Here is a 60,948-nt window from a genome sequence, read left to right as displayed (position 1 = left end):
GGGGTGGGGCAGCTCTGTGGTGCTGAGGCAGTATAGTGAGTCTGATGGCGTCTAATCACACAATGTAGATGTTGAGATTTATATTTCGAGCACAGTATAGTAGTAAATTAGTTCTCTGCATTTAATCCATCCATTTGTACCCACAGAGAGTGGCAGTGGGCAGCCATACATGGGCAGGGGGCAGTTTGAGGGTTGGGGGTCTTGCTCTAGGGCTCCTCCTATAGTCCTACAGATCCTATAGTCCTAAGACTAATTCTCTAATTCTCTAACCTCAAGTCCACCAGATGTGATTGCTCATCAAGTGACTGCTCTGTTCAGTTAATGTGGCCATACGCATATATATATATATATATATAGGTTATATTCATATCAGTGATGAGTCAGTGTTTAGCTGTGGTGTGGTGGAACAAACCCCTGAGCATTTACACTGCTGAGTACGTTTATTATAGTGTTTTGTTTTATTTGAAATTAAGCTGTTTGGTTTCTTTTTATCAAAAACTTGAAGCTTAAGAAAATAAATTGCTTTAATAAAACCTGTTGTTCTAAAGTTGTACAAAAAAGCTGTGCCTGTTTGGGACCAAAAACCACATAGTCATCATAGGGAGGATGTCAGGGCGGATCAAAGGGTGGACAAAACACGTTAACATGCAGAGACCACTTGGTTGTTTCCTGTTTCAACAATCATTTTATTTTATTCATTCATGTATTATAAAACTACAAACTTAATTGACCTACCATTCACCTCCACTGCCTTTCTTCAAAACATCAGCAAACAACCCTGACCTTGATGAAACATTTCATTTGCGAGAGGTTGCTACATCACCAGAGAGGACCATCCATTTGGACTCTTCTCATACCCCACATCCCTCAGCTGGGCTGTGTAACCATGACAACAGATGTGCTCCGTTTAAACCCAAAACTCAATGTCCACCTAACTTTTACCACCTAAATCTGTCGAGTCCATCAGCAGGTTTCTATGTGTCAAAGTGGAAAGATCTATTTTAATCATGAATAGCTGTTCAAATGGACCAAATTCACTTTGACCCTTTGGAGCGATGGAGCCACATGAGAACCACTGAGCTCAGCCTATATTTTCTATTTTAGGAGTTAGAAATACACTGAAGATTTATAATAAAGACTTATAATGTCATAGTGTCACATGTGACTTAGGCCTCGAGTAACGGGGGACTTACAGATATCGTGTTATCATGTAGCCACGATGAGTCCAGTCACTCTGTGCTGGGAGATGGACACAGTGATGGCAGGTGAAGATGGACAGGACTCCTCCCCTCTGTCTGATCTGGGACCTGTCGGCTCAGTCCGCTCTGTCCTCACGCTGCAGAGCCTCTGCTGCCAATTATGGACAGGCGGCATCGATATTTTTGCTGAGTGCGCGCTGGGACAAAAGCGACCGGGAATATATTTCACCGGATCAAGACAATACGAAAACATCACATTTCAGTTTGGGAAGATGGGATCATATTCGGGGGATCAAATGGAAACTGATGCTCTGATCGGCTCGCAAAACTCAAAGTAAATAAAAAAAGAAAAAGAAAAGAAAGAAAGAAAGAAAAACAGAAGAAGGCTTCAAACAGGTGAGTTGTGATCAGCTGACTGAGAGGAAATAGTTTGAATTTCAGATCTAGTTCATTAAGAAAAAATGCTCACGAATGTATATGTTTAAACACAAAGATAATAAAAAATTAAGAAAGAAAATGAATGATTGAATTAATTAAATACGTAACGTAAATGAAAATACAGAAAATATAGACCAAACATCGCTCGTTTAATCATTTATCAATCAATCAACCACATGTTAAAAATAGTTGGTAAAAATCTTTAAAGTAGATTAATTGTTTTGAGTGCTGCAAATATCCAACAAAGAGGCCTCTGTGCGCATTTAACTGCTGTGCATATCGCTTTTAAATAATCAGATCAAATTTGCTTCTATCAAAGACAAGAGAGACGTGTGTATGTAGCTGAGGAACGATCTCGATGAGAATCACATTACCGCAAATCTTCACCCTTTGAAGGTTGCAGAAAAACTAACCACCCTCCACTAACTGAAACTTTTGATCAAAAACAAAAACAGCCTTCATCAGCAGCAGGAAATGTGACCAGCACATTCAAATATCAGATACATCAGAGCACATATGGGGTAACGGGTACAGTGATAAGTTTTGTGCCTATTTCCTGAATAAGCCTCATTGACACTGCACCTTATGCTGACTGCCAAGAAATATAGAGAGTTCCTCAAACAGATATGAACTACAGAACCGTGGCATCTCTTTCATGATTGAAAATACTGGTACCATTACAACTATGTGATTTCTTTCACTATCTGTGTGGCACCTCATGAATACGGCTTTGGCCAAACCAAGGAAAGTGCTGCATGGCTGGGAGACGGTCATGTAACTTATATATAGAGAGACGGACACACACTTGGGTTTACCTTTTGTCACCCTTCAAGCACTCAGGTTCTTGGCGTTTCTATCAGTGTGATTTAATTTAGTGGGGGTTGCTTAACTCGCTGGAATTAGCACTAATCTACATGAGTGCACGTGTTACAAACAGTGGTGTTCCCCAGAGATCAGTGAGTCATTATTTAGCACTAAACAAGAGCCTAAATAGAACTAAATAAAACAAACAGACTAAGAAAAATATCTATCTGAAGTCTTAATAATCAACCAATCAAACCTCATCTATAGATGATACTTTTTAAATAATATAAGGGTAGGAGCACTCTCAAAATTATACAATCAGAGTGAACTGTTCAGAAACACCCTAAACTGTCTCAATTTAAAGATTTAAAACAATTTTTTTTTTTTTTAATTTTACCTGCAGACATGTCTACAGGTGAAATTTCAGCCACGTACCTGCTCTTTAAGTGCTGCACTAATAGACTTAACCTGCTGTACACACCACTGAACATAGACACTACAGCCCACCTGTAAGCCTTAGCTTAGTTATTTTAAAAGCCAGCTGATGGTTCCCAGAGAGAGGTCACTGATCCTGTTTAGCGTTTAAGGATGTAATCAGCATGTATTTTTAGACTCTACCCTCAGACAGGCAGTGTCAACAAGCTCATCAGCAACACTCATAGTTCAGTTTTTAATGTTTGACTTCAGGCCGTATCTGTGTGCTCCAGGCCCGCGGAGCCGGACACCACAAGATGGCAAAAGTCTGCTGTGAAAACTCCTCTCTGGCCAGAAAGCGGCCGTCCAACAACATGTCTGACGACGAACTCGCCGTCATCGAAAACGGGGACAGCAGGTCTGATTTCACCGTCACTGGTTGTGGGGAACGACCAATAACCGTTCTGACATCAAGGGGGTAGTTTTTATCCCCCTGACAGACCAAATTAGTCATTTGGAAGATGTTTCACATGACCTCGTGTTTATATGGTTTCCCCAGGACCCACTCTCTCTGTGAAGACAACTGTGAGAGGGCTCTGTCCTCAGAGTCATTTACAGGTGCCGGAGCAATGGCCAGGTAAACGTCTACACCAGCAGTGTAGTTATTACTGTAGTAAACAGTTACCAGTGGTGGAAATGAACGGTACAGTTAACAATCACACTGAGAGGGCCTCTTACTACTTACCATTTCAAATAATGATGACTTTATTAAACAAACCAGTAGGCATTTGGACTGTAACACATTTGTAAAAGCACAATTGTGGATTTATTTCCTCTCAAATTTAACCTGTGACACTAAGTTGAGAACCACTGATAGATAAACTGTACAAAGAGTAGTTGGTTATACACTATGTAAATCAATCAAATCAACATCACTTTAATTATCCTGTCCTAAAGTATGGCATCCGCACACGTCCTCCACCTCTGGTAATTACTGTGAGTGCTCATGACTTATAGTTTGTTCCTAGTTCCTAGCCTAGCGGGTGTCACTTTGTGCTGTTGTACCTCCCAATGACCCTCTAGGCTGTCCTACTTCTTCTTCATGCTGCGTAACTGGGCGTCCCACAGAATGAACCCCAAAGTGGAGAGGCACGACTCGTTCCTCGAGCGCTTCAGAGGCCCGGATCTCAAAGACACGTGCAGCCGAGAGAGCAACGCCCAGTCCGTGGGCCACAGCGACATACTCCGCAAGAGAAAGTAAGCGCGGCTCGAGTTGAATTTTCTCCACTCGGTGGAAGAAATTTGAAGCGCTAGTGATTAATTAAGTTGCAATAAAATAGGAGTTGGTCTTTAGTGTCAGAAATGTGAGGTATTCTCTGTACAGGCCTCCACACGAGCCTGCCTCACCTACATTCTCAGACAAAAAGAAAACAAATATGACTACAACCACATTTTCTGAATACACCGGCGTTGCCTGTTGAAATCCCAAACATCCCATGACATGGCTCTCCTTGCTAACCACTAAGGAGTGTGGTTTAGCCATCAGCCCAAATCGCATATGGTTGAATAATTATATGCAAATTCCAAGACGTGTAACGGAAAATTTACACATGAAGGAATAAAATGGAGTTGGCCGTGCTATCTTTTGTGGTGTTACAAAAAGACTAATGTGAAGAAGATCTCTCAAGGTTCATGGTGCGAAAAAAAAAAACATTTCATTTGTTTCTTTCCAAAGTCTTGTCAGTAAGTGGCCCCTCGCTGCTTACAACATGAATAACTGCAACAACACAGATGAGTAAGTGTGTTCATAGCCACGTAGGTTTTATTTTATGGTTTTAGGAATGTCCGTTATTGTAGCTAAAACAGTAGCTAGCTCCAACTATTAGCACCAAAACCCATCTTCTGATTCTCCCATTCCCCCTGCTTTAGACAGAAACTATTTCTCTATCTTTTCACTTGTTTGTTGGAAGTTTTGAGGTGGGTTATGCTCACGATAATGGATTACACTTGTTAGTGTGAACTGTTCAGACATTTTGTGTTCTGTACCTAACCCTAATGAGAGTACCTTGTAGCACGGTGCCCCCTGCTGGACAAATGTATGACCCGCATCAGACCTTCCAACAAAACCCTTAGTTAAATATCGTGAAACCTGAAAGTAAACCCCCGAACCCCCCATCCCCTGCCGCAACCACTAACCCCTTTAAAATAGACCAGCAGACCCCCGACAGTCCCTCATAGTCCACCTCTATCTGCGTTTCAATCGCCGTAAAAACTAAACTTGTGATCCGTAGCAAAAAAGAGGACAAAAAAGACGAGATTAAAAAAGATGAGAAAAAGGAGGAGAAAAAAGATGAGAAGAAGGAGGAGGAGAAAAAAGACGAGAAGAAGGATGGGGACAAGAAAGAAGAGGAAAAGAAGGACGAGAAGAAGGATGAGAAAAAAGATGAGAAGAAAGACGATAAAAAAGATGATAAGAAAGATGATAAAAAGAAAGAGGAGCCTCCGTAAGTACCCTGTGCGGTGAACCAAGTCTCTGAAAGACTCTTTAAAAAAAAAAACATGTTGTAAAAATGAAACATGTGAGACAAAACGAGTTAAAGTTAAGTTGTTTCCAGGAAAGAAATCTGGATCATGGATCCTGCAGCGGACCAGTACTACAGATGGCTGACCGTCATCGCAGGCCCAGTGTTTTATAACCTGATGATGATTATAACAAGGTGATGTTTGCTTCACATATTGACTACTTACCTTTCACTGAGCAGGGTGTCAACTGATTTTTGTTTCTTATCTTCTAGGGCCTGCTTTAATGAACTCCAAGACTCGTACACAAAACTCTGGATAGTCTTGGACTACACGTCGGACTTCATCTACTACGCAGACACATTCGTCAGATCGAGAACAGGTCGGACTCTTGAAAAATAATTCAAGACAGAAATTTCTTATATATGATTCGATGTCTTTTCTGAGAATCAGATTTAGCTTCTAATTCTGTGTCTGTCCCTCAGGTTACCTGGAACAAGGCCTGCTGGTGAAGGACTCCAAAAAACTGAGAGATAAATACAGAACGACACCTCAGTTCAAATATGACATGATTGCGATGATACCCACTGATCTGCTGTTTGTGAAATATGGATTCAACAACCCGGAGTTCAGGCTCAACCGTCTTTGCAAAATGGCGAGGCTCTTTGAGTTCTTTGAGCGGACTGAAACCAGAACCAGCTTTCCAAATATGTTCCGTATCAGCAACCTCGTACTGTATATCCTTATTATTATCCACTGGAATGCTTGTTTGTTCTTCGCAATTTCCAAAACGATTGGTTTTGGGTCGGACACTTGGGTGTACCCCAACATCAGCCACCCGGAGCACGGCCGATTGGCAAGGAAGTACATCTACTCCCTGTACTGGTCTACGCTGACCCTCACCACCATCGGAGAGACTCCTCCACCGGTCAGGGACGTCGAATTCCTCTTTGTCATCGCGGACTTCCTCACCGGTGTGTTGATTTTCGCTAGTATCGTCGGTAACGTCGGTGCCATGATCTCCAACATGAACGCGTCTCGCGCCGAGTTCCAGGCGAAGATCGACTCCATAAAGCAGTACATGCAGTTCCGAAAGGTCACCAAAGACCTGGAAGCCAGGGTCATCAAGTGGTTTGACTACCTGTGGACGGAGAAGAAGACCTGCGACGAGAAGGAAGTGTTAAAAAACCTCCCAGACAAGCTTAAGGCAGAAATTGCCATCAATGTCCACTTGGATACGCTGAAGAAAGTGCGAATTTTCCAGGACTGTGAAGCCGGTCTGTTGATTGAATTGGTGCTTAAGCTGCAGCCTCAAGTGTTCAGCCCCGGAGATTATATCTGTAAGAAGGGGGATATCGGCCGAGAGATGTACATCATCAAAGAAGGGAAGCTGGCGGTGGTGGCGGACGATGGAGTCACTCAGTTTGTGGTGCTCAGCGACGGAGCATACTTTGGGGAAATCAGTATCTTAGGCATCAAGGGCAGTAAAGCAGGCAACAGGAGAACGGCCAACATCAGAAGCGTGGGGTACTCCGATCTCTTTGCCCTGTCCAAAGATGACTTGATGGAAGCGCTCACTGAGTATCCGGACGCCAAGAAAGCTCTGGAGGAGAAGGGTAAAGCCATCCTGATGAAGGACAACCTGATCGATGAGGCCGTAGCGAACGCCGGCGCCGACCCCAAAGACCTGGAGGAGAAGCTGACCAAGCTGCAGAGCAACCTGGACGTCATGCAGACCAAGTTCGCCCAGCTGATGGCGGAGTTCACCTCCAGCCAGACGAGGATGAAGCAGAGGGTCACCGACATGGAGGCCAGAGTGAAATCCATACAACCAGAGGACCTCTCTGAAGTGATGGCCGACAAAGACAAAAAAGTTCAGTAGTGCGAGCTACCCAGCGAACTCTTACAGGAAATAAAGGAGTGACACTTTTTAACTTCCTGTGTTTCCATCTATTTATACATCATGTTTATTATCATCTTATGTGTCAAATTGTGTACAGTGTATGCAGCAAAGGTTATATTTTTGTGTGTACGCTGTGACTCACAGCCAATTTCATGTCATTTCATGGAACTACTTGAGTACAGTAAGTTGAGCAGAAGCACTCCTGTATGCAAAAAAAAACAACAAAAAAAGAAGAAAAACGGCTTCTATTAGCCTTAGAATAAAGAGATTTGTTTTCTGATCAGTATTGACATTTTTCAATATATATTGATCTATCTGTAAATAAATAATAATAAATAAAACAAGGTGTTAAGGACGGTTCTTACACAAAAGCGCTATTTCCATTTGATACTATATGAACAAAACTATCTAAAATGTCAATCCTGTTTATAAGTTACTGTCAGCATTCGCTCTCAGTTGTACATCTTGAATGTGAATAAACATTAAAATGTTCATATAACATGCACTGTATGTGTCTATATTGTCATATTGCGACGCCGACACATTCTTTTGGTTGTTCTTAATCGTTATTAATGGCTTGGAGGCCACTGAAAACTCTAGAGGACAGATTATTGCACATTTTTAACCTAACGCAGTTAAAACAAGAGGGAGTATACACAAATACACAATCGAGACTTTTGTGTTCATGTCAGATCTGCTTAGTTGAGCCTAGACCACAGGTCTTCAACAGGGGGTCCACGGAGGTACTGTGAAATCTTACGTTGATTAGACCAGGGGTCTTCAGTGTTTTCAAGTGAAGGACACTCAAACTGATGGAAAGATTAAGTAGGCATGTTTTCTATACGAAACGCGTCCTAGTGCTTTTTATAAATAGACATTATTATAATCATTTTGCACTCAATATTAACCTATTCAAATAATACACAGGTTCAAATACTCATATTCTTATTTCAAACATGTGCGACAGTAGAGTGTTTGAGGAGAGAAAATGTGGGGGAAAAAAAAAATATACATATATATATATATATAAGGTAAACAAAAATCATCATCAGCTATATCTTGTATTATTAAATTCTACATGTTTCCTTCAGCTCGACGTATGTATCTATGACAGAAGGTTGTTTATGTTCCTGCTGTTCTTATCTCTATCTTCTTTGATTCTACCTGGCTGGTCTTAGGCAGATGGATTTCTCCACATGAGCTGGGTTCTGCTCAAGGTTTCTTCCTGTCATACGGGAGTTTTTCCTGCCACCATCACCTTCAGGCTTGCTCTGGAGGTTTCAGGTTGGTTTTTGTCTTGAGACAAGTTGTACTGTTATTGATGCTATATAAATAAAATGTAATTGAATATATAAAAAATTTTGGGGGCGACCTAGATCTAGACATGTCTAATGTTTTAGGGTCAATGGTCAATCAAAAATTATATTTGATTCTTTATAACACCAAAGCAAAAGGCTAAACAAACAGGACTGTAACCTACATGTTGGAGAGGATGCGGTCACACTGTGGCAGATCATACGCATATTTTCCTGGAGGTGTCCCACTCTTAAACCCTTTTGGGAAGGAGCACAAAGTGTTATCAGCAAAGTCTTACGGTATAACTTTAATATTACCCGTTTATCGTTCTATTTGGGAAATTTGGATGCAGATTTGCCAAAAAAAAAAGACGCAGATACCTCCTAAAAATCTTTATGGCAGCCAGTAAAAAAGCCATAACAAGGAGATGACTCAACACAGAACCTCCCACAGTTAATCAGTGGGAAGCCATAACTAAAGATCCAAGCTATGGAATTATTGATTTTTAGTCTCAGATTACAAAGGGACAAAAGTGATGCCCTCTGGAAAGAATGGAACACCTACGTTAAAAGAAGAGGTGATAACCAGTTTTAATTCTTTATATATCACTTATGTAACAAAAAAAACAAGGACCTGGTTACTGTAATCATCAGAAATCTACTCGCAAACCCACGGTTTGTACGTGTTTTGTTTTTATGAATGAGGCTATGTGTATGTGTGCAACTGTCTATGTCTATGATTATTTGGGAATATGGATGGAAGTGAACATGTGCACACAAGTGTTCAGGTCCTCAGACATATATGTGAGCACATAAGTTTCACCTATGTGTTATTCTTGTTTCCCCTTGTTCTTTTGTTTTCCTCTGCGTTATTCTTTCTGTATCAACAAGGGCACTACATGGTTAACGGTGTTTTTTTCACCAATGTATTGATGCGGTTGTTGTTTTGTTCAAAAATATGAATAATAAAGTTTAAAAAAAAAAGAAAAAAGGGGCCCACGACCCCTTAGGTGTCCGCGGACGTACTGCAGGTAATTTTCCTCCTCAAACACCCTATCGTTGCACATTTGAAATAAAAGAAAAACATAATATTTGAACCTGTATATTATTAGTTTAATATTGAATTTAAAAAGATGTATATTTCTAAATAGCACTAGGACAAGTTAATATTAATATAATGTAATAATATAATGACTGAGTGTCCTGTCACAGGACATGAACAGTCGAAAACTTTTCTGTTAAAAAGGAATTAAACTCCTCAGCTATATCTTATCTGTGTCGAGTTGGCCATGAAATCAACAGCTGCAAACCAAAACGTTTGAGCTGCAGAACGAACACACAAATCCAGCAACTGAAAAGATACCGAGCGTCTTACAGCTCAGACGATTCCCAGTGGCTTAAATATATCAGAGTTTGTTTTAAACTTTTAAACAACGCCTCCAATGAATATTTACGACAAAGTTGATATTTTTCCACCTTTACTTTGCATAACAGCAGCTTTTACAGGAGAGTTTCACATTGTCTGCACATTCTTCATGTACCTGAGATAGTTGTCCAAATAAAACATTGATGTCTTTTCCATATTTATCATTGCACGTTTGGCAACTGCACTCAGAGGTGTGTGCAATCAGAGCAAACCAAGAGAAGAGACGTTTTTTTTTCCCCCGTTCTTTCAGGATGTGAAAGTCTGAACCGAGCAGCCAGTGAGTAGCGACACTCTGAAACCAAACAATCAGGTCAGGTTCACAACATTTCGTGGGTTATACAAGAGGCACCGCACACAATTAAAACAGTTAGTTTCCGACCGTAGAAGAACCTCAAGGTTAGTGGCGAGCTTGTTGTCACACTGATGGGAGATACTTTAAAGAGAAGCTTGTCGGTGAGGCTCTTTGAATTAGCAGTGATAAAAAAGGCTTCACCTCAATCCCTGTTTACTACAATGACAGTCGTACCCAAGGAGCACCATAATTCCCAGCGAACTCTTGTGGGAAAAGAGAGCCTGAGGACTGAATACTGCTACATGAAGACTGCAAAAACACAAAAAAGGAAAAATCAAACCGAATGACTAAATACACACTGTATGTGCTGTGTATAAGTGCACTTTCACAGTTGTCACAAATCAAATGTTGTTTATGTTTGCTCGGAAAAATAAAACACACGTGAAAAAATAAACGATTCAGGTACTGTCTTTGGGAAACCGTATGACTATGAAAGTGATTCACGAACGAAGGTGTGAAAGGCCCACCGTGAAGTTTGACTGCAAGTGTTTGTTTAGGCACAGGGTTACTGCAGCATTTTGTTTCATGGCATTTCCCTATGTTGTTGTATTATGTTTTTTTTTTGTGATTTTTGATACTCCCTTTTTTTTTTTTTTTTTTTCGTTAAAACACAGCCTGAAGACTTTCATAATGGATCTTTCACAGCATCCCAAACCCTTTGGCGTAAGTGATGGCCTTGAGGAGTCTTTCTTTCAGTTTCTCCTTGGATGAGTATTCAGGGAGGAGCAGAGCGTTGAAGCAGGTGTGGGAGGTTGGGAGTCTGCAAGAAAAGTCAAACACGGGAAAATCTTAACTGAGATGTTAAAAGTGTATCCGACTAGAACGAGACTGAATCCTGTGTTTTTAAACAAAGGTACAAGCTGTCAACTATGGGTGTATTTTCAGGTACGTGGGCTGATCAATCAATCATTCAAACTTCATTTATAGAGTACTTTTCATACAAAGGATGCAGCCCAAAGCTTTACACAAAAACAACAGACCCATGAGACCACACACACAGATATGAGCATTTAAAAACACAGAGGAAACGCTATCCCACCCCCACCACCTTGAAGTTGAGGAAACACTAGAGACATAAAAATAACTGCATAAATTATAATTATAATGAATAAAATTCAATTAAAATGTAAACTAAAAAGGTAAAAATAATAAAATAAGTTAAAATGAGTAAAAAGTCAGACTCAAAAGAGAAAATGTTAAATAAATAAAATAAAATAACCAGACTAAAGGGTAATAATACTGAAAAATAAGTAAAATTTAGTTAAAAGTCAGACAAAACAAACAAATAAATAAATAAAAAAGACCCCGTTTACTCCTCTATCCTACCTGTCTGTGTCTGAACCATTCTTGGCAATGATCATTTTTAATTTTCCCAGCCCGCCAACTGGTGCTCTGTCTGTGCCGGTGGTGAACTGAAGAAACAGCCTCTTCTGCTCCTCGCTGAACGTGTGAATAGTTTCCCAAAAATCCCTGCAAGCAGGAAGAAAAGCCACTGACAAACTCCGAAACTTAAAACATTAACTTTGTTTCCCTCCACACTTACTTGATGATCTGACTGTCTTTGTTGTAACCTCCATCATATTCTGTTGTCTTTTCAAGCGCTTCAAAGTCCAGTTTCTGAGAAGGGAAAAGAGGCTCCAGTGTTACTGATGGGATCACTGGGTGAAAGCAATGAAGATCTAAACTGGGACGTGTTTCCTCACCCTGCTCCCACAGATAAGCATCTCCACTTCCTCTGGTCTGAACAAATACTTCAGCGGGGACTCATTAGTGACCATTAGGAAGCCTTTTTTGAAGGCGTTGAATTGTCTCTCCACGCTCTGGTTCAGAATGTACTCAGTGTACAGATCTACAAACTCCTGTTGGATGTGAAAAGAATTGATGAATGGACACAGAAATAAACTTTAAAGCAAAGGTTCACGTTTTTGAACAATCACTCGTTTCAAGGAAATGGTACTACTGTCCAATCTTTTTCAGTTATTTTATATATATATGTAAATCATCCTGGAGCTGTACTTGTGAAATGTAGACCTGACTTTCAGTCAAGTGGAACAAGGAAAATGTGTCCGTCAGTGCTCCTGTACACTGATCAGGCATAACATTATGACCACCTTCCTAATGTTGTGTATGTCTCCCTTGTGCCTCCAAAACAGTTGTGACTCTTCAGAAAATGGACACAGGCCTTCTGAGGGTGTCCTGTGAGGTCTGGTAACAGGCTGTTGTTAGAAGGGGGTCTTTGTTTCCTATGGGTTGAGGGCAGGGGCCTCTGTGGATCATCCCACAGATACGTGATCAGTTTGGAATCTAGTGAATTTAGAGGCCAGGTCAACACCTTATTTTTTCAATTGTTCCTAAACTGTTTTTGTGTGTTTGTCTGCTGCATCCTGCTGGGGGATGACTGCTGCCATCAAGGATTGTCATTGCTATGGGGTGGGGGTGCCTGGTCTTGTCTGGTCTGGTCTAGGTGGGTGGTACATGTAACATCCAGATGAATACCAGGTCTAAAAGTTTCGTAGCAGAACAAAGAATTGTCGCAAGACGGTCAATGTTATTTACTTCTCCTGTCAGTGGTCATAATGTTATGGTAGATCTGTGTATACTTACACTAGACACGTAGATAAGAATACAAAAAGCTGCTGCTGTATGTAATACAGGCATGGACGTTGCTTATTTAACTGCTAAACCTGACGAACCCAAGCAGAGTTTGTGTGATTTAAAGTGGTTCGACTACTATGGTTTAAGTCTTTAAATAACATCATTTACTTTATTTCCTTCATACATCATTTTTGAAACTAGTTCCTTGGTAAAACTGGACAAGAGAGCTCAAGAAGAAACTCATTTAAGTTTAAGATGGGGTCTTTCCCCTGTGACTTTCACATGATTCAACTAGAGTCTGTTATACGGTTTAGTTCATGTCTTCAGAGCTTTAAGAGTCATTATTTTTGTGGTTCCTCCTTCCTGTCTTTGTCAGGCCTTAAAACTTGTGAGGAAGTTTATAATGAAACTAATACTGAGCGGCTGTCTTCTGCACTATTTCAAACCTCAGTTCTTTCACTTAACTGTGTTTCTGAATATTAGCTGAAAAGAAAACAGCCACAGCTGTACACAAAAAGCACCGTCTTAGAATGAAACTATGAATCTTCCTCTTTTAGGGTTTTTTTCCAGGCAACTCTGGTCTATTATGAGACGCAACTCGCAGCACATCTGCTTACTTTATTACTGTTCTCTAAATGCTACGTGCTACTTCTGTTTCAAAGCGTTCGCCATTTTAAAAGCCGATTTTACCACGATCAGCTCAGATTTTACCTGTCTGTTCTCCTTTGTGACAGGGATCTGAACTCCTTGCTCCTTCAAGTCATATAATACTGGGTTTCCAAAAAGGTCTGTCTGTGATATCTGGAAGGTGAGCATCATGTCTTCTTCCACATTGCCAGTGTATTCAAGCAATCGCTTCAGACTTTGGTAGAGAGCCTGCAAAAGAAGAAGCATCTGCTGTCAACACATTAAAAAGCTACATACAACCCATGCACATTACTGCTATGTGCAAGCATGATAGAAACACCAGTCTGATTTCTAGAGTTTCACTGTGCGTCAACTTTGGAGAAAGTTACTGTACTGGATGCGAGTCTGACAGGTCCAGGAAGGTCCCTTTCTTTCCCAAGAGTTTTCTGTAGACAACCATGGGGAAATGGACATCCAGGATGCAGTTGTTGTAAATGGCGAGTCCCAGGACGATTCCGATAAGCGAGTACTGCGCCTCATTCTCCAGAGAGGATGAATTAAACCAGAACAGTTTGGTGTCGTCGTCATACGTGAACATTCCTGTTCGGAGAGAAAACGGAAAACGAGAAAGGTGAAACCGCTCTCACTTTTGTACCTTTTTTTTTTGCAGGTATTAGCTTAGCACAAAGACTACAAACACTTAGACATTGCTAGCTTGTAATCCTGACGTCCTAATACCACTAGGTTAACATGAGATTAAACCTCCTTTGCAGTGTATTATATTATATTGTCTCCTGGGTTGGTGCAATACAAAATGGTCAAAATGGTCTAATCTTCCCCCCTTTATATATCAGGTTTAATGTTTATATATGTATACAGATGTATGTGTCGTTCCTGTGTCTTTTTATCCGACTCTCTGAATGTCCACACAAATGGCAAATAAATCTCTTGAAAAAATGTGTTAATTTGTGAACCACAATGACCTTTGTAATCTATATGAAAAGCTACGCTACCAATGTCCCAGGACAGACATGAGAGTGGCAACTATCATGCATGTTTCCTAAAATACTGAACTATTCTTGACATATGCAACAGGAAATATAAATGTAAATATGCAACAGGAAATATAAATGTAAATATGCAACAGGAAATATCAATGTAAATATGCAACAGGAATATGCAGTACATATCACACAGTATATTTGTAATTTTCAGACTCACCTATGTCAATATTGAAAATTTCCTCCAAAACCAGCTGAAAGAACTCCTTTGAAACGCCTCCTTCATCTACACCCTGCTCCCCTTCAAACTCAACAAACAGCTGCTTCTTCAGGTCGGACGGGTTCTCCATGGAGATCATCTCCAGCTGTAACACAGAGGACGATGAATCGCGCCACCCAGACAGGGGAACATCATCTAAAATCACCTGCATGTTCAACAGCGACAGAATCTGGTGCTACTCACTCTGACGAGGGCGTCGTCGATGATGTGGTCTCTGCGTACTTTAAGCTTCAGATAGGGGTTGGGCTGCTGGCCCTGGACCATGCTGTAGAGGGCGGTGAGGCGCCGCTCGCTGTACATCCTGATCCTGTTGTCGTAGTACAGGCCTTGGTTCTTGGTGATGACATTGAGAATGAAGGGGCAGCTCTGGAAGGAAAACTTAGCTTCTGCGTTGACCTTGAAGAAAGTGAAATCTTTGTCCATCTCCACCACGTCGTTCACCGACTCATTAATAAAATCCTCGAAGGGAATGAGGGGTCTTATGCAGTCTAAGGGTCTCACACCCAGTTCTTTCTCCAGGGGGTCGACCCGGGGGCCCTTCCTGTAGAGCCGCTCCTCGCCCAGCAACTCATGGAGGGTCAGCTCATCAGAGTCGGAGTCGTCCTCCTCCTTCTCGTTGTGCTCTATATCCACGTCACCTCCAAGGATACTTGCATAGAAGACGACCTTCAGACACTGGGTAGCAGCCACCACCGTCTCATCATCATTTACCAGGTTTTCGCCGTCGTACTCATTGCTGACAACTGTGAACGTGATGAGCTGCTGGAAGGTCTCCATCATACGGCGGATGTGCGGGAGGCTGTAGGTTGACCAGAGCTTTGACAGCTTGGCGAGCGCGGTCACTGGCAGTTTGCTCATCGCCTTGCAGAACTGTGGTAACGCCACTTCGAGGTACTCGGGACTGTGAAGGTTACTGTTCTCCATCACGATGATGAAGATGTTCAGGTAATCTGGGTTTGTTTCGTACACGTCAAGGTATTCCAGGTCAAGTTCTACATTAGGAGTGAGGTAAACGATGGCGTTCACAAGAGCTGCCTGGACCTGGTCAATGGAGAGAAGTTTGTCGTAGACTCTCCTCACGGCGTTGATGTCCACTGTAACCTCACAGGAGTCGAACATTTCATTTGGAGCTTCATTTTGCAAAGCGGCTGCGGAGGAGGAGGCGCCAGACTCCTCACTTTGTTTCTCACCTTCCGCTGCGTCTGTTGTTTTAAAAGAGTCTTGGTTTTCTGGATCATTTGGTTCATCTTTCCTGAAACTTTTCATCAGGGCCTCCGCGTTAGAAAAAATCCTGCCTATGACACGGACAAGAGCAGAAAAGTCCCCTTCTTCCTCGCAGGCACTGAGGATCATACACACAGTCTTCTCTGTGAGGTAATGAATATCTGCAAGAGCACAGGAAAAAATAAAAAAATAAAAAACTATTTAATACCAGATTAATTCAGCATCTATAGCAATCAATGGTTGAGAGTTTCACAGTACCTGAAAAGTTGTCCTTGGTGGAGCAATGGTCTTTGTCGCTCATCTTACCATCCAGCGGAGTGTTTTTGTCGGAGCTGGACGCGATCGAGGGGTAATAATCACAGAGTTTGGCATTAATCTTAAACAGCTCAAGCGCTTTGGCAGCTGCCGAATTGTTATCCAAAGGCTGAAAATCAGAACACGATGCGCAAAACTCGTTCGTGCAGTTGCCATTTCCACAGCCTTCAGTTAACTGCCGAAAGTAGCGCTCAATTAGATGCTTTGCAGTCGCTCTGTTCCTGTACAAGATATTTAGACAGGAAGTCAGAATGATGGTTTGAAAGTCTATGATCAGACAAGAAAAACATTGACATCTACTTGCAATTAAATATATATATATATATATATTCTTGCAAATATACTCATTTTTAGAGCTAAGACATAAGAAAAGATATTAGTTTAACTAATATGTTGTGTATTAGTTTATCTTTTACTAATGCAAGTCCAGATAAAGTGACTTACATTCGGATGGATTCAGATACCCTTCTGCAGGCCTGATGGACAGTGCTCTGAAAGAGACATTTAGCAGTAGTATGAGAACATAATTGCTGTACATTTACGGTGGCTTGTCTATCATGATAGGCTGTTTTGGTTTAGCTATGACTTGATCAGCCTAAGCCTGACGCACATCTGATTTAAAAATCTGCCATAAGAGTAGGGCAGCCTCAGACGCATCTATCGCTTCTTCTTTTCTTACAGTGGACAAACATATTTGCCTCTTAATGTAGAGGGAATATAAGTAACGAATATTGAACCACAGCTAGAGTAAGTACAAACTACTAAAAGTGAGTCTGATCACTTCTGATTCTCAAGACGAAACAAAACAAACATTGAATCAACATTTTGCCTTAACATTCACATGCAACCATTCATTTCACATTCCTCACATTATTCTGATGAAATACGACTGAAAAAGCATCAATCAGCAGCGCAGGAAAATTCTGGTGGGACAGCAGATTAAAACTGAATCAAATTAAATTGTAGCTATTACAGTCACTATGTGGTTATTCAGTATGGCTGCAATATTGAAGTCACATGGAAAACAAGGGTGGGCAAAACTATCAGACTACAACACCTATAGTTCTTTATAATTAGTTTGTGGCTTTATTGTGAACTTGTGTCAGGGTCCTGCATTAACTGTGACTCTGTAGCTCCAATGAGTGGACAGCAGACGGACTGATACACTGGTTAAAAGTGAGCTCTCAACTTTTAGACTTTGTCATTCAAGAGAAAAATAGGAGTGACAGGCCAAAAATATCTGGGTAACCCAACCACAGGCCCGTGTAAAACAAAGAGGCTGCCATGCAAAACCACTCCGAACACTGAGAGTCCACAATATAAAAAATAAAATCTATTTTTCATGCATTCAGGTTAAATTATAATTATACCACCAACATGATACTGCAAAAACAGACAGCTGACTATGACATAGCGGCAGAGGCAGGCATAGCGACAAATTCACCGCCTCAAGCTCTCGACATAGAAAACTACGAACCAAGCTAAGACACCGAGTCGGACATAAAGCCTTGTTAGGTTCAGTGTCTTGTGTCTTATGGGTCGGCTTCGTGTACCTACCTGTGATTTTTGATAGATAGCGTCTGTCAGTGACACTGCAAAAAAAAATCAAAAATAAAAAAAATAAAAAAAATCTCTTCAGTCACTCCGAGAGCGGCGACATTCACTTCACCCCAGGCTCCGTTTTTATAAAATAAATAAATTTAGTCTAAGACGGTTGGATAAAAACGTTGAGGAGAGAAAATACTTTTATTACTTTAAACTTGTAAGTAGAAGGGAAAATCCTTCCTGTATCATCTTGTAAACAAGAGCGTGATATATCCCAGCATGCAGCGCGAAGCTGTCATCTTCAACATCATCATCATCGTCCCCTCCTACTTGCACGCGCGACCCACTGACGAACAGCGGAAATAGTCAAAATTATTATTTATTAATATAATACACACGGATTTTATTTATTTTATAAAACGCTAAATTAAGCAAGCAATAATTTTAAGTTTTATTTAAATTCTAATACCTGAGAATAATTTTCACTTTTTTTCCGCAATGAGCTTTAAATGGCCTTCACAAAGATTTTTAAAATAACTGACTCTTTTACTAATTATATCAATGAATCTATATATAATATACACAGTAGCCTATTGTGCAAATTTTTAGGCAGGTATGAATAAAAATACCGTAAACTAAGAACACTTTCAAAAACAGAAGTGTTAATAGTTTATTTTCATCAATCAACAAAATGCAGTAAATGAGCAAAAGAGAAATCCAAATCAATTCAATATTTGGTGTGACCAGGCTTTGCCTTAAACAGCGTTAATTCTTCTAGGTTCATTTGTACACAGTTTTTGAAGGAAGTCGGCTGATATAGGTTGTTCCACACATCTTGGAGAACTAAACACAGATCTTCTGCGGATTTGGGCTCAAATCCTTCTTTCTCTTCATGTGATGTTATACCCCTTTCACATTGATTTTCAGACCCAGGTCGACTTGCCTTTGGTGCCCAGAGCAGCACATGGATCTCACTACACAAGGTGTATATAAACACAGTTGCACATGCATTCCCTGATCTGTGTAACTTCCCTGTGTAACTTCTGTGTAACATGATATAGGACCAATTCACCTATGCACTTCCATTAACGATCATGTAACAACACACTTGATTTGTTTGACTGAAAAAAAGAAAATAAAAAAAAAGAAAATCTCTGCCCTTCAGAGATCAGGCTCTGTTTTTGAGCTGGAGCTTCTACAATGATACAGTCAGATACAGATACAGGCATGTGTGCCAAGTCATGACACGCAGGTCTGAAGAGGACCTCTAAAACCCAGACAGGCACAGAGAGAATGTGCCTGTTACTATAGTATAAAAATACTATAAGGGCCACTAATGGCCTTCCACTGGATTGGCTGGAGGCTACACCATAAGCATGAGCTTGGTGTCTACCTGCAGCAACAGTGGGCTGATCATCTGGCTGCTGGGTTGGACAGACCAGAGTCAGCGGAGGAGGTTGGACCTTGTAGCCCAACCTCCAAAATATTACTTAGAAAGAGAAACGGGCCCTATATAAAACCTCCTGCTGGCAATTTGATGACGTCATGATGACATCATGACAATGTGTCTAATAGCCACGCCCCTTATGACACCTGAGCATAAGGGGCGTGGCAAAAGACAATAGAAGATGATGATGTCATCATCGTCTTTTGTGGAAAATCCTAAACAACAAAACATAACAAAATACATGCATTATTTTAGATTGTGCTTGGTCAGAAATGTTAATGAGTATTTGGATCATTTATATTAGTAATGCAGCTTTAAAGTAAAAGTCAGAAACATGTCCCGTGTGTCATTTAATATGTATGAAACAATGGCCTTTTTAATACTGACTATTACTATGTGTAAGTAAAATTTCACTCGGCTTGATCGATGCATCATATTCTACAAGATGTGCCACCGTCCTTAACTGGTAAATAAATGGAGTGAATTCGATATTCACCTTGGAATGCATTATTCTAAAGTAAACGTAGAGTTTTGAATCAAATGTGCTTTTGAAATACGTGAACTGTATTTTGTCTGTCTCATAGTCGGTCAGAGCCCTACTATTGGCAGCTACCACTCTTTTTCTACCTACTATTATTACTACTGCTATTATAAAGGTTAAACCCTCTATATATTGTTCCAGTGTAAACCTCTTTGGTACAGTGATATTTGTTCATACATTTTTATGAGTTCAGACCCTAACACATTCTGCTACCTTCAATTACTATTCTTTTACCCTTTGATTCAACATGGAGACAGTCAGCGTCCATCATAACTAAATGAACATTTATTGTCATATTTGAAAATGAATTACACATCTAAATTTGAACCTTGAAATCGCTGACATATCCGTACCCTAAAATGAAAGTGCATGTCTAGATGAAAACTAAGCAATGAAATCTTCTTATCCCACCGGGATATGACATTCGCTCAGACAGTTTCCACTGTCACTGGGAGCACAGAGGCCTCAATAATAATAAAAATGGAAAAAGTTGTAAACCAAAGGGACTCTTCGAATTGACAGTCATACTGAGTAACAGGTCAGGGAGGTAACCATAACTCTAACTAACACAGCTGCAGAAACTTGGCAGAAAAAGGGACGGCCAACGTGTCATTATGTGTTACAGAGTGAGGCTATTGTTGTCCCTTAAAATGAAATGTGTAACATAGTACAGAGTGTAAAAGGAGAAGGGCCCTGAACACTTTCCGAAATCAGCGCTGTATTCTTCAATGTGACCAGGGCAGAATTACCTAAACTTGACTGGAAATATAAGTAAAATATGTGACAGGAGTGTGAGGTGTTTAAAGATTCATGCCGGCTGGCGGTGTAGACAGAGGCCAGCGAACAGCGCAGTCTCATTCATAACCTCTAAATCATATTCATAAACCATAAATCAGACCTGGCACTCATGGCGGGTAGTCAAAAGAATGTCTCATTCTGAAATAGGACGTTGTAAATTATGCATCGTCTAATCCACGTGCATTGCTCCTGTGGTTCTCAGGAGATGTTTGTTTTCCTGCCATTGTTCAAGACATAGATATGGAGTTTTACGCTAAGTGTGGCATTTGGACTCTGTGCCTGTGTGCCCCGCTGCACAATGAGAGGCCTGCATTTTAAACCAGGGGGTGCAACTTGAGGTCAAAGTGAATACGGGAGGGGGGTCATACATGGTAAATAATACAGATGCAGGAAATCAACAAGTGTCTACATGTAAATGAATCTATATATTACCAGTGCTCTCTCTGAGTCCTTTGAGACATGCAAATTTGCTCTATGATCAGTTATAACACACAAGTATATAGAGTAATAAATACTATGCACAGCGTTAACCACCGTGGATATTTAAGATATATCTGCAGTAATCCACATGGACACTGGGAGTCGCTGTAAGCTCACAAAAGATCAGGCTTTCAGCTCATTAAGCCACCTTTCCACTACCAGTGCTTCATTACATTCCACAAGGAGACATGGTCATTTTTAGTTGACTGCATGTATTCGACAGATACAGTTAGGGACTAGGCACATTGAGATTTTACATACAAAGCATATGATCAACTTGTCACACACTGTCACAGAATAAATGAATCAGCTGGTAAATCTCTCTGATAGATTTGAGTTTTCACATTTCATTTCATGTGGAAAAATGAAAAAGATTGTAATGATGTACTGTAAATAACACGACGATGCACCTATTCCATCAAAGTTGGCTGCTGCATGGAGGAAAAGTGCATTAATCTGCAATATATTCCACACTCCAGCACACGTAACTAGTTGGTTCATCATTCCCAAGTAACGTTTCCGTTTAACGTTTCTAATGGAGGTGCAGCCGCCACCGACTCAGGAACAGACCTGACACATTACTGCTGCCATTACTGTTGTTTTTTTTTTTTTTTTTTTTTTCACTGTGAGTGTGATAGTCTGTGGTCATATCGTTTCCCTCTCGGCTAACGGATCTGAACTAAGTGTGCCTAAATCGTGACGCGTCAATTAACCTCCGCTGTGCTGCTGCCAGATTGGGAGTGGGGCTGCGGGGTGGTGCAGAGTTCAGGAGAAGGTTGCTGAAGGTTGCGTGTAGGACGCGGCCGTCACTGCGGAGAAAGGAGGCTATTTCATCACGGCTTCTAAGCGATTGCTGGACGTGTGCCACGCAAGGGAGCAGAGGCAGGGGTCACCCAGGCAATCAAGACTGAGTCGATGTCTTCTGTTGGATGTCAGGATACGTATGTCTCGGAGGCACCCTCGCATCTGGCTCATAACCCAAGCTCATCAGCTCTGGGGCTTTTCAGCACCTCAGCAGAACGCAAATGTCGGCATCATCACAACGAGCAGGGCGAACGGTGGACCGAAATGTTTAGGAGGCAAAAACGAGGAATTCGCTTATATAAAGGTTTATGCTTCACGCCGTTTTCACAAAGGCTCTCTGTGTTGCGGGTCTGTTTTCTCTCTGCCCCGAGTTTGTTGTTTTTCAGCCTCCCTAGAGGCTTAAGTGAAAGAAATGATGAGCCATAGTTCTCTGATAGGGGAACTTAATTTCAACTTAAAGTCTCAATGACTATTGGATGAATTGCTAGAATTGTTACAGTGTTTAGAGTAATGTGATCCCCAGATGTACCCTAAGTTTCTTGATCCCATTATTTTTTGTCTTTCATTTAAGGCAATAAATAGGTCAATGTTTCCACTTATCAAACATCTTAACTCGGCACAAACAGACATTCATGGTTCCCATAGGATGAATCCTAACATCCTTACTGATCCAATTCCTTTTGAAACCATTCAGACTTCCAGACTACTACTGGATTAAGTGAACCTTTGAACTAGCACCATAATCAGTTCAAACCTTTTCAGGCTTCTTTAGTACTTTGGTTTATACATTGTGAAATGCATGCAACATTAACAAGGAGAGGTGGCGAGAATCACTTTACAGTTTCAAATCGTTTGTTTCAGTTTAGTTCAAACACTTATTGTCGTGTTTCTTAAGCCATCACATCATATCATAGATCAAAGGACGTCAGCACATGATCTCAGCCCAGTTCTCGTGGCCGTGAAGTTTACAATGTGCTGAGGCCCGTCCTCGGTTCATTAGCGTGTTCAGCCTGTTGCTGGTCCAAGCTGTCAAGCTGAGTTCAGTACAAAATACTAATACTTTACTAATGACCCATCTGTCTAACGAACACGCTGGACCAACCAGTCTGTTCTAGTTACAGATCATTTTACATCCGTACCTGCCCATGCTCTCTCTCTCTGATGATATAAAATATAGGGAATTTAATGAAAGTCAAGAATATGGTGTCCCATTAAAGTTGACCCATGACATTTCTGGTATAAAATATCATTACTTTAACATTTGATTTTTATCTATTAGACATTTGTGTGAACTTTTTTCATAATGTGGGCATAAATTCTTGAGCTACGGCCAAAACTGTGACACCTTTGACCCTCAAACTCTAATTTGCCCATGTTGAAACTTGCCCCACATGTGACGAAATTCTCGCCAGATAAACAATTGCACAATGTCTGCTGCACTAAGAAATTTAAGAAACACGTCTCTATCAAAACTACTAGTAAAAAAAAAAAAAACTGTTTCTTTGAGGATGTTTCAATTCTCATACAAGTAGCTTTGGGGGGAGTTGTGGGTTCATAAAGGAATAAAGGAACATCTGAATTTCTAATGAATTAATTAAATAAACTGGTAAATTTAGAGCAACATATATTTCTGTTTGCAGCCAGTTACACTCATCATTAATATTGGCTGATTCTTTATTGTTTTAGTTGTCACCTCACTTTCGTATCCCTGTTTTGCTTTTCCTTTCCTTCCTCTTTCCTCATGCAGCCCTCTGTCAAATGAACCAAATACTCTAAATCACTCGTAGGTGTTTTGTCTATCTCTGTGTTATCTGTTCAGTGCGTACCCCTGCTGTTTCTCCTGGCTGCCTTCCTGTGTCCGTGGGACGTTAGACCGAAAAAGAGCAGTAACGCTTCGTCTAAGTCGCTCTTGCACGATAGAGCCGAATGCAGCCTTACAATTCCTCCACCAACTGGAAGGCAGATGGCCCTGGCGCGCAAAACGCCGCCTTCATTTATTAATTAGAATAAATGCAGCGCGCATCTCCACTGGTGTGACTGAACAAAACGTTTTTATCTCATCAGTCACCCTCCAAAACAGAGTGGCCGCGGGGCGTTTTAAAGCAGAGGAGTTCACACAGTCCAGCTCTCTGACGGCTTCACCGGGCCCCGGTTATTTACAAGACAGCTTGGGAAATTGAAAATATCCCAATTTGAGCTTGTTAAAATGTCGGGTCATGAAGCAGATCATGAAGCAGGTCATGGTGACTTTAATGACCCGAATCAATGAAGCTCCCCTATGATGAAATTCAGATCAAACTCCATTAGCATGTGCTGAATTATTCCCCTGTCTGTCTGAGGACTGCAGGTCATCCTGAAAGTAATTACAGGGAACGCTGTGAGGAATCCTTCATTTCCACAGTGGAGCCTGTCTAATTATATTATCAATCTTTTACATGAATTTTAATAACACGCGTGACAAAAATCCACTCTGCTGCACAGGCTGCCTGTTGTATGGACAGAAAGGCCATCGAGAGCTGATTGCACCGTGGAGAACACTGTGCAGGGACTAAAGGCATGCGCAAAGTCAAACACATTTGTGTGTGCACACACAGTATGCAGAAAAAAACAGCTGATCAGTGTGGCTGGATTACACTCGGGCTTTGAAAGAGATGGACAGAGCAGCACTGCGAGGGCAGAGGAGTCATCATTATCTCCGGATGAGAAACCTGCTCCTGCTAAGCAATTTGAGGCTAAAATAGATCTGAACGTGTGCAGACACTGTGCTATATAGCGTAGCACCGGTACATGGGGTCGCTACCTCACTCTGAGGCCAGCTTATTTAAAAAGCAAACAGACTGGGAGGGGAGGGGGTAATAACAGAATTTTTACACTCCTATCAAACAAACAACGTAATCACATTCTGAAATTGCTACAGAGAATAAACTACACTTGAAGATAATGCTGATTTTAATAACACAAATTTATTCAACAAACTCATGTGCCAAATCAAGACCCTATGCACATGTCATCATCCAACTCATCTCATTTATATTTATGTTCAACGGCCATTAACTTAGTAAGTCGAGAACATTTGCTCAGCAGCGCCCACTATGGCCAGATGTGGTACAGGACGCTAGATTTTAATTCATCTTTAAAGATTGTCATCAGGCAGGTGCTTTAAAGCTGCTATAATCAGTATTTTCATGCCACTAGTGGACGGATCAGTCCATGTAATATGGAGGGCTTCACCCTGGCCCAACTCACCAAGAACCTCCACATGTATAAATGCATTAAATTGCAGCCATGTGATTGGCTGATTAGCTATTTGTGTTAACAAGCAATTGAACATGTGTACCTAATAAAGTGGCCAATGAGTATGTGTGTGTAGAGAGGGATAGGCTTAAAACATCACATTTACAGTATTATCCTACTCAGATAGTCAGGTAGCAAAACGATAAACATTTTTTTTATTTGAAATTTTATTTTTGTTCACAAGTAGCTACAAGAAATTCCCAAATTACCCAAAGCGAACAAAAACCAATAATAAAAAAAAAAAAACAGTTTGTGAGGTCCCGGAGCTCTTTGGCATTTCCTTCTCACTACAGTCCATTTCCTCACACGGCCTAGACAATATCCTGTCTAGATTAATACCTTGAGACACACTGATGGATTGAGAGAAGATAAATTCCCCCCGACGAGCGACAGAGCCATCATTTTGTAACCAAAATAGAAATGAATAGCCAATAATATGAGCTCACACGTGTCCAAGGTTGCGTGCAGTGAGATGAACAAGATGTGGGTACGTTGGCTGGAATGCAGCAGTGAATTCGTACGAGCTTCGTTCTGGCACACGAAGTGCGACGCCAAAAGAACAGAACGGACAGGACCTATAAAATGAAGAGAACAGACCGTGGAGTCGGAACAAAATGCCAGAGGAAGGCAGCATGGGCGGGAAAAAGAAAGAAGGAACCACATAACATGTAGTCTCATAAACATCTAGCCAAACACAAAGGTCCTCGGTCAGGAGCAAATACAGATTCAGCATCGTGAGCAGATTTGTGATTTCTTATCCAGTGTTAAGGCACATACTACTGCTTAGAAAATACAGAAATATAAATGACCTTTGGTAAATGTTTTACTTTATACAAAAACATACTCCAACAAGACAAGAGATACAACAATCATAAAATATCCAAGGTGCTGCTGCTTTTAAACGTTTAATAAACAAATCTTAGAATCTCTCCAATTTCCCAACCTTAGTTTGTGCATGAAGACGAACACATTGCATTGTTTGCAAAGGTCTGAATGGGATACGAGCTCCCGTCATTTATACACTGTACGTGAGCACTGAACACTGCACCAGCACCAACAACGCTCGACGGCAGTTCGGACATAATGCTTTCAAAGTGCAAATTTAAATTTTCAGGCTGCATGGTTTTTGCATTAGGGAAGGACCTTCAGCACCTCTCAGCGCTGAAGATTTGGTTTACTGCTAAACACGAGCAAGAAAAGACACAAATATACGACTGGCTTGAAATAAACTCATCACATGAAGTGAACTGTCGAGAAAGAAACTTCAAGTAAACTCGTTTATGAAATGTGACGGTAGCTTGTTGTCAGCCTATGCTGCAGTGCTTAAAGGAATGGTTAAAAGATATCGCTAATGCTCGACGGTTAGCTTAGCCTGGCGTAATCTGCCTGCTAGCACCTCTAAATCCCACTTATGAACATGTCAGAATGGGTTCGTTCAATGCACAGGTGTATTGTAAGGTTTAAACAAACATGATATGAAGTATTATTAGTGAGATTTGAGATGTACTGTACTGCTAGCCAGGCTAACTCTTTCGCTGGTATTTATGCTAAGCTAACTGTCTGCTGGCTCTGGCTTTGTTGAACAACATCACTCTCCATCTTTGTAAGCTAAATATGATGCTAAAGCCAGACCACAGTTAGCTTAAAGATAATCATTTTTTTTAGTCTGGGCTAGCCAGTCGTTTCCAGTCGACGCTAACCGTCTGCTGTTTCCTGCTCACTTGCACATAGTTTTGTTAGATATGAAGCTAAGGCCACACAGCGGTTACCTTAGCTTAGCAGCAGGGGGAAACGCCTTGTCTGGTTCTGTCTAAATGTAACAAAATCCACCAGCCTATCTTGATCATATCTCAACATTTAAGCTACAGTAACACTCAAGTGAAATTTTGAGGTTTACAGGCTGGATTTCTTCATAGCTGTGTGTGGTGACAATCTGAAATTCTGCTTTTTATTATTTTTAAAGACAGTACAGTTTCTGTACAGATATAATTTATCTGGCAGTAAACATACTGGGAGGTGGATTTTATTTTCCACAAAGCCAGACATCCTGTCTCCCCAGTTTCCAGACACCAGACGTAGCTTCATATTTAACACAGACATGGCAACTACGCTCGCTTGCCAAAACATTAGGTACACGAGTGAAAACGAACCGTCCTGTACTAAATACTCCTTCATGGCTGTTATAAGGTTCAGCTGAAGCTGAAGCAGAGTCAGAAAGTTGCTAATCGAAGTGGATGATCATTTTCGGAGGATGTAGTTTGTGGTGCTGTTAAACTGGACTGAATTTAACACTAAAATGTTTCTGTTATTTAGCCAAGCACACTAATGGGGACGCAAAATAATAAATTCAATTCAATCATACTACAAACCACAGCCTCTAAAATGAAACTAATGCTGAATGCCATAACCTTCATGAAGCAAAGATTTAGTGCAGGACTGTAATATTCAAACACATTCACTTTTGCTAGTGTACCTAATAAAATGGCAAGTAAGCGTATATCGATCTAAACTTTGGGCGAAAAAGGGCAGTTCGTGCCCAGAATGCAGATAAATAACACGTGAAAATGGTTAGCGCTGTTTAAATAGATCAAACGAGTCAATGGATAAACATACACGTGTCATTCTACATCTGTGAAGATTCATTGACACATTGCATCTCCTTTGCCTCTAATCTAATCTTAACCAGCACAGCGATGCACATGACCCTAACCTAAAGTCGTCTACACAAACGTAGACATACATCTACACACTTGCGTGCATACACACAGACACAGCATAATTCCTGGTAGATCTGTTAGTGTGTGAAGACTGAAATAAAATTTCTTTGGTGCAGAATTGCGTTTAAAGTCTCCAGCTCTTATTAATTAGTAATTACTCAGCAGAATGCACTGTGCAACAACTATGAACACACTTTTCATTCTTTGACATTTAAAAATAAAACCCATGAAAATCCAGCTATACTGAACCAATGCCACTATTTGCTTGTTTGCAACTACGACGCTTTGGGATGATCCTCACAGCCTCATATCTGTGGGGGGGCGTATAACACTTCTCTCCTCAGGAGTAATACCAGCAGTGATTGAAGGCCACAGTGGTGTCTGATCCAGGTCTGAATGTTTTTTTACAGGCCAAGCTGAAAGAACGAGCAGGGTACCATATCAGAGAGACGACAAAGTCCCAAATAACTCAGCAGTGGAATGTCTCTGCTCCTCCTCCCGTTAAAACCTGATTTTAAGTTCTGAGATGCTTCTTTGTGAAATCTAAGTTTTCCAGGATTAAAAACAAAAAAGAAAAAGAAAAAAAAAGAGGGAGATAGTCCAGCTCTTCCATCTCCCAAACATTTAAAGCATCTTAAAGTACTATAGCTTTACATCCAAAATATAAAGTACCTATCTGTGTCTTTTATAAAAGAATCTCCTTGAAAAATACAATAAAATTAGGTTAAAAAAAAAACAATAATATATCGTGCAAATTGAAGTATCATACTTAAGACTGTTAGACATTACAAGGTGGTGTGCAGTGCCTCTTGTGTCTCCCGCTCTGTCCTGTGTGCTGGATCAACGGTGTGCTCAGACTTTAGTGTCTCCTCTGAGTTCCTCATATACCTGACACCTCCGTCAGGGGGCAGGTTCAGCTGGACGCTGTCCGTCTGTGTGAGCGCAGGTGTGGAGGTGATCCAGCTCGACAGACTCAAATCTGACGGCTCTAAAGTCTTGTTGAGATACTCCGAGTCTTTGGCGGAAGGAAGCTGTGGCTCCCCTGACGGCGGAGGAGCGTCTTTGGTGTAGGGAAGAGTGTCTATTTCTGAAGGCACTAACGTGTAAATGTCTGAGGGCTGCTTCTCAGTGTCTGTGAGCCTCGCGGGTTTTTTCTGGCCCTTCGCTTCATCTCTTTGTACAACAGGCCCCTGTTTGGCCTGAGACGCCTTGAAGCCCGCGATGCTCCTCTGGTCTTTTTTATCACAACCTTTGGTCGAGGGCTTGTTGGCGGTCAGGAAGGGAGGCTTGGGGCTGAGCGGAGACCCCACCTTGACCCTGCTCAGACTGAGGATGTTAGTGCGAATGTCAGCGGGGAGTTTATCCAACTGCCTCCCAATCTGGACTGGGCTTGGACACAGCGTGCCTTGACACGCCCTGTAGAAATATCTGCAAAGTAAAACAGAGCCAGACATCAGGAGGCATATCAGCACTTCTCCAGTGATGGATGCCAGGCTCTCGGGATAAACATTAAAAGCATCTGGTAATAATAACAGACATAATTCCCGACACAGATCATAAATATTTGTGAAACTGGCTCGTGGGTTCCCTCATCCACAAATCAAAAACAGTGTACCGGGGGAGAAGTGCAGCTACAGGCGTGATGACGCAGAGCAGGTAGAAGAGGGGCTCCTGTAGCAGCCTCTGCATGGTCCAGTAGGGGTTGGAGGGGGAGTAGCACGTGGGGCAGGACGAGTTGTAGCACAGGGCCACGGTGAAAAACAAGGCTATGCTGAAGGAGACCGACAGCCAGTTCATCCAGGTCTACGAGGGACGGAAACAAGGACGGGTCACAGGACAGAAATGAAACTTGTTAGTAATTTGGCTTAGTTGCATAATTAATCTTGGCAGTGATGTAGTTCAGGACATGAAAAGCATCAACAGACAAGTCAAGGACACTACGAACAATGTCTGGTGTGACGGGTAACTGTATGTGTGCTGCCAAGTGGCTGGTCCACCTTCTTATGTGGACAACACATCTGTTGTCCACATAAGAAAAGTGACACGCTGAAAGCTGCCAACGGGTAGTTTACTAAAAGTGACAGAGCTCTCTAGTGGACACACTATGTTCAACAAGCTTCTAACTAAACCGCAAAAAGCTGCACAGAGCTGAGGAGTTTTTTTTTTTCACTGACTAGTGTATTGACTAAAATGTCCACTAATGGGGACAGCGGGTTTAAACAAAGCAGAATGACACAAGTGGACCAGTGATGCATCAATAAATAAAATCTAACACATCTACATACAGGAGCATGTCATCCATCCCATCATGCTCCTTTTGCTTGTCTGATGGTTTCGAGCTTTGAGTGAGAATAGGCAGAAAAATGCCATGAATCAAACAAAACTCTTCAAAAAATAAAAACACACTCTGGGAATAGAGTAGGTAATTTGCGGTGTAACTATTTTTATGGACACGGTCGATTCATACAAGATAAAGACCACAGATAACCTGTGCAGTTATTACATATCACTAGAGGTCCCCAGGTAGAACTAGTCTCGTGTGAAAAGGGCTTAAGATGCAATTGTTTTTTTGTTTTTTTCTTCTGAGCAGGTAAATAAAAGCAATGATTGCAACAAAAGAGTCCATCAAAACACAGCGAACGGAGAAGATGATTGGCTGATCTGACATGTGACAGGCTGAACACTATGCGACGAGTCACCGGAGTGTTGTCCCGACACACATAATTAATTACAGCCTCATGGCCACTGTACGGGAGAAGAGACAGGAGCGTCGCCTGCTGTCACCTCAAACACCTTAATTGACTTTCACAGCCTATCATGCATGCATTATGTTCCTGAGCAGCAACACAATGAAGTACCTGCCAGTGGAGGATGTGGAAGTGTTTACCTACGGTCAATGCCCCTCACTACCAACGCTCCCCTTCCTGAGGGGCATTCGTGTCTAGGAGGGCAGTTAGTGAAAAGGATATTCTTCATGTGAAAGGGGAAAAGAAAAAAAAAAAAAAAAAAAACTTGTCAGGCTAAATTTACAACCTGGACATAATGGAAAAAGACTCTAATTCAATTCAAGGTCATACATTTAAAATGGCTCAAGTCCAAGAGTGCTGTGGCGTTTACGAGAGGCACGCATGGATACCTTGAGAATAAAAGCAATGAGGTGTATGTATGTGTGAGTGGAGGAGATAAAATAAGCAGGTATTCTGAGCTCTTGGCCAGTGTGAAATTGTGTACGGAAGCTGTAATGTAGCGTAGACTGTGGAGGGCCTGCACACGAGCGGAAAAGCCGTCGAGCTGATTTACAGACCCTGATGCCGCCGAGCGTTCTGAATCAATTTAATCAGGTGGAGTTAAATATCCACGCGCCTGTCAGCCTTCACAACGGCGAACGAAGCAGCCCGGAGATGAATCTTTTAAGCCTCCGTCGGTGATTCTGAAACGAGGGCTCTTACCCAGGTTTTGGTCTCGATGCCCAAATGCAGCAGAATGGTGAACAGGGTGAGGGTGGTGATGGGAGTTCCCCATGTAAACAGATCAACGTCAGAGTCAGCGTAGGCCTGGGAGGAGAAGAGAGGGGAGAGCGGAAGGAGGAGGAGGTTCAAGTAGAGGTGGAGATGATGAGAACATGATAAAGGTGCAATAAAGGAGGATTGAGCGAAGACGAGCTGATGCCAATTAAAAGTAGACTCACAAAGTAAGGAATGAAGAAGCAGACCAGACTTTGATAGAAGGCATCAATCATGTTCATCCAGAACATATATGGCTTATATTCCTGCAGGACACATCATCATCATCATCATCATTGTGACAGGGCACAGGTTGAGATTATAGCATATGGACAACACATTAAAAAAAAAAAAAAAGGAGGATAAACCAGGCATAACATTTTTGGCAACATCTGGATTGCCTAGAGCTATGCTAGTGCATAGAAGCTAACATCGGCATGTTTAGAATGACAATACAAATATGCTGATGTTAGCATTGCCATTGCTAACATTGTGTTTTACCATTGTAGATTAGCATGTTAGCAAGTTAACTTTGACTTCTTCACAAATATGAGGCTGAGGGAAAAGTCATGTGCACTGAACAAAGTGAAAGTTTTAGCTGATTATGGAACTGAAAGGAGTCATGAATGCTGGGGACCATGAATGCACTTTAAAACTAGCTAACAAAATATCCAGAAAGTGTAACTACTCCAAATGCCAATTTCCGAACTAACTCTGGGAATCAGTAATAGGAATACAAATAAAAACTCACAGTAAGTTCCCTACTATGTGGACCTTAACATTTTCTGTATATTAAGTGTATGGCAGGATTATAATTTTTTTTCTTTTGTTTTTGTAACGACGCCTCACTTTATTTATTTTATTTTATTTATTTGTCGTACCATATCTGCTGTTTTTTTTTTTTTACATATTGGTCTTCATATTATTTTCCACAATCCATCTCTCTTCTGTTACTGGCAACAGGCCATTGTACATAATATGCTGTTTTGTATGTTTTTTTTCTTGTTTTTTTTGCCCACTTTTGCAATTTTTATTCTTTTGTTATCTTATTTTCTTGTTCTTATTTTATGTACCGCTCTTCGCCCTCCTAATTGCCCTTCGGGGCAAAAAAAAAAAAAAAAAAAAAAAATTCTGATTCTGATATAACTAAAACTGAAATGTATTCATATTACAAATGTGTGACTGTGTCGACTATTCACGGATAACATTCATAATTAAACACGAGACTGTGTGGAAAGAGGAGACAAATTGGAGCGGACCTCCGAGTTCTGTCCGTTCACATAGAGTTGAGGTAGTTGCTGGAGAGTCTCTGCTGACACGTCTTTGTCAAGAGTGCCAGTGATGAGTTGCGAGAAGGCGGAGAACATCAGGTTGAAGAAGATGAGATACCACTGGTCAATCATGGCTGAACCTGAGAATCCACAGTAGAACTGATACCAGAAGATGAGCGCCACAAACATCTACGTGGACAGAGGAGGAATTCACGTTGAGACGAGAGGAAACGCATCACTCCGACGTACGTACAATCGCATTAGCAGAAAGAAGTGGCTTACGGCATTCTTGTAGAAGAAGTACAGGATCATGTTCGCCAGTCGGGAGTAGCACCAGTGCCCGTGTACCAGCAGGAGCTTCTGGAGATACCGGAAACGTGGGAGAGCAAAGTCACTCGCCATCACCGCCTGCAAAACACCACAGCACCCAACGTTCAGCGTCCTTCCTCCTCCGCGCCGCCTCTCCCTCCCACCGTCGACACGTGCACGTGACACGAGCAGACGTTATGAAATGAGTGTTTCGAGTGTCTGGCACTCGCCTCCCTGCTTTTAATGAATCTTCACTGGGTATAATCTTTCCAAAGCAATAAAGCTTAAATGAGTTGCTCGCCTTTTGGGACTCGCGCCTCCAGCGGCTGAAGGCCCAATCTGTCAACATCTAAAACCCTCCTTGTAGCCTGGCTCCTGCTTTGTTACTTAAGTCTTAAATGGGGCAGCTAACCCTTCGCGCCACCTCTCGACTGTCAAAATAATCTGCGGCCGTGAGAAATAACAGCAGGTGGCTCGTTTAGTTTCTGCAGCGCTCTAATAACGGCCCCCTAACGGCTACGCGGGGACGGCTCCCTCGTAGAGGAAAGGTGTGTTAATCATAATGCGGCGCGTGCCCGTCCTGAGTGCAGAAATGTGCGTCGCAGCGCACCGGGGGATCCTGGGGAGTGACCGCTGTCTCATTAAGAGCAAATTTGATTAACAGTGATTAATCTGGCGGCTCGGTTAAAGGCAGGACGCCGAGGCTTTAACAGATGTGCTACACAGCGGCGCGCCGGTGAAGCCTCCCCCGGACGGTAATTGGGCATCTCCATCATCGCTATGCAAGATCACCGCTCTGGAACAGGGCGCTGCAGGAAAATGAGCACGGGGGAGGAGGGACGAGTGTTTTTTTGTTTTTTTTGTTTTTTGTTTTTTTTTTCCTCTCTCTGCTGCCTTTGCCAAGGATGTGGCTGTGACCTTAGAGGAGCTGATGGGGATGGAGTCCAAACAGAAGCATCCATAACGTGTTCTGCTTCTCTGCAGGACACGGGACACGAATTCTGACTCAGCAGAACACAGGCAATCCTATTTAGAGGAAGTGTGGGCTAAAACTACCACTTAAGAGTAATGAAAAGCCATTAACTATGCCCGGGACTGCCAGTGACTTTCCTCACTCCCTCGTCTTCTTCTCTAGCTCCTCTCGGTCTCAGGACGTCTCTCACACTGGGTGGCGATTTAACAAACCACCCCCCCCACCCACATTTCTCCCTTACCTGCATGCCCTCCTGCCCCGAGATTCCCACGCCCACGTCCGCGACCTGGATCATGCTGACGTCATTGGCTCCATCACCTGTGAATAACGTGATCGGTGAAAAGGGAAGAAAAGTCGTCCAACAGCAAGAAAATATAACCGCTATATACATGACGTGCATCTAGTCCGGGGCAGCAGCAGCAGCGGGGGGGCCGGCCTGCAGGGAGGCTGATAACAGGATTTCAGGCTTTAGACTTTTCTGCATGTGATGGTGTCAGCTTCCCTGAGCTGTTTTGCTTTTTTGGGGAGAAAATGTCAAGCTTTCACCCGGGTATCAGATCCTTCAGCCGCAGCTGCTGCACGTCTCCGTGTTTGTCATCCAGTGCTGTTTACTACCTGCCCTTCTCTGTAGCTCGGCTGGTTTGTGGGAGACTCGAGTGCTGTCACACCTGATGAGAAGGTTTTTGGGTTTTACTTCGCTCTGAGGAGTGTGGCTAGTTTTTATTTTGTGAAGGAGTGTTGGTGGGGAAAGAATGTTTTGTTGCCCCCACAGGGACAAATATGAGATGTAGATGGTAATGAGCACTAACATAGAAGTTTGTAGGTTTGTAGAGGCTGACAAATGGTGTCCCAGTCTGATCAAATCTATTCAAACACATCGAGGCCCCAGCAGCAGCCGTCCAGTCTTTACTGTGTCTGCTAATGGAGCTTTAGATTGTGGAGTGGCCTCTTTCCATGTATGATATTATTTCAAACTTTCCTGTTTCGGAACCCGTTTTATTTTCTAGCAGATAGATATATAGGAAAATATCTAATTTAATGTAATTTAATTTTTTAAGTCATCATTTTTCTGCTACTGTAATCCTCTCCTAAATGGACTCTAACCATCGATAACACATCCATGCGTTTCCCGCTATCTTGACATAAAATGTCAGCTGTGAAGAAGATTTATCGCCTTCTGCCGCCTCCATCCTTCACACGGTCCTGCCCCGCCGGCCGTAGCTGTCCACCGACACCCTCACCTAAACCATCTCCACCCTGGAGGTCCCTCATCAGGACTTGTTATTAAATTGCAACCAGCTGCGTTTTTTTTTTTTTTTTTCTCACACTGCAGAGCAGAGCAGAGCGGGGCTCGTTTAAGGCCACATTCTGCTCTAAAGGTTGTTCTTATTCTTTAGGCAGAAATTTCGACTGTGTCGTAGCCAGTGCAACGATAACGTCTCTCCCTCCAACTATCGACACATAGACGTGACGCAACTAGACATTATGAAACAAGTGTATTATAGTGATATTATCTAACAATAATGTCCCTGGTTTTCTCAACTAGAGGTTGCTAATATATTTGTGATATGAGAATTAGTTTTTTACACACATCTAACATTAAAACTCATTTTGAGCTAATCACCTAGCAGCTGTCGACACAAAGCTCTTTGCTTTCATGGTCGGCAACAATCAGACATTTGTGGCCTCGTCACATTTATTATTTTCACAGTGAAAATCTAATTTGTAGAAAAAAACAAAACATAATCCAAATATAATTTTCCTGATTATATATATTTTTTTCATCTGATTTACTTCATATTATTTCTAATATTTCTTATCTGGATTATTTTAATAGCTTTGACAGAAATTGAAATAATTACTATAACTAATGCTGAGACAAGTGATGACGGTGTTGTTGTTGTAATAATAGGAGGAGAGAAGCCAACAGAGCAATGACAGAAAATGCTTGGCTGGCAAAAACCAATGAAAAACAAGGGCGAGGCCGTTTTAAGTCACACTGACGTCCTCGAGTCGCATCTGTTACGCTACAGCTTCATTAAGCTTAAATGTATAATCAGTGAGAATAACACAGTCAGAGCCGAGCGGTCACAGTGTTCAGCTCATACCGACACCTCGGCACGACCGACACCTGCAACCTCCACTACATCTGTGCTACACTGAGCCTGGCACATGGTGTAGAAATAAATGATTGATCGGGTAATGATGCAATACGTTCACGAGTCTTTAACCCCCGAGCCTTCGGGGATTCAGTGCAAGTTGCATAAGTGATAACTTGATGGTGACATTCTGCGTGAACTCTCTGAACTATGAATATTTTTGTTTGCCAAGCTCGGCAAAATATGCAAGGCCTGGACAATAAAACGTCCAGCTGCTCGGATTTTTGTCACCTAAACATAAAGCACATAAACATGTTTTTTATTACAGCGCAGGAAGGTTTAAGTTACGTGGACGCGGCAGGAATATGTTTATTTATAATATACACGGGATAAACGCCAGCGCTCCAAAGAGGCAGACAAGCTGTGTTTCAACAACATGACTCTGGAGCTCCAACACATCATAACTCGTACACCCTTGTATAATTAAGCTTCAGAACAGTTATTTATAAAACCATGTGGGGAGCCAGGCCAACGTTTTAAATGTTTTCACACACTAATACAGTGCAGACAATTTGATGGATACTGTCCATAATCTCCAGGGCGATAGGTAAGAAAAAAAATGTAAATAAATTCAAATTGTATTTGATGAAAACAGTCCTACTCCTCAGAGGACTGTGCTGACTCTACCCACCCCATGGTTGAGGCTTAAATAAATTATTTTCAGGTTTATTACCAGGGAAAAAAGCCAAACTTTTCAGCATCTGCCACCTGAGGCCTCCTGGCATCAGCCTCATTATTTCAGGCTTGATGTGATGCAACCAGCCTGGACTGACCCAGTGCTTTAATGATGACTTAATAATGAATCACATTAAATGATTATGATTTGAGCTGGTCAGTTTTTAAATAAAAACCTATCATTTCTGACCTGCGTATTTATCGCACTCAACATTTAATCATCCATCTGTACTGAGTGAAAGTAAAAGTGTGAGAAGATTATTGTAAAATGTGGCTTCAAGTCACGACTCCATCATTCATGTCTCTGTTTTCTTAAGAGTCACACAGTGGTCCTGGTTAAAATAAGATTCAGATCCTAATACTCTGCGTATAAACTACAAACTGGTATAGCTGGTCAGTGTTTTCATCCTACCCCAGGATAAAAACACAGAGTGGACGACCCGGTCTCCATACTTTAACCTCAAGGAGCTGGTTTGTGATGAACTGGGCAGAAGAGTGAAAGCAAAGCACCTTACGAGTGCCAAACATTTCTGGGAACTTCTGCAACAAAACTGGGAATGACTCTGTGAAAAATATTTGATTTCCATTTTAGGAAGAAAGAATGTCACAAGTGCGTTCACAGCTGGTCACTTTGATGAGTCCAAAGTTCAGAATCTTGGGTTATATGTTGATTTCACGATTTTCCTTTTTAACTTCAGTTGTTTATTTGGTCTACGCTTTCATTACAGAGTAAAATGAGACATTAAACTTTTGACCGGTCTACATTTGAAATTATTTGCTTGGAGTTGACTGAACAATGTACTGTTGTTGAGTCAGTGTCTGTTTTGTCCATCCTGGGCTACTGTAGAAACATGGCTGTGCATTAAGGTGGACTAAGCTGAAGGAGACGTGCTCCCTGTGCAGATAAAATGGATTTATTCTAAGGTTTAAAACAATATAATTTCTATTTTCTGTTTTAGATAATTCAAGGTCTGCCAACATAGTTTTTAATATTAGTTGTTCCATGTCAAAGCAGCAACAAAATCGCAACGTTTTGAGACCAGTGAGGAATAAATAGCATTTAAAAAGAAATACATTTCAACATTTAAAAAAAAAAAAAATAATAATTAAAGGAAGGCAAGCAAAACTGACGTTTTTAAGGAAGTCCTCCTGAGCCTTTTTCCATGTTTATACTTTCAGGTCAAGTGTGTTTTGATGTGTCATAGATCTTACATGCTCGTGATAATAGGCGGAAGGTTCAAGAATGCAGCATCCGCCTTTTTAATGAAGAGGAGTGATAAATCACATATTAAGATCCTAATAGGCCTAATTTATCATATGGGTCTGCCTCTATAAACAAATGAAAGCTTGAGATAAGCACAACTGTTTAGCGTCTCTGCTGGTGAAGTCCGCTGCTGTAACTGCAAGTATGAGAGTAATCTGAGGATGGATCATGAACACTGGGACTTAAACTGCTACTCACCTATGGCCAGAGTCATGACCTTCAGCTTGTTCCGCACCAGCTTGACCACCATGCTCTTCTGCAGCGGCGTCGAGCGGCAGCAGAGCACGGAGCGGCAGCTCCGCGCGACGGCCAGAAACTTGTCCTCCAGGCTCTTGTCCAGGGCGTAGGCCAAGGTCCGCCCGTCAATCACCAGGCCCAGCCGGTGCACCGAGAAGGGAGCGGCGTGGGAAGATGACGGCGGGGAGGACAGAGATGAAGAGGAATAGATCTCGAAGGGCGCGAAGTTAGCGTGGAAGGCTTTGGCCGCTTGGTCCGCGGAGCTGCAGAGGAATTTGGCCTGGATGTAGTGCAAGCTCTCCTCCAGCAGCAGAGCGCACGCCTCCTGGTTCAGGCGCAGGAGGAGAGTGGGTTCAGGTTCGGCATCAGGAATTTAAGATGTTTAAAACTGCCTGACCTGCTTCGCATCTGGAAACCAGATGCTCCCACACAATTAAACATTGCGGGTCGTCAAACAGCCATCTGACCTTATTCTGTTTTAATAAAGACAGTGTATCACTCGGAGTAAAAACAGACACAAAAACAGACAGTGAAAGGAAGCGATTTGCTGTCCTGCCGACAGTTGGGAAGATCAATACCCCTCTCGTGTCAATGATAATTTATGCGGAATGGGAATGTTTATGTTTAATACCGTGGGCCCTGAGTTTATCTAATAAAGTGTCACTAATAAACTACCAACTGAGTGTAGTCAGAGAACACGCTGGAGACAGAGAGCAGCAAACATTTACGTTCAGAATTTATTTCAGAAAACACGAAGCTCGGCGCAGGTCGACGCTCGGTCAGAGTTTACGAAAACCCGTCTCACCTGAGAGTCGGCGTTTAGCGTCAGGATCTCCTCCTCAGGGTCCAGCAGCTTGCACGCGTACGCGATGTTGACCGCCGTTTCCTGCTTGTCGCCCGTCAGCACCCATATCTGCAGGCCGGCCTTCCGCAGAGAGGCTATGGTTTCGGGCACGCCGTCCTGCAGCCGATCCTCGATGCCAGTCGCACCTGCAGGTGAAGACGCACATCAACATCATATACCATGCAGAATGGGTGAACTCCCACCTGTAAGTGCAGTATGAAAATGTAACAATTACCCAGAAGATGGAGGTTTGTCTCCAGTCGCAGGGCGGACTCAAACAGGAGCTCCTCCCTGCCCTGAATGGCCGTCTCGGCCTCCAAGTGACGCTGCAGCCAGCATGCGTACTCTTCTTTGCTCAGGATCTGACACGTAAACACAAAAGTTTACACACACACACCATAGGCGTATGGACTTTAAAACAAAGCAGCTTCTCCCGCGCGCACACACACGGCAGAGGGAGATCCGCGGGGAGAATGCGGGACCTCGACAAGGTGTTTCATCGCTTTGCTTCGGTGACGGGTTTTGGCACAGGCAGCAAAAATAACGAGCCCGGCTTGCGAGAGCATAAATTAACGGCCTGGGAAAGAGGCGCAGATTGCAGCTGAGTCACGAGGAATGACAGTTTTTTCGCGTGTGGCCCGTGGTCCATGGGATCATCTGTGCCGGGCTGCAAAAACAACTACCGAAAAGCCCCCCCCGCCCCCACTCTCTCAAGCAGCTTTTACGAGGGAAGTTTCTAAAATTTCCACGGATTCCTGGTTGCTTACCTTTTTGGCAATGCACAGCGTGCGGAGGCCATCTGCCGCATACAAGTTCAGGTAGTTCTGGGTCCTGCACACAATCTTTTTCAGACGCTTTCCCTTGGAGGTTCCTTGAAAAACAGAAAGGATAAAATAAATACTAAGATTTTTTGGAGGATTTTTTTTTTAGGGAATTTCCACGAGCGATTTACCATTTTAGCTCCAAACCGTGAAACCCTTTTTTTTTCTATCAGACACATGAAAGCCATCTGTCCTCACACCTAAATTAGCTATGTGTGCTGCGCCTTAATACACTTCACCATGTCTTCATGTTACTCATCAAGCCACGTCTGGGCGCGATAAAAAGATCTTCCATCTCGTCTTATAAATATAATTACTCTATTCAAATTTTCTGCCTAAATCTCCGTCTCAGACTAATTGGCTTCATGGGTCTCCTGACACAGATGCCCCGACCAACACTCTGACTGCCAGCCATGTAATCTCACCAACAACGCAACAGCTTGACAGGCACAGCTACACATGCGCCGCTAAGCCAAAGTATTTTTTTTTACTGAAAAGAACAAATTAACACGAAACCAGCAGAGCTCCGACGAATGAGGCGATGAAATATAGATAAAGTCGAGACCGAACCCAGAAGACTTGCCTCGCGTAGAAGTAATAATTACACTAGAAGTCTCTGACCGGGTTTCATCTTCTCCTTTAATAACAGCAACCGGGAGCAGACAGCCTTGCAGACACAGGTGGAAGTTTGCACCGTGTTTGTTTTTACAACCGCTGAAAGTAGGAAAATCTACCTCAAACTCAATTTCTGTGTAACGAAGGCCCAGCAGACTTTTCACCACCACCACCAAAGAGCACTGTGTTTATAGTGCGTTTAGTATTTTGTATTCGGCCAGTGTAAGCTGGTAAATGTGGAAATGTTTTGTTTGTATGCAGTGAGGCTGATATGTATTAAGTTGATGGGGTTCGGTCAGAGCAGAGTTGCTTAAGGCGCATTTTAAAAGTTTCATCTGCAGCTACTGAAAACTAAGGCACAATGAACACAAGAAAGAAACAGGTTATGGATTATGAAACACAACAATGAGATGGACATTTTAAGTTGACCACGTGTTATCGAATTTACACAATATAGTCACGTATTCACTGTCTTGAAGCTCAGTTTTGTCATTTCTAGTCTAGTATCTACTTTTCTTTAGCAGCTAAGTTGCTAAATGTGTTTGGTTTTAAACCGGTAAAGAAAGACAACACTGCTCTATTGGGTAATAATCCTGATTATAGCGGCTTTATTAATAGTATTGTGTTGCATCTACCAAATGAGCTGTGAATACAAAACAACTAAAATCAGAAGAATAACTTCAAAATGCAAATTCAGCTTTAAGGTGGAATGTGGCGTCACACGTGGGCCCTGCAGCAGGAGCAAGACTATAGTTACATCATGTCCACACACTCCATAACTTCTAAGCCCCGGGGGTTTACAGCCTACCACCAGCACCTACATGCGCACTGTTATTGGAGCGACGCTCCTACACGGCCTCAATGGGGCCATTATGGAGGTCTGTGTTATGAGGAGGCCCAAGTCATACTGCGCGTTAACAGGCGCATTTTACCCGACGGTAGAACAAAGCAGCGGGTTATTCGCACAGAGACACTCCCAGCAGGCTGCTGGAGACACGGGAAGGAGGAGGAGGAGGAGGAGGAGGAGGAAGTGGAGATGCATGTGAGAGCTGTCCTGCTGGATCTTCCCAGTGAACAGCGTCACAGAGAGTTTTAAATAAGTGAAAAACTTCCACAAATGGCATTAAAAGCTCTATACAGGGATGAAGCTTAAATGCAAAAGAGCGTCGTGGTCATTTATGATAAGATTTATGTCGGCTAGGAACCATACCAAAACGAGTGCTTCCCTCCGCTGATGTGTCACAGCTAACAAGCCTTCATTCACGGGAAAGGGATAATTTAGCTGCAGACTTTTCCACGAAGCCGAGCTGCTTTGTTAAAACGAACGTCCGGCCTCTTAACGAACAGGAGGGAGCCTCTAACCAGGCATGAGAAATAAATGAATTACCTACGCGACGTGAGAGCACGCTCTCGCTGAGAAACAACAAGTCACTGCCGAGTTTGATCCAGTCCACGAAAACTTCAACATGGGGAAAATACTATGTGAGTAGTTTACAGGGTTTTCACATCATTAAGGATCCACATCATAGTTTAACATAGACAGTATGTATGAAAAAAGGACACATTTTTTAACTTTTGAAAAGAAGGAGCTGACTTCATCAGATGATATAATATGATTTTACCTTCCCAACATTATACTGCTTCTTCAGTACATGATAGTGTTTGTCAAAATGAATAATCAGTCATATTTACATGTGTACCTAGTAGCCCCTGACTGAATACGAGTCAAATAACAGTCACCTGGACAAGTCTCCATGGGATTCAGTGCTTTTGAGCTGCATTGTGTTGTGGCACTGAATAATGTTCAGTACAAAATGACCAGACAGGACTCACAGGCTGCTCTAACAGACCTGACAAAGGTAAAGTTGAGCTGCTAATAGTCTTGTGGGAGCTTGGAGCTTGGCAGGATTCCTGCGCTTAACATTCGTTTAGATGCTGGTCTTGAAAGACAGAGTTTTTGAAACACTCTGGAGAAATCAGTGCACCTAGCTCTGCCCATTCTGGCTGATTCAACTTGGTCTGCCCTGCCAGTTACCTGTATGAGTGACCTCTGGGTGGGAAAGCCATAAAGGTCTACTGTGGTAGACCCTTGTAGTTGTAACATTATTATAGATGCATTTTGAATATTACTAATGTAATGCTATATTTAATGTGGCTAAATGCAGAGCAGTTTATTAACAATTATTTAGTGTCTCTGTCTCCTCGTATCTGTGGATCTGTGTAACTGCAGACGCTCATGCAACACTATAGCACATTTTGTTGAGTCCTTTCTGTCTGGTGAATGTGATCCATGGAAGTTGAAAGGAGTGATTTAACAATTAAAATGACCATCAGTGGGTTCAAGCTTCTCAAATTTGAGGATTTCCTGCTTTCACGCCTGTTTATACCATTTTTAAATTATGAGAATTTCATCTTTAAATTGTGGAGTCACTCAAAGACAAGAAACCTAAACCTGACTGTGGTCTCTGAGAAACTGTGATGGGTACATTTATTTATTTATTTAAAAAACAAAAAGGTAAATCATTAATCAACAAAAAGAAAATGAAAACAACACAACGAGGAAAGCAATTCTGAGCTGCAGTCTTTCCAACAGCGTGTCGTGTCAGCCTTCGTGTGGGCTAAACACCACTAGACAGACGTCTGGTCACTGTGTACAAAGCATTAGTGAAAAGTGGCTGAGTAGCTCTTTGTGTGCCTGGAATACTAACAACCTGCTCCACCTTTGCCATTAGGACATAAAAGAACTTATGGAACAAGGAAGAAAGTATGGAAAAATACACAAGGAAGTTTTTTTTTTAGTTTTTTTTTTTTTTAAAAGAAACCAGTCAAAGTGTCGAGTTTAGCAGTTCTAAAAATACTAGTTCTTACATAAGACCTTAGACTGTATGTTCACAAGCGGGTGAAATCTTGAGTGTTCTTTAAAGACAAAGACCACCTCCCTGGGCAGGCGTCACTAGAAAGCCTCAGGCAGTTACATCTGGAAACAAATCGTTTGGTGCCGAGTGGAACGAAGCCGAACATATTCTCATGACTGTTCACTGTGACTTCAGAAGAAAGCATCAAATGATTTGCAGCTCATCTCCACATCACACTCGCATTTCCTCAACCGTGGTGGCACAGTGGCATCTATATATATATATATATATATATATATAAATGAGCATTTTCCTACCTGTGTCAGGGGGTTTGATGAGGTCCATTATGACAGAGTCGGCTCCTTTGGTGTAAACGGTGATCTGATCCGTCAGAGGGTGTTTAACCACCACTGACATGCGCTTCCTGGTGGAGTCAAACCCCAGAGTGTGCAGCAGCTCAAAGCTCAGCTTCCCCAGGTGAGGCAGCTCCACGGTCACCTGGTCGGGGAGGCGCCCCACGAGGGAGCACTTGTAGGCCCTGGCGGCGTAGACCAGGGCGGCCTCGTCGGGCGACTCGGCCTCGTAGCGAAGCTCCCCGTCCTCGAGGTTCCAGCAGGGCTTCCCGTCGTAGCTGGGCGGGACGGGGCTGAAGGCGTGCTCGGGATTTCCGGAGGCCTGCTCTTCGTGCAGCTTGGTGAGCGTGCTCTCCGCCGAGGGCGACGAGAGAATACTGGAGCACCCCTTGTTGGAAGAGCGGTTGGTGATGAGGCTGGAGGAGCTGCTGCTGTTGGAGCCCGAGGTCAGTCGGCTGGGGGTGAAGCGCTTGATGAAGTCCTCGATCGTCTTGACCGGAGACTTCAGCTCAAACCTCATACGGACCTGAAAGTCAAGGAAAAGTTGGTCCATAACTCCCGCAGCAGAAAGAAGCGCAGCTTAACCCCAAACGTATGTTTTCAGCAGCCGTGTCCCTCTTAGGAGACACTATACTGAACACGTTATATACATGAGAGTCTAGCGACAGCAATGACATCATGCTTAAGGCAACAATGCAAACAAAGACAATGTTAAATGTCAATACAATCCAGAAAAACAAAAAAAAAAATCTGTGCAATATGGATATCTATAAACTATTTAAAACTAATCAATGTTAAAGCTGACGATGGTTTCCCACTTTCCTTCCAGTTCTTAATAATGCGTTGGATAGTCCTTAACCTAGTTTTAGTAGTTTCTGTTACAGTCTCTTTAGATTTTTTCTCTGCTAGATGCATGTAAATGATTTGTAAATGATTTGACCCTTCTCAAACAGACTGTTTCCATGTGGAAGTCTTTCCACATGTTGTTTATCAAATGAGCTACTCGTTTCATTTAATGAGTAGTTCATTTAAGAAATGAACTACTCATTAGATCAGTTGGGATTAAATAACTTGTTGCCTGATGAAATATAATCACCCATGCAGTAATTATCCAATACGACGCCTGCACCCATTCGCTTAGTTAAATCCAGGAGGCCACTTTTTTTTGGCCGGGCAGTGTATAATTTCTTTTAGACCCGAGCGGTAGACCAACCAACCCTAAAGCTGCACGGCTGCACAATTTCAGTCAGTCTTGCGTCCCAGGACGGAGCAGTACAATAGCAGAGTGACTCACTGTGTGGTCTCGCTGCAGCGGGAGCCACAGTTCTCACATGCTGCATACACGAGCGTAAATCATTCAGGTGCCGGGTGAGGCACAAGGGCATCATAATAAAACATGAACAATTACACAGGCACAAAGGACTGTAAAGCAAAACAATAAAATATAGAAAAATAAAAGCTGGCAGGAGACTGTGTCAGAGCCAGAGCAGAGATTTACATTTCCCTCCATCTTATCAGAAAACCTCCGGGGAGAAAGAAAGACTCGCATAAATAATGTGTCACTGTGTACGGGTCAATCTTAACAGATTTGCGACTTTGACTGGCACTCGCAAAAAAAAAAGAAAAAAAGAACGGACAGCAGGCCGACGCGCGCCGTGCGTGAGTGGCAAGGAGAGGATATCACCTCCGAACAGGACGACCACACCCAGGACCCACAGAAGAGCAAAACAAAACACGGATACACAGCTGCGACTGGACTGAGCACATCAAAGATACGGGCAGCAGAACACTGAAAGCTACGTGCAGCGAGAGGACGCTTTGTTGGAGTTCAGAAAAGCTTTTTGAAACCGTGGGGCATGCGGCCTTTAATTGGATGCTTTTCCCTCAAAAGATGGAAACGGCTCCCACGCAGTTCAAAAAAAGATAAACAAAATATCAGGTAGCGTCGGACGCGCCGGCCGCATTGGAAGTGGATCAGTTGAAACGTTGGATCATTTACTGATCCTTACGAAACCTCGCTGCTTTTTAGATCTCGTTTTAGATCACGACAGAATAGAGGGAAATGGAATATAATAGAGAATTGTACTTTGGCCTTTTTGGGGAACGGTGCACTGACACGGCGCGTTTCTAGCAATGTGTGTAATGCATCTTTTTCTCACGAGACGAGAACAACTGGATGTCCTGTGCATTCAGGTGGATCCATCTGGATCCGTCAACAGCAAAACTTGTGAACTCAGGGTTCAAAGATGATTAACATACAATGTATTTGCAATGCTCCAGGCAGCACGTCCTCCCCTCAGCCTGTTTAACTGTCTATTATCAAATAAAAAAAATATTTCCTCTAAAACTAATTGACATTTTCTCCTTGTTAGGAGTCGTAAAAGAAAAGTGTGGATTATTTTTCCCCCTGTCAGATGGAGTAGAGCTATTTATTTATTTATTTATTCATTTTTACCAGAATACTCTCTGATAAAGGATCCACTGATGTAGAGAAAACAGTGTGATTCTGATGATAGCACCCAGTCACTGGTAGGTTGTCAACGCTGTATCACAAGCTGAGCCAGACACTCGGTTACAGTAATTAAATGGAAGGTTTGCTTTAGGTGGAGGTTTAATGCGCCACAGAACAAGAGAGAGGCAGAATAAAACCAGCGGCGCCAAGTGTGAAATACAGCTACAGCAAAATCAATGTAATAAAGATCACACATCTGGCAGCACATGTGGTCAAATCAAAAATTAATCCCTCTCCGGCCTGGAGAAGGTTTGACAGAACCTATTTAGTCGAGGCGAGTTTTACCTTGTGCCTGGGCTGGTTGGGGGAGGACACCACCACCGTGTTGCAGATGGTGAGAGCGATAAAGAAATCGATGGTGTCAGAGAGGTCGGAGGGCAGCTGGGACATGGGCTGGCTGTGGAAGCGCATGAAGTCCATCTGACTGCTGCATTCATTGACTTTGTCTAGGAGCTGAGGGTCGGGGGTGATATCTTTCTCCTGTGGGACGGAGAGAGGGGTTTATTAGCAAAGAGGAGAGGACGGGCGAGGGGACGGTGGGACAGTGAGGGAAAAAAACACTGACCATGGGGCTGCTGAAAGCTGTGTGCTTAGACAGGATGCTGGCTCGCTTGGCCTCCGCCCTACTTCCCGTCCTGCGGTGGGACTTGGTGCTCTGGGAGCGCAGCACCACGCGGGCGCTCTGGTGGCTGGTCACGCTGTCGCGCCTGGGCAGGGTGCCACCGTGAGACGTGCACTCTTCTTCCTCGGAATCCATTTCCTGGTACATGGCGAGTCTTCTCGCTGAACGACACACACACACACACACACACACAGTGAACAACTGCCTGAAAAGGAAATGGCTGATAACAGTTTCTGTTAGTGCGTGCGCAGGCCGGCTCGCCTCACCATTTGCATCATGGGAGTACTCGACCCCCGCCACGGTGCAGCGTCGGAACACCATCTTGTTCTCCGTCAGAGTGCCTGTCTTGTCAGAGAAGATGTATTGCATCTGGCCCAGATCCTCAGTGATATTAAGTGCTCGGCACTGCAGGTGAGAGTCTGTCTCCTCGTCGTACAGATCCATGTCCTGATGGATGAAGTACACTTGGCAGATCTTCACAATCTCAATCGACACAAAAAGGGAGATGGGTATCAGCACCTAGGAGAGGAGAGGAGAGAGCGTTGTGGAAAAGAAACCCAGTTGGTAAGTAAGTATATAAGTAAGAGATATATGGCTGAAATAAGAGAATTAAAGCAATTTGTTATAAGCAATGGTTAAAAAGATACAATGGACAGTTGCAAAAATTCAAGACTGAACACAGCTACAAGAAATCTGACCTGAAATGACACTGGGCAAACACTTTTTCTTTCTTTTTTATAAAACTGTCAGGGTTTCCCTCAGTGTTTCGAGGGGTCAGGTGCTGAGGTTGTAGCAGTGCATCAGTGGGGGATTATCTCATCTTATCATAGTCTGAGTGAAGCTCGTATCCAGCTGTGGGTTTGGTTAGAGTTTCTTGATACACCACATCTGCTTCTTGTATGTCTTTTTTTTATTCCTAAGGATTTCTTTTTACTATTAGTATTATCGGTAAAAAGAGAACGAACACAGACATCGGTCACTATCAGACTCCATCAGTCATCTCGTTCTTCACGGATTCACTGTCTGCAGGGATCACAGCCAGAGAGAAGTGGAGCCTCCTGTCTCAGCCTGAAGATAAGTTTACCATCTGATCATGTCTGAGGGTACCTAGCAAACTGAGCTAGCAGTTAGCTTCATACTGACAGCCTTCGGTTTAGCTCGTTCATCATGATTTATATCAGCCTAACAGATGCGCTGTGGCTGTTTGAAACACACGGGGGGAGGATGAAAGCAGTTGAAGATGCCTTATTTTCTACCCATTTAAGCACATTTAACAGGTGTTGTCATAAAAGTGTTATGTTTTCAATAAAGCTGGGGATAAACAGCTAAAATAGTTAGAAAATACGGATAAACGGTGAATTTTCTTGAACTAAATCAAAGAAATTGATAATTGGATAATTGAAATAAAGCTAAACGCAACCGATTATTAGTTAGACATGGAGTATAAATGATAAAATCAAAATAAATAATAAAAGTTGCAATGATAATAATGACAGTAATAAGCTCAAAGTAAAGGATAAATGGATGAAATAGAAAGAAGTCTGTGGCTATGACTGACAAAAAAAATCTCAAAAGCTAAACAAGTAATTGCAGCATGTTTCATTGCTTAACAGTGTCGAGCTGAGTGGTACAATTTCAGGGAACATTTTTTGGAAAGCAGTACTGGAGAAGTGAGTCATAGTTTATGGGATGGATGTTTGCAGGAAGGGCAGCGAAGTCTGCACACTCTCCTTGAGGCTTGGAAACGCCAACAGTCATGTGTTTACTTCAGAGTGTGCATTGGGACATGTCTGGTCTCACTGACATCTCATTTAACTCAGAAGCTACCTGATGTCAGGGCAACGTAGCCGCAGTGTCCCACATAGGACAGGGTGACATTTGAACCTTAAACAAATACAAAAAAAAAAAAAAAAAAAAAGGGTCAAAAGATCTCAGATGTTGCCGTTTTCTATTTTTGTTCTCTTTTATCCCCCTCGATTGCAAACAGAATTTCGGGGCAAGAAGCGTATATTTCTTTCAAGACTGAACGATAAGGATCTAGAGGTCACATACCCCGGGGATGAGGAAAAAAATAACTCCCAACGCTTTTATTTACAACAATTCTTGTCTAGAGTCGGATAAAATATTTATTTTGAAATGTGCGCGGTCTTTAAATCTTGATTTTTTTTTCTTTACGCTCCGTTTCGTACCTGAAACACAATGATCAGGGTGAGGAAGAGATAAATGGCCGACATGATGGGCGATAAGTTGGTCCCCTCTGGACTGAGGACGTCAAACACTGGCCTCTTATCTCCGTACTGAAACATCCACAGCCCATGACCTGAAACAGGAACATCACAAGGTCAACTCGCATAAGCAGTGGGAATAAAAATACAGTAAACAAACAGAAAGAAAGAAAGCAAAAAAAAAACTGAATAACTGAGAATTCTCAGCTGGACTGCAAGGCGGCAGTTTACATAACTCCCACGTACCCACAGCAGCAAACAGGCACATGACCAGCAGGATGATGACACACCAGAACACATCTACATTCATCTGTCTCTCCAGTTTACTGCGCTTGTAACGCGGGCCGTTGTTGTTCAGCATGGCTTTGGTCTCGTGACCTGCAGAGACGCATAGCGCGGCGTGTTAGTCAGAGGTGGAATATGGAGCGTGGCAGCTGTCAACACTGTTATTTTGGGGCCAGACCTGCGTAAATGACTATTCCCACAGCCTCCTCTGTGTTGCGGATGGTGCAGCCTCGCAGCAGCAGGTTTTCTTTGTAAAGTGCATCTCTTCTGCCTCTACGGTGGATTCTGTCGGGACAGCAGATAAATAAAAGGAATTACTCCGAGCGCCGCCAAAATTATCGCAGTTAACACCCAGTTTGATGTCCTAGGAGATAAAAAGAGAAGTATCCCTCTCCACCGGAGCCCTAAAGACAACATCGGTTTATTCTTGCTCGGCGCCTCGATCAATCACGCTCTAAAGCGTCATGGTCCTCTCTCGCCAGGAGTCCTTATCTCAGCACAAATTCCCTTGGATACAGAAGCAGTGACCACGCTTCCGCTCCACAGAAAAACCCCTGGAGCTCAGAGGAAAATCAGGCAATTCACCGCCTCATCACTGACCCTCAGCTCTCATTTGAGAATTATCAGTTTACAGCGTCAGTGTCTTACAGAGAGGGAATCCGCCGGCCCACCGAGCAAGTTTAAACCCCTCCTAGGGGGAGATTTTTAACTAGAAGTGATGTATGCTGAGGTGGAATAAACGAGGGGCCGGTGTGAATGTGGTGGGGAGCTTTTAATGTCAGCCTTAATCCTATTCCTAAATCAAGGATTACCAGTGTCTTAGTTAAACAGCCCTGCAACCTTTAACTGGGAGCAGCACTTTATCAGCTCGGTGCAGTTCCTATCAGAGTCACACGACATGTCATCATGTTTACCAACAGCTATGTTCATCCTTTGGCCCCCGACAGACACGTCACCACCATTATAGATTAGCGCGTCCCTGAGCCCTGAGCTACGCGCTGCACAGCTCGTCCTGGCTCACAGCTCACACTCTCGGAGAAATTGATAACATCCTCTGAGACGCAGAGTGCTTTCTCTCCCAGAAAGGGAGCGAGATTAGACTCTTTGTCACTGGCCGTAATGTAATAAAACAATACTGAGACAAGGTGCTGTGCCCCCGGGCTCCGCTGTAGCCTGGCAACTGAATACCTGCAGCATCTGGTCTCCTTCTGAGCAAAGAATACATGTCACAATCATGTGAGCGCTGGTCAGCCCGGTGCTGCTTTACCGCCAGCTTCTCACCCTCATTCACCTGACGCGTCCCAGCATTTGGACAGGTTTAAAACGGGACACGTTCAGGTCTCCAAGGAGCCTTCGTCCCACTGATAGACATGAATCTGTTACGGAGAAGGTTTGGTAAAAACGCACATCGGGTCTTTTTCTTTTCTAAGAGATAGATTAGAACATAAGTAATCAATAGCGTGTAGTTAGCTTAGCATTACTGGAAATAAAAAGACTATAACTCAATCTAGAAATCCAATTACGAGCACCTCTGTCAAGTTACGTCTTCTGTTCTGTTTGCCAGGACACAATAAACTTATTTACAGAAATAACTAAATAAGTGACGGATGCATCACTAATGAAGATCTGCTGGTTAAGACTTCCACGCATTTCTAACTGGCTACGCCGACAACACACAAATTAATGTATCTCACATCATTTAAATTCTTGTGGTCACGCATGATGGAAACATGCATATATGAATAATTAAATATTGAAATAAAAGCCTCTGATTTTACGCCTTAAGGTAGCACCATTCCAAAAAAAAAAAAAAAGAGAAGTGGACCAGTGGTACAGGGATGTGCACACTAAGGCCTCAAAAAGTGGTTTTCAAATATTTAACAATGACAAAGTGGGAGCATTCAAACAGAGGAGAGATAGGTTTGAACTTCCAAGGACTGAATTTTTCACATACCAGCATCTTTCGTGCCAAACGTAACATCTGGAAAATGTTAAAAATTCTTCCAACCCCAATGGAACAATTTCCTATGTAATATTCTTGTCCGTGTAACCCAAACAATTCTTTACAAGTACGCTGAAATAAAGATAGTCGTATCATTAGATGGAGTACCTGGGTACACAGGAAGGCGCAGGGAGCAAAAGCAAAAAAAAAGAGCATGAACGCAACGATTCCCATAAATGTTACTCAGCGGCAACTACATGTCACACACCCTCCATGTGGCAGCCCCGGCTTTCTGTCAAAATATAAACTCCATCGAGTCAAAGCAGCTGGTGCCACTCGTCAATAGAATCAGGGGTTTAGTAAGTAATTAGTCCCACAAGCTCAAACATAAATGGAGGAGATGAGTCACGGTTTGAAAGCCACACTCACTCCTTCCTTCCCGTCTTCCTCGTGTCTGTCAGTACAGTCACTGGACCCAACAACTACCTATTCACATCTTGAGAAAACATTTCTACTGCAGAGAAAAGGGAAGTAAGAGTAAGAGTGGACACACAAGATAACTGGGTCTCGCACAGGTCTAGAAAGTACAGCAAAGAGCAACTGTATGTTTGGTTTATTCCGCCCGTTCGTCTTCAAATGCACATGACCAAAACCCTGCAACCACATGCCAAGAAGGCAAATCGCAACCTTGACTTGGAAAAACTGTTTAAGTCCTAATTACGAGTTGGGAACCCTTGGCTTGTCAACAAACCACAGTTTCACATTATTTCCAGTCCGAAGCTCAGCGTTGCTGAAAACGCCACAGCATTAATTTATTGTGTAATGAAAACGAAACCTGAGACGTCTGATGTGAATTAACGAGTGAGAAACTTGAGCGTTCTGGGTTCAAAGTGGTTGTTTTAAAGTTCACAGCGACACGGGGGGGTGGTGGGGTGCAGTACTCACATGTAGCCTCTGAATCTGTTCAGGTCGTTGTTGGGCTTTTCACATTCAATTACGCTGTTGTACTTTAATGGGTCAAAGTCGCAATCCTGCAAAGAGAAAACAGAAAGCTTTTAAGTAAACACTGATGACACCCTCACATACCCAAACACAGAGTCACGTCAGACAAAACATTACTTTATATCATAAACCACAGTTTAGACTTAAAAATTACTAATCAGCTCATCACTTCTACACAGTAAACACACATTTTCTAACTTTGCTGTTGCTCCATGAATCACTTCAGCACTAATTATAAGACTCTATTCTCATTCCATTTAACTAAAAAAATACTAAAACAACAAATATTATCTTTATTTTTAGGTTATTTATTAAGGCTATTATCACTATTTTCCAACTATAAGGAGTTTGTGAACTGAAGTGACTTAACATCTCACAGCTAATTACTTTTTCAATGTTGCATTTATGCTACAGGAAACTTCTCCTGTTAAGGGGAACTAAACCTTTATTCATAGGAACCGTGGTCATGATAAAGTTCCAGGGAGGTGGCTGTAGCCAGCAAAGACTCTGTGCTCTGGAAATAGTACACTAATCAGGCATAACATTGTGACCACCCTCCTAATATTGTGTAGATCTTCCTTGTGCCTCCAAAACAGTTGAAACTCATCAGAGAATGGACATGGGCCTTTTGAGGGTGTCCTGTGGTGTCTGGAAACAGTCTTTGGGTCCTATGGGTTGAGGGGAGGGGCCTCTGTGGATCATCCCACAGGTACTTGATCAGTTTGGCATCTAGTGAATTTGGAGGCCAGGTCAACAACCTAGTACTGTTCTTCATGTTTTTTGAGTTGTTCCTAAACAGTTTTTTGTGTCTGTGTCAGGCTGCATCCTGCTGGGGATGGCTGCTGCCATAAAGGAGTGTCCTTACTATGGGGTGGGGGTGTCTGGTCTGGTATAGGTGGGTGCTACATGTCTGAGTAACATCCAGATGAATACCAGGTCAACAAGTTTCCCAGCAGAACATAGAATTGTCACGATGTGGTCAATGTCATTTACTTCTCCTGTCAGTGGTCATAATGTTATGCCGGATCAGTGTATTTTCTGAGGCTTTGTAAACCTCTGCAGTATGGAAACACCTGACACTGGTTCTATTCATTGTGGTTTTGAAACACACTTATGCAAATGAAGGCAACCTAAGAGAACGTGAGAAGAGCTGCCTTAAAGCAAAGCTGTCATTGTTCTGTTGTTCTGCTGCTGTGATGAAAAATGAACCTTCAGTCCCTTAGAAAACTGTGTTTGGCAGCGGGGAGCATCTGTCTCACCAGGTCAAAGAAGCTGCGGACGACCTGCCTCTGCTTGAGGTTGGTCTCTCCGTCCAGTGTGGCGGTCTCGATGTGGCACAGGCGGTCGGGGTCGCTGGAGCTGAGCAGCAGGACGTCGGCAGGAAGGATCTCGTTGCACCGCAGCCTGATGAAGTCTCCCACCCTCACCTCCTTCCAGTACTTCTCCACATAGCGCCTCTCCGCTCTGCGAGAACAATGACAGGGCAAACGGCTGGAGTGGGATGAAAGATGTGGACCTATTGTTTTCAACAATTGGCGCGTCTAAAAGCAGAAACTTGAGCTCCCGCTTCCATAAATCTGCATGGGACGGCGACTATGTTACGCACAAAAGAGGGCAGCCCGTTTGTCGACGCTAAATCTAGTGGAACCAACTCCCAAATTCCACTAAGGGGAACACATTCAAACCCAACGTCTTCCTCAGCGTATCCATCAAACGGCCCGACATGTGGCATGTGATGAGCGGAGCCGACAGCTGTTAATCAGTGAAGTTCAGAAACAACCAGGGCTGGAGAATAACTCTCTGAAACAGTGCTAGGTCTGCTAGCAAATACGCTAAATAATGCATGTCTTATAGCTATAAACAAGAAAGTAAAAAACACTAAATTATTTATTCATAACAAGCCCCAAAGCATTAATGACTCACTTCAAAGTGAAGCATAAAAATGTCCCTTTCCTTGAATTTGGACACTGGAGTGCATTTTACTATGCACTTTGTATTTCAGAACTTTCAAATGGTAAACAGAAGCACAATATAACGACAGTGAAGCTTTAAATTGCATAAAATGTGGTTACAGCCCAGATTTTCTAAGTGTGTGATACAGATCTGGTAAGTTTAAGGTGGGAGACTTTTAGCTGCAAGCAATGAGAATACTTATCAACGGGCATTTAAAGAAATCATACGGAAAATAAGCAAAAGTGATAGCAAATGTTTGCCAGAGCCCAACGCAGCACGGTAGCAGCTCAAATTGGATAAAAGAGAATCAGATTCTTGGTGATTCCTAGAACTGAAGAGATCAGCTGATTGAGTTAAAAATCACAGATCATTCATGAGCTTCTGTAAACTACAGCAAACCAAATATAAGCATTTACTGCAGTTCAGACCGTTGGCGGGCCCAGAAAAGACAGTCGAGCCATTCACCTTCGGCTGCAGGACATTGTGATGGTCACTGTTTCAGTGCTTTTGTGGATAAAGTGATGAATAAAGTGTGACGGGAGAAAGCCGTCGGCAGGTTGCTTGGAGCTCTGTTTACTACATGTGCTTTTAGTTTGGAGAGAGGGAGATCAGCATGCAGAGGAGCAATGTATCAGAAAAAAAAAAAAAACATTCAGGGATTCAAGTCCATCCCGTCTCTTCCAAAAGTTTGTTCACAGGTGAAAACTTTAAATGTGACATTTAATAAACTATCTAAGCTTTTCTCACTAGGTCGATTTTTCCAATTCAATACATTTAAACGACGAAATATTAAATCCTTGGATACATTCAGAAATCTCACTGCGGCCTCATGAGACTGATTCTGAACGACAGATCCTTTACGACCTGGATCACTCCATGACTGAGCTGTCACAACCTGAAGGAAGCTACAACCCTGAGACCTGAAACAGTACGACCGCAGAGAAGAGCTGGAGCAAAGCAAAGTCAGGAGGCAAGATGTGAAGCTGGAGGTAAAATACCACAAGCTCCCAAACTAATGACAACATTTTATGAAAATCTCTTCATCTCTAAACTAAAATTTGATAAAAATCGATATAACATGTCTCTAACTGAACTGATATAATTCATAATAATTATCTCTGGAACCTTTTCTTGAAATATTGGGGTGTAACTGTCTCCACTATTTTTTATTTCTGAATGTAGTGCTCTCAACCCTTTAAAACCCACTGGGTCGTATGTGGGACAGCAGTTGAACCAATCAGAGCTCTGATGTATTTCAATAAATGCTGCATCCAATATGTCATTTACTTCTGATTGTACTGATAAAAGTAATTATAAGATTCAACCAACACATTTTTTCAAAACAAAGAAACTGAGGCGAACCCAAAAACTTCTCCTTTTAAAAAAAAAAAAAAAATGTCTGCCAACTTTGATCACTTAAGAACAACACCACTCAGAGTGATTCTGACTTTTGCGACAGAAACTTCAGAGTCTTTACTTTCCAAAATGTTCATGAGCAGCATTCAGTTTACTTTGTGCTGTAATGATGAGAGGTGACCAAGAACAAGAACACAATTTGTGTTTGTGTTACAGAAAATCTGATGAACACGCTTTGCATCTTCATAAAAGCCTTCTGTAACCATAGTGTATCCATGAATGCTGCGTCTGTTCGGACGTACCTGTGAGCGGCCTTTTAACTGGGAATGTTTGCTTTAAAGGTCTCCGCACCGCCAACACTCGTAACACTGTTGAACAGCAGAGCTCTTCCTCCGAACTGGGTATTTCTATACATCTGATCGCGGTCACACTGTACCTGGGAAATCACATATCTGTCCTTTGCTTCGATGCTAAATTTAAATCCTGTTTTTGAGAGGAAACTGCAAGCTCTGCACACGCGGACCTCACAAATTAATTACCCGGTCAGAAAAGCCTATAGCCGCTTGCACAGACAGCGTTTTGAACTAACGTGGCCAGGCTGGACGTTCGGGGACCTGGAGAGCAGCTTGTTTTGAGCAGATGTTGTTAGCAACTAACTCTAAACGGATTAAGTGCAAACTATTTACGTTCCAAGAAACTGAATTAATTAGCACAAATGTGGAATCATTGTGAGTTAATGGCAGCTGGGTCAGGCTTTGTAAATAGTCCAGGTATTGGAAAAGACTCTGAGCTCCCCAGAAACATAAGTGACTGATAGTTTGAGTTGGGTTTAGTCGAGTCAGCCGCTTGCCAGGCTCAGAAAGGGGATCCTTCGCACACAATACTGCCACAGCAGAAGAAAACCTAATTATGCCCAACCTTGACAGAACAACTTGGGTCAAGACTCAGCTATAACTACGGAGCCACTAAACACTGAGCCTTTTGATAACTGTGAATTATGCTCTGTACGCGGACCCACAGTGCTGCTTTTCATTAGGAAAACACAGGCTGCGCACACACGGGCTCCTGAAAAATAGTCAGCAGCAGGTCATCGGCGTGTGTGTGTTTTCACTTGCAATTAAAGGTGACGGCACTAAAGCAGAATCCGCCTTTATCAGAAACGAAAACAAAGCAGACAGGTGGACGGGGAATGTTGTCGTTTCCTCCCGGATTTATGGATTCCTCATTTTCCTGAGCCAAGCTCAACTCTGGGGCCTAAATGAAACACTTTCATTCTGATCTGCTGAGAGGAGGGAGACGGCTGGATTCATGCAGGAAGGCCAGTTTGCATGGTCAGAGGGCAAAGCAGAGAGAATGTGTCTTGATAATTGTTGTTATTTTTTCTTCCATTTTTTACAGTCTGCCTTCATCAGCTGATTCGAGTGTGTGAGAGATGCATTGGAGGAGGACACGTTGTACTAAAACCACCGCAGGGGAAAAAAACCAGGCAGGACACAACTTTTGAGCAACAGCTGGCCACAGCTGGCTGCTTAGTTTGGCGTTTAGGCCCCTGCTTACCTGCTGTAGACCAGACAATCCATGTGATTGATTTCTTTATCCGACCTGTGCCTCCTGTAGTCCTCCCACAAGTCTTTGATGGCAGTGACGGACAGGATGAAAACCACCGGAGCCAGAGCGAGTTCTGGCTGAAACGCGTTGACAACCGGGACGAAATTGAGCAAAGCGATGAAAACAAAGTAAACATTAGCAAACCTATGAAACTGTTCAAATAGGTTCTTTGGCAGGAATGACAGCACAGTGTATTTGGTCGTCTTAATCTTGTTGTTTGCATAGTGTCGGTTCGGGTTTTCCTCCCCTTTGGCGTAGTCGTAGAGTATGTTTGCGTGGACAGTCCTGGTTTTGTTCTCCTTGGTTTTCTTCTTTCGTTGTCTTTTGACTTTTGGAGCTTTGTCCATCCCGGCGTCTGCGCTCCTCCGCGCCATAGCCAGACCCGCTTCAAACTTTCCCACAGTTTAGGTTTTCGCGTCTTCTCAGACAAAAACGCCACCCAAAGCGCCGGCTATGTTATCATACTTTCACCGTGGCGGAGAATGTTTTCGTCGGTCCTTTCGTCCGTTCACACGAACAACTCCTTTTCATCCATGTCGACTGCTCTTTTCGCGAGTCGGAGGAAAACTTTTGCTTGTTTAGCTTCTCCTTTTTTCCCCCCACTGCTGGGAAGGATGCTGAGATAGTAGGGAGGCACAACTTTCTGCTTCCCGCAGCTCGGCAGTCGATCTGTAAATCATCGGGATGGGTCTCCAGAGCTGGTGACCTGCTGCTGCGCTGCTTGTAGATCTGCGGAAACGCGCCTCCTGCGCACAAACAGGACGTTGCCGCGGCTCAGGGGTCGCACTCATCTGGAAATCTGACCCGGAGGCCCCTCCTCGATCCAACCTGGGTTTTTTTTTTGTCTCTGAGTGCCACGCGGTATTATTGAGTTAACACGGGCCCACAGGAAATAGACAAATATGCGTAGTATACGTAGTTTTTTTTTAATACAAGAAAGGCTGTTCCAGAGAGAATAAATGAGTTTTTCCGTTTTAAAAAGCTAATTGAATTGAATTGAATCAAATAGAAATGAAGTATTATTATGATTTTACAGTGGATACACTTACATAATTCCACGCCAACAACAAAATATAACACCAAAAAAAATGAATTTAAACATTTATTTATTGATTTATTAATTTATGTATAGTTTTAATGCAATAAAATAATAATTAAATGATTAATAAATAATCTGGAGGCTTTGATATGCAGTTTGTCATGGTAACCGCCAACCTTGTGTACCTGGAATACATTTAATAATAATAATAATAACAATAACAACAACAACAACACAACAACAATAATAAGAATAAAACCTATACTGTATTGATCCCATGGGGAGATATTTGACCAATCCATTCGTTTACACGGTGCTATATAGACTCAGAGCCACATCACTCAACATAACTTGAAATATATCAGTGTCACAAAAAAGACAACTCTGTGATATGACACTTTGTTTGTTTTGCCCCCTGGTGGCCGAATAAGAACTAATGCAGCTTTAAAGCTTGGTTTAAACTCCTGCAAACGTTCTACAATGAGCCTATGTCATAGAGGGCGACTCGGGTTTATACCTGTGCACTGGTTTGTGGGGAACTGATTGATCTGATTACCAGACTGAAACACTAAGCAGCAAGTGTGTTGAGTTTCACTCTACACCTGGAGCTGAAGTTAATGTATGTGAACCAGTTGCTTTCACAGAAATCACAGCAGAACAGAACACAGAAAATGTGAGTAGATGGAGTGTTGGAGGCTGAGCAAGGAACAACTCTGCGTGCTTGCCCAGTTGCTGAGGCACACATCCTTGTTCATGAACAGGGAAATGGATTTTGGAACAATCGCAGCCGTTATGTTCTGCGTGGCATGGCACAAGTAAAATTTTTCGAGAGGTGCACGACAGGCTGTGGTGTAACGTCCACAGTCACACCGTAACTATTTTCTTGCTTATCCTTGGATGTCACATTGTGTATTTTCGAGAAACTTCATATAGCTCTCATACAATTTTTACTACTAGCATACCATGCGGTTTCATATTGAACCGCTACTCAAGTCTCAAAGCTTCTCACCTTAAAAGGCAACAAACAAGAGCCCTCAAGACTGATGTTGAGAGTTAAAAGGTCTGTATACTACTACACTCATGACCCCAGTAATAGGTGCACTGAATGGACATAAGACTGAAGACTCTGAAACATTACGACCCCAGAGGCTGACCCTCTTAGTCAAAACATTCTCAAGAGGTTATAAATCAAAGGTGTAATTTCATGGCAGTCTACAGCAATTTGCTGCAGACGCATTCAACTGTTGGGTTACAAACTAATGCCTGAATGTACTTTTTGGCATCTTGGCATGAGGAACAATTCAATTTCTCCCATGATGAATGACCGCAGTGAGGTGGATCGGAGACAGCAGGCCGAGTGCGGCCTCAAAAACAAAGCTATTGCTCAGGAGGAACTATTTAAAAAAAAAAATCACGAAAGGAAAAGAAAAATCAGGTTTGTAAAAATAAAATCATATCTTACTTTATTTTACAGAATGAGGTTTTCACATGATCAGCATGATAAAACCTGCTCACATGTTACCTGGTGTTACCACTGCAGCTTCACTCTGTGATGGAGTTAGTCTTAGATCCCAAAAATCATGATCTTCTTCAGTGTCAAATAAAAACCCAGCCTGGTCTCAGAGTGGACTGACTTGCTGTTATTCAAACACAGTCCAACAAGACAAACCCGGTGGATCCATGTACACTACCAGTCTAAAGTTTGGACACACTTTCTCACTGAACTGAATCAGAAGATGTGTCCAAACTTTAGACTGGTAGTATATATCATGGACGACCTTAAAATATTAAAAAGACCCTAGTCATTCAAAACTGACAAGTAAACAGCTGATGAATATTTGATATCAAGACAAAGTACATTTACTTTTTTACATTTTTAAGCATTTAACATTTTTTTGATTGAATCCTCACATGTTTAAACACGTACGTATGTATAATGTTGTGTGTTTAAAATCACAAGTCAACAGGTAATAGAGTCTTTGTAGAATGCCCGTTCATATTTATCAAAAATAAAGTGCATGTGTTATATAATAAACTATAAACTACAACAGGGGTCTTCAACGTTTTTCAGGCCACGGACCCCTTAACTGATGGAGAGATATATTAGGGACCCCGTACCTACTATATGAGTTCTATATTAAACTTGGCCTAGTGCTGTATATAAATATATAATGATTATTATTATCTTGCTTTCAGTATTAAGCAATTGAAATACATGGGACTTCACCTGGGGACTGAACAGACTGTCTTTAAATTTGTGGGGGAAAAAAACAAAAAAACAAAACAAAAAAAAAAAAACATAAAAAATGTCTGATCAACCAAAGAATTTGCGACCCCCATGCAGTACCTCCGCTGACCCCCCAGGTGTCACGGACCCCCTGTTGAAGACTTATGAACTACAAGATCCAGTCGCACAAAGGCATCTGTCAAAGACCACCTGAACGCTTGTGCAATAATTAATGTAAAATGAACTTTTATTTATGACCTTAGCTGATATAACTAAAAT

General features: G+C 42.5%; 3 protein-coding genes across 7 annotated transcripts; 1 reads left to right on the top strand and 2 right to left on the bottom strand.

Moving 5' to 3' along the window:
- The first annotated feature begins 1,312 nt into the window (after positions 1-1,312).
- cnga3a (cyclic nucleotide gated channel subunit alpha 3a) lies at positions 1,313-10,960 on the top strand. Of its 5 annotated transcripts, none has more exons than XM_047587533.1 (9): positions 1,313-1,595; positions 3,149-3,273; positions 3,415-3,492; positions 3,984-4,112; positions 4,591-4,650; positions 5,147-5,359; positions 5,471-5,572; positions 5,651-5,757; positions 5,861-10,960. In XM_047587533.1, exons 2-9 carry the CDS (start codon positions 3,173-3,175, stop codon positions 7,255-7,257), a joined length of 2,187 nt encoding a protein of 728 aa, XP_047443489.1. In that variant the 5' UTR covers positions 1,313-1,595; positions 3,149-3,172; the 3' UTR covers positions 7,258-10,960. The 5 variants fall into 5 exon arrangements, with proteins under 5 accessions (XP_047443489.1, XP_047443486.1, XP_047443488.1 ...); XM_047587530.1 differs by having other exon boundaries at positions 3,939-4,112; XM_047587532.1 differs by having other exon boundaries at positions 3,129-3,273; positions 3,939-4,112.
- On the bottom strand, positions 10,035-18,224 carry ube3a (ubiquitin protein ligase E3A). Its single transcript, XM_047587529.1, has 11 exons — positions 17,951-18,224; positions 16,838-16,884; positions 16,337-16,614; positions 15,038-16,239; positions 14,795-14,939; positions 13,968-14,173; positions 13,658-13,822; positions 12,055-12,210; positions 11,895-11,968; positions 11,678-11,821; positions 10,035-11,111 (listed from the first exon to the last, which is right to left on the bottom strand). Coding segments are annotated over exons 2-11 (2,493 nt in total). The 5' UTR covers positions 16,840-16,884; positions 17,951-18,224; the 3' UTR covers positions 10,035-10,990.
- A 7,205-nt stretch (positions 18,225-25,429) lies between these two features.
- atp10a (ATPase phospholipid transporting 10A) lies at positions 25,430-58,078 on the bottom strand. Its single transcript, XM_047587644.1, has 21 exons — positions 57,353-58,078; positions 53,746-53,950; positions 52,430-52,515; positions 49,721-49,827; positions 49,504-49,635; positions 49,222-49,352; positions 47,299-47,551; positions 46,976-47,193; positions 46,696-46,890; positions 43,863-44,424; positions 40,022-40,125; positions 39,490-39,616; positions 39,216-39,400; positions 38,372-38,735; positions 34,317-34,393; positions 33,076-33,201; positions 32,782-32,982; positions 31,708-31,788; positions 31,469-31,573; positions 29,635-29,822; positions 25,430-29,447 (listed from the first exon to the last, which is right to left on the bottom strand). Exons 1-21 carry the CDS (start codon positions 57,775-57,777, stop codon positions 28,805-28,807), a joined length of 4,515 nt encoding a protein of 1,504 aa, XP_047443600.1. The 5' UTR covers positions 57,778-58,078; the 3' UTR covers positions 25,430-28,804.
- Positions 58,079-60,948: the final 2,870 nt, after the last annotated feature.

The sequence above is a fragment of the Mugil cephalus genome, chromosome 6 (assembly GCF_022458985.1).
Source record: "Mugil cephalus isolate CIBA_MC_2020 chromosome 6, CIBA_Mcephalus_1.1, whole genome shotgun sequence".
Taxonomy (NCBI): domain Eukaryota; kingdom Metazoa; phylum Chordata; class Actinopteri; order Mugiliformes; family Mugilidae; genus Mugil; species Mugil cephalus.
The sequence above is the reverse complement of the archived record's forward strand: the minus strand, read 5'-3'. Positions and strand labels throughout refer to the sequence as shown.

What these genes read in the sequence shown, in the direction of transcription:
- atp10a (XM_047587644.1), bottom strand. Translation starts at nt 57,777, where the DNA reads ATGGCGCGGAGGAGCGCAGACGCCGGGATGGACAAAGCTCCAAAAGTC. An exon ending in GGGAATAGTCATTTACGCAG is followed by an intron (nt 49,636 to 49,720) that starts GTCTGGCCCCAA and finishes GCGTCTCTGCAG; the next exon opens with GTCACGAGACCAAAGCCATG. An exon ending in ACTTCTTCTACAAGAATGCC is followed by an intron (nt 32,983 to 33,075) that starts GTAAGCCACTTC and finishes CTGTCCACGTAG; the next exon opens with ATGTTTGTGGCGCTCATCTT.
- ube3a (XM_047587529.1), bottom strand. An exon ending in TCACAAAGGAGAACAGACAG is followed by an intron (nt 12,211 to 13,657) that starts GTAAAATCTGAG and finishes CACATCCAACAG; the next exon opens with GAGTTTGTAGATCTGTACAC. An exon ending in TGCTTATCTGTGGGAGCAGG is followed by an intron (nt 11,969 to 12,054) that starts GTGAGGAAACAC and finishes TTCCCTTCTCAG; the next exon opens with AAACTGGACTTTGAAGCGCT.
- cnga3a (XM_047587530.1), top strand. Translation starts at nt 3,173, where the DNA reads ATGGCAAAAGTCTGCTGTGAAAACTCCTCTCTGGCCAGAAAGCGGCCG. An exon ending in GACATACTCCGCAAGAGAAA is followed by an intron (nt 4,113 to 4,590) that starts GTAAGCGCGGCT and finishes TTCTTTCCAAAG; the next exon opens with TCTTGTCAGTAAGTGGCCCC. An exon ending in AAAAAGAAAGAGGAGCCTCC is followed by an intron (nt 5,360 to 5,470) that starts GTAAGTACCCTG and finishes AGTTGTTTCCAG; the next exon opens with GAAAGAAATCTGGATCATGG.